General features: G+C 42.9%; 1 protein-coding gene and 1 pseudogene across 1 annotated transcript; both read left to right on the top strand.

Moving 5' to 3' along the window:
• The first annotated feature begins 753 nt into the window (after window positions 1-753).
• On the top strand, window positions 754-21,799 carry LOC123990203 (annotated as a pseudogene).
• A 3,741-nt stretch (window positions 21,800-25,540) lies between these two features.
• On the top strand, window positions 25,541-29,323 carry LOC123992765. Its single transcript, XM_046294262.1, has 4 exons — window positions 25,541-25,825; window positions 26,284-26,490; window positions 27,455-27,646; window positions 27,931-29,323. Exons 2-4 carry the CDS (start codon window positions 26,298-26,300, stop codon window positions 28,257-28,259), a joined length of 714 nt encoding a protein of 237 aa, XP_046150218.1. The 5' UTR covers window positions 25,541-25,825; window positions 26,284-26,297; the 3' UTR covers window positions 28,260-29,323.
• Window positions 29,324-55,301: the final 25,978 nt, after the last annotated feature.

Here is a 55,301-nt window from a genome sequence, read left to right as displayed (position 1 = left end):
TCTGCCGATAAGAATGCGATGATTGACAGAGTCGAAAGCCTTGGCCAGGTCGAAGGAGACGGCTGCACAGTATTGTCTTTTATCAATGGCGGTTATGATATCGTTTAGGACCTTGAGCGTGGCTGAGGTGCACCAATGACCAGCTCGGAAACCAGATTGCATAGCGGAGTAGGTACGGTGAGATTTGAAATGGTCGGTGATCTGTTTGTTAACTTGGCTTTCGAAAACCTTTTAAAGGCAGGGTAGGATAGCTATAGGTCTGTAACAGTTTGGGTCTAGAGTGTCTCCCTCTTTGAAGAGGGGGATGACCGCGGCAGCTTTCCAAATCTTTCGGGATCTACGAAAGAGAGGTTGAACAGGCTAGTAATAGGGGTTGCAACAATTGTGGCGGATAATTTTAGAAAGAGAGGGTCCAGATTGTCTAGCCTAGCTGATTTGTTGGGGTCAAGATGTTGCAGCTCTTTCAGAACATCAGCTATCTGGATTTGGAAGAAGGAGAAATGGGGAGGCTTGGGCAAGTTACTGTGGGGGGTGCATAGCTGTTGACCGTGGTGGGGTAGCCAGGTGGAAAGCATGGCCAGCCATAGAAAAATGCTTATTGAAATTCTCGATTATCGTAGATTTATCGGTGGTGACAGTGTTTCCTAGCCTCAGTGCAGTGGGCAGATGGGAGGAGGTGCTCTTATTCTCCATGGACTTTACAGTGCCCCACCACCATCCCTCCCAGCCCCTGGCCCTTCTAAACTTGAGAGCATGCTGGCCACACTGAGTGTTGCAAAGACCTCTGGCCACAGTGTGTACCTGTTTTGCTGTGGCAACTCCATCAGACAGCATCAGGGCATTCTGCAGGAGGGCTACACCCAGTACCACGCTGACAAATACCACGATACTGACAATCCCAATGTGAGTTTCCAACACTGCTGCTGCTCCCCATGTTGAGTGGAGTTGTTTCAGAGCTGTGTTTGGTCTCATACCACTTGTCATGTCACTTTGTGTAAAATGTATCTGTAAAAAGTGCTAGACAAAACAATTGATAGATTAGTTGAGAGATTGATAGATTTTTGTGTCTCTCGTCTCCAGGGCATAATCAATATGGGCACCAGTGAGAACAAGCTGTGCTATGATCTGCTTCACAAACAGGTGAGAAAGGTGTCATGGTTCCACCTGTCACCATAGGGCAGCAGAGACTGTTCTAGATACATTAACGACAATCGTGTGTCCAATTTACTCATTGTCATTTTCTTGTTAAAAGAGCTGTGTTTTATGTTGTCTTTTGCTGAAGCTTTTATTGTTTAACCTATACGTTAGTTTCCTGAGTGAGTTTGAAACTTAGTGTTTATTGTTTTTTCAAGTATACTGTGATCCTGTGGCTACCGTTTCTCAGTAAAGTATTATGTTTATCCTCAACCACTGATGCCTTGTATGGTCTCTTCTCTGTCCAACCTTACCATGTCACAGCAAGCTTCTGCCACAACATGGAACCAGCATATATCACCCAGATCAAGAATGTTGTGATCCACCAAGGGGCACTGCTGGGGCGGCAGCAAGAACAACTCTCCAAGTTGTTCCCTGTTTCATTGCCCAGTGCTACAGGCGTCGCGTCGCCGTAGTTCCTCCAGGGAACCTGCACCGGGAATCCAAGATCCCAGCCCTGAGCAGTATGACAGCCACCTGGGAGGATGCAATGGGTTCCTCACTCAGTGTTCTCTGGTGTTCGAGCTATAGTCCTCCTTGTTCCACACCGATCGGTCCATGATTGCCTACATCATCTCTCTACTCCCGGGCAAAGCCCTGGCGTAGGAAACGGTGGTGTGGGAACAGCTACACCATATTAGCCTTCATTGTCGAGCTGCAACAAGTCTACGACCACCCAGTCGACAGACGAGAAGCGGCCAGCCGACTGTTCAACATCCACCAAGGGGCCAGACCTGTGGCTGACTCCGCCATTGTGTTCCGCACCCTCGCTGCCGAGAGTTGGTGGGATACGGAGGCCCTAGTCACCACTTTCCACCAGGGTTTGTCTTCCTCCATCAAGGATGAACTGGCCTCTCGGGAACTGGGAGAGGACCTCGAGTCCCTGATAACGCTGGCAATCAGGATCGACAACCGCCTCAGAGAACGTGTGAGACAGCACCTTTTTGACACCACGCAAGTATCCCAGGTTCCTGAGCACCCCAAGCCCCCCGAACCCAGCATTGAGGAGCCCATGCAGCTGGGAAGCACACGTCAGCCCACAGGTGCGTGACAGGCGCATGCGTGAAGGCTGCTGCCTCTACTGCAGAGGTCTCGGCCATCTCCGTGCTACATGCCCAGAGCTGACGCGAGGGCTCGCCAGGACTAGGGGAGACCCTGAAGAGCTGTGCAGTTACCTTCCGGCTACCCAGTCACCGCATGTCACTACCCACAACCCTCCACTGGGACAACCATCATCACCAGATTCAAGCATTTGTAGACTCCTGGGCCACAGATAATTTCATTGATCACGACTTCACCAGAGAATGACAAATCCCCTGCGTGAAGTGTCCCATTCCTCTGCCAATTCAAGCCCTTGATGGACTGCTCCGGTCAGGTGGAATATCAGACCAAGTCCATTCTACTTCAGGTTGGGGTGAACCACTCAGAGACTCTTGGTTTTCTTTTGATCATTGCTCCTGAGAACCCCCTTATCCTAGGGTACACCTGGCTAGCGCTACATAACACACTATTCTCCTGGTCCACGGGACACCTACTAGACTGGGGTAAGGACTGCCAGACTAAATGTCTTAAGACCCCCACCAAGAGCCTTGCCGTGTCCTCCTGCATCCATTGAAGACCAAGACTTCTCCACTCTCCCTCCCGAATACTTCAACCTCCGGGAGGCCTTTAGTAAGAGGCAAGCCCCCATCCTTCCCTCCCATTGTCCACGTGACTCTGCCATATAACTCCTACCCGGCTCCACACCTCCCGGGGCTGTCTGTACTCCCTCTCGACCCCACTTTAAACAATGCTACCTAATATAATGTTTACATACCCTACATTATTCATATCATATGCATACGTAGATACTGTACTCTATATCATCTACTGCATCCTTATGTAATACATGTATCACTAGCCACTTTAACTATGCCACTTTGTTTACATACTCATCTCATATGTATATACTGTACTTGATACCATCTACTGTATCTTGCCTATGCTGCTCTGTACCATCACTCATTCATATATCTTTATGTACATATTCTTTATCCCCTTACACTGTGTATAAGACAGTAGTTTTGGAATTGTTAGTTAGATTACTTGTTGGTTATTACTGCATTATCGGAACTAGAAGCACAAGCATTTCGCTACACTCGCATTAACATCTGCTAACCATGTGTATGTGACAAATAAAATTTGATTTGATTTTGATTTGAAGCAGCACGGACAATTACATCCCGGAGTCGCTGGAGGCAGGTTTCATTCGCCCCTCTACATCCCCAGCTGGTGCAGGTTTCTTCTTTTTGGGTAAGAAGGATGGAGGCCTGTGTCCTTGCATCGATTACAGAAGGCTGAACCGGATTATGATCAATAATCGTTAACCCTACCCCTGATGTCCGCCTCCTTGGAGTTGGCCCAAGGGGCCGAATTCTTCACCAAACGGGACCTCCTCAACGCTGAGTGAGAGTCAGGGAGGGAGATGAGTGGAAAAATGCCTTTAACTTCACTAGGGTTGGGGGCAGTATTCAGAATTTTGGATGAAAACTGTGCCCAAATTAAACTGCCTGCTACTTAGGCCCATAAGCTAGGATATGTATATAATTGGTAGATTTGGATAGAAAACACTCTAGTTTCCAAAACTGTTAAAACAATGTCTGTGCAGGATCGGGAGCGCGCATTTCTTGTTTCTCCTTTTCTATTCAAGAAGCTTTTGTCCAGTTGAAATAATATTTATTATTTATGACAAAAACAACCTGAAGATTGATTTTAAACATCGTTTGACATGTTTCTACTAACTTTTATTGTACTTCTTTGACTTTTCGTCTTGATATTGAGAGCGCGCATTGCGCCTTTTGGATTTCTGAACTAAACGCACCAACAAACAGAGTTAAAAAAAAAAACAGACACTGTGGTTGGATTTACAAGACGTTTATCTTTAAAATGGTGTATAATACTTGTATGTTTGAGGAATTTTAATTATGGGATTTTGCGCCCTGCAATTTCACTGGCTATTTTCGAGGTGGGACGCACTTGTACCACAGAGGTTAACACCCCTAGGGGTCACTATGAGTATTTAGTTATGCTCTTCAGATTATCGAACTCACTGTCAGTCTTTCAAGCATTGACCAATGACGCTCTTAGGGACATGTTGAATCGGTTTGATTTTGTTTACCTCGACAACATCCTGATCTTCTCCAAAACCCTTCCAGAACACATACTGCATGTCCGCCAAGTCCTGAGACGCCTGCTGCAGAGCCAACTATATATCAAGATAGAAATGTTTGAGTTCCATGTATCCCAAGTTTCCTTCCTGGGTCACATTATCTCTACCGCAGACATCCAAATGGACCCCGTAAAGATTGAGGCAGTCGCCGACTGGCCCCGTCTCACCTCACTCAAGCAGGTCCAGTGGTTCCTCGGGTTTGCCAATTTTTACAGGTGTTTTCATGCGCAACTTTGGTGCTGTGGTAGCACCTCTCACGGTCCTAACCCGCAAATTTCAGACCCGTTTTTGCTGGACCCCCGAGGCTAACAGGGCATTCATGGAGCTCAAGGGACGTTTCACCTCTGGACCCATCTTTGTTCATGCTGATCCTACCATTTTCTTGTTTATTGTATTTACTTACGGATACCTAGAGGCATACTCCAACACTCAGACATCATTTACAAATGAAGCATTTGTGTTTAGTGAGTCTGTCAGATCAGAGGCAGTAGAGATGCCAAGGGGGATCTCTTGAGAAGTGCGTGAATTGGACCATCTTCCTGTACTGCTAAGCATTCAAAATGGAACTAGTACTTTTGTGTGTCAGGGAAAATGTATGGAGTAAAAGGTACATTATGTTCTTTTTAGTAACGTAGTAAAGTAAAAATTTATCCAAAATATGAACATTAAAGTACAGATACCCCAAAAAATACTGAAGTAGTACTTAGGTATTTTTACTTAAGTACTTTACACCACTGCTTATCACTGACTGTGTCAATTAGAATGAACCATTTATTCTATGGTGTTGACCAGCAAGTGGGATGTCCATTAGAGAGGTGGTTCTGTACTTACCATAGCTATATTTAATCTGTGGCCCTGTGCATGACACTCCTATTGAATGTAACCGTTCTCTCTCTGTCCAGAAAATGAATCCCTTTTGTGTCCCTCACTGCCACAGATGACCCAGCTTGACATGCAACATATCGACCCATCCTTGCTGTAGTATCATGACTGGAAAGGCCACCACTTGTAAGAAATCTCCTTGTATATGACTCCATATGTCATGTGTTATTTGAAAAGGATGGTTATGGTACATGTATTCATTAGAGACATTTAAACTACAATTCGATAACAGGTTTATTACACAGAAGGAAGATGTTTATTAGAGCAGCGATTAGGATGATGGTGATGGTAATAGTGGTGGGGGAGATGATGATGACGACGACGATATCCGATCTGTAGTCTGAGAGAAGAGGTGTCCAGGTTCTTGTCTCACTACTGTGGTTTCCTGACCCAGGTGAGTAAACTGCCTCTCCTTAGCCCTTGTACTGTATAATGGCTCTAGTCTAGTGTATAATCCTGGCCTTTAAGGAGTGCTGTGATTTCTAGACTACTTCATTATATTATTACTGTATTATAAGTATAGTGACTCATTTAGGCTTTTGATACCAGTGGACTCGACTCAATTATTGACTTTCATTTACCACATTAATGACAGTAAAAGTGCTTAGGCCCACAGAAAATGGAATGTATTCATCAAGGATTGGAGGCTATTAATCCATGGGTATGAATAGTTACAATGACCAAGGCGGCTGCTGATTGGCAGAATACCCGGGTGCAAGGTGGTTGGGAGTTGTCAACAAAGCAGCATGAAAGAAATATGATGCCAAGTTTTTGAACTACCAGTAGTTTCTTTGAGACAATATATAAAGTGATCTGTGCATTTGAACAACAGCATAAATACACCTATTTCGCTTTTGCATGTCAAAAACTGAATGACAACTGCTGCACGTTGCCACTGTTTTGAACAGATTAGCTGATACTATTTAGAACGAGCAGCCAGCTCACGAACGAACGAGTGCACCAGGGAGAAAGGTTGTCACTAGTTACCACAGCTACAAAGTCGTATAGCCTGCCTATTTCTAAAATGTCTCTTATGTCATTTTAAACCTAACCCTAACATTAAGCACACTGCTAACCTTATGTCTAACCCTAACCTTAACTTAAGACACAAAAAGTCAATTTTGAAGGCCGAGGAACAGTGGGTTAACTGCCTTGTTCAGGGGCAGAATGACAGATGTTAGCTCAGGGATTCAATCTTGCAACCTTTCGGTTACTAGTTCAACGCTCTAACCACTAGGCTAGAGGTAGCCTAGTACCAGTTAAAAAAAAATTATTTCTTATATCTCACTTCAAAAAATGATTTGTGAATCTGTTGAGACCGAACTGCTAGAGCGACAGCTAAAATGGCTTTGAAAAAAATATGATTTCAGCTAATAGGGGGAAGTATCTAACAAAATAACTACATGATGGCATTCGCTGATCGTCAACTATTTACATATAGTAGATGTTTCGGTACATTTGTGGAGAACATTTGTACTTACTCAACCTTTTAAATCATGAAGAATGTTTTTACTCATAAAGCTAGTGTCTTATTTGTGTGTGTGTGGGTTCAGGTTGTGGTGATGAATGGCTGTGGCTCCCTCTTCTCATCCATAGCCGCAGTGCTTTGTGACCTGCAAGGTTAGTTCAACTCACTTAAAGTACACTCAAATAGTATGTCCAGTTGTTTCACCTATGGATTGCATAATATACTGTAACTGAACCTTTAAATGTCACCCATGCCTTATCATACAGCAGGGTAGCCTAGTGGTTAGGGTGTTGGACTAGTAACCGAAAGGTTGCAAGTTCAAATCCCCGAGCTGACAAGGTACAAATCTGGCATTCTGCCCCTGAACAGGCAGTTAACCCATTGTTCCTAGGCTGTCATTGAAAATAAGAATTTGTTCTTAACTGACTTGCCTAGTTAAATAAAGGTAAAATATATATATTTTTAAATACTGTGAAATACATGGTACTGTATTTAATTAATGGGCTTTGAGTTTGTTAGAGAGGTGTACTCAGACTCAGTGTGTGTGTTTTAGATGCAATCCTTATTTCAACGCCATTCTATAGTGGGCACTGAGGATGTGCATCCCTACAGTGGTGTTCGGCTCTTCTATGTTCATCTCGACTGTGAGGTAGGCCTTAATTCTTAACAATATATGGTATACAATATACAGTGCATCCGGGAAGGCTTTCTCCACATATTGTTACGTTACAGCCTTATTCTAAAATGTATTAAATAAATGTTTTTCCTCATCAATCTACACACAATGCCCTGTAATGACAAAGCAAAAACAGATTTTTAGACATTTTTGCAAATGTATAAAAAAATAAAACAGAAATTCCTGATTTACAAAAGTATTCGGACCCTCTGCTATGAGACTCAAAATTGAGCTTACGTGAGTCTTGTTTCCATTGATCATCCTTGAGATATTTCTACAACTTGATTTGAGTCCACCTGTGGTAAATTAAATTGATTGGACATGATTTTGAAAGGCACACCTGTCAATATAAGGTCCCACAGTTGACAGTGCATGTCAGAGCAAAACCCGATCCATGAGTTCGAAAGAATTGTCCGTAGAGCTCCGAGACAGGATTGTGTTGAGGCACAGATCTGGGGAAGGGCACCAAAACAGTTCTGCAGCATTGAAGGTCCCCAAGAACACAGTGGCCTCCATCGTTCTTAAATGGAAGAAGTTTGGAACCTCCAAGACTTTTCCTAGAGCTGGCCACCCGGCCAAACTGAGCAATCGGGGGAGAAGGGCCTTGGTCAGGGAGCTGGTCACTCTAACAGAGCTCCAGAGTTCCTCTGTGGAGATGGGAGACCCATCCAGAAGGACAACCATCTCTGCAGCACTCCACCAATCAGGCCTTTATTTTAGAGTGGCCAGATGAAAGCCATTCCTCAGTAAAAGGCACATGACAGCCTGCTTGGAGTTTGCCAAAAGGCACCTAAAGACTCTCAGACCATGATAAACAAGATTCTCTGGTCTGATTAAACCAAGATGGAACTCTTTGGCCTAAATGTCAAGTGTCACAATTGGAGGAAACCTGGCACCATCCCCACTGCGAAGCATGGTGGTGGCAGCATCATGCTGTGGAGGTTTTTTTCAGAGGCAGTGACTAGGAGATTTGTCAGAATCGAGGTAAAGATGAGAGGAGCAAAGTACAGAGAGATCCTTGATCCAGACCGCTCAGGACCTCAGACATTGGGCAAAGGGTCAACTTCCAATAGGGGAACAACCTTAAGCACACAGCCAAGACAATGCAGGAGTGGCTTTGGGACAAGTCTCTCAATGTCCTTGAGTTGCCCAGCCAAATTCTGGACTAAGACACGATTTGAACATCTCTGGAGAGACCTGAAAATAGCTGTGCAGCGATGCTCCCCATCCAACCTGACAGAGCTTGAGAGGATCTGCAGAGAAGAATGGTGAAAAACTCCCCAAATACAGGCCTGCCAAGCTTGTAGCCTCATACCCAAGATGACTCGAGACTGTAATCACTGCCAAAGGTGCTTCAGCAAAGTACTGAGAATGAATACTTATGTAAATGTTATATTTCAGTTTAATTTGTATACATTTTCAAAAATATCTAAAAACCTGTTTTTGCTTTTTCATTGTGGGGTACTGTTTGTGGATTGATCGGGGAGGGCGACAATTTAATTAATTTTAGAATAAGGTAACAAAATGTGGAAACGGTCAAGGGGTCTGAATGCACTGTACCACCCTCGGTTGTATTTGTTGTGTGCTTATTGTGTGTGTTTAACCTTTTGGCAGTCGGCCTTTCCACCTCGCTGTGGAAACACTGGAGAAAGCTATGGGGAAGGCCACTAGCGAGGTAACCCCCCCTACCCCCCAACCCAACCTAAATAGTTATCAATTCATAAATTAAGATAGAGGCACTAGAATCATCATCGGTACAACTGTCCCTTGTTGTGTTCCTGCCAGGGAGTGAATGTCAGAGTCATGATCCTGGTGAACTCCCATAACCCCCTGGCTGAGGTCCACTCCCCTCAGGACTGGCTTCCTGAAGTTTGTCACGAGGTAATTTATTTTCCTCACACCAGATTTCCATATTGTACAATATGTTTTCCCTCAGCGCATAAAATGCCCAAGTATCATGACTGTAGTTTTACTGTAAAGTATAACTAAGGGCTGAGGACTCTCCCAAAACCATCTGTTCTAGTTTTAGTGGCACTCTCAGCATTAACACCCCCTACAGACCTACTACCCATGCACTGAGTTGCAGTAGCCATAAACCAGCCCTGTTCTGTTACACACTGCTCCCTCAGGCTGTCTACCGATAGTGTTTAAAATGCCTGCTTGCATTGCCTTTGTAATAAAGAACAATAAACATCGTAAAACAGTGCAATACAAATTAATAATACATTATTTCGCTTTTCCTCCCTGTTCCCTCCTTTCCTTCCCCCTGTCTCAGGCATGAGTTGCACACCATTGTAGATGAGGTGTACATGCTGACGGTGTATAAAGAGACAGCCACCTTCCACAGTGTCCTTAGCATGGAGAGGTATGACACACACACACGCAAACCCTTCTTATTGAATGTACATTAACAATGTTGTGCTTGCAACTTGCTGGACTGACAGAGAACACATGTGATGTGGGGTATCAGCAAGGTTTGAGTCTAAAGTGAGTGTGTGTGCGTTTGCCTGCACATGCGTACAGTGCATCCGGAAAGTATTCAGAACCCTTGACTTTTTCCACATTCTATTACATTACAGCCTTATTCTAAAATGTATTAAATTGTTTTTTCCCTCATCAATCTACACACCATACCCGATAATGAAAAAGCAAAAACTGTTTAAAAAAAAAAATGTTTGCAAATTAAAAATGAATAAAAAACGGAAATATGACGTTTACATAAGTATTCAGACCCTTTACACAGTACCTTGTTGAAGCACCTTTGGTAGCGATTACAGCCTCGATTATTCTTGGGTATCACGCTATAAGTTTGGCACAGCTGTATTTGGGGAGTTTCTTCCATTCTTCTCTGCAGACCCTTTAAGCTTTGTCTGGTTGGATGGGGACTGTCTTCTTTCCCTCGATCCTGACCAGTCTCCCAGTCCCTGCCGCTGAAAAACATCCACACAGCATGATGCTGCCACCACCATGCTTCACTGTAGGGATGGTGCCAGGTTTCCTCCTGGCATTCAAGCCAAATAGTTCAATTTTGGATTCATTAGACCAGAGAATCTTCTTTCTCATGGTCTGAGTCCTTAGGTGCCTTTGGCAAACTCTAAGCGGGCTGTCATGTGACTCTTACTGAGGAGTGGCTTCTGTCTGGCCACTCTACCATAAAGGCCTGGTTGGTGGAGTGCTGCAGAGATGGTTGGTTCTCCCATCTCCACAGAGGAACTCAGGAGCTCTGTCAGAGTGACCATCGGGTTCTTGGTCGCCTCCCTGACCAAGGCCCTTTTCCCCCGATTGCTCAGTTTATTTTTGGTGGTTCCAAACTTCTTCAAGTTAAGAATGATGGAGGCCACTGTGTTCTTAGGGAACTTCAATGCTGCAGAAGTTTTTTGGTACCCTTCCCTAGATCTGTGCCACGACATAATTCTGTCTCTGAGCTCTACGGACAATTCCTTCGACCTCATGGCTTGGTCTTTGCTCTGCACTTTCAACTGTGGGACCTTAGACAGGTGCGGACCTTTCCAAATCATGTCCAATCAATTGAATTTACTATAGGTAGAGTCAAAGCAAGTTGTAGAAACATCTCATGGATGATCAATGGAAACAGGATGCACCTGAGCTTAATTTCGAGTCTCATAGCAAAGTGTCTGAATATTTACAGTGGGGCAAAAAAGTATTTAGTCAGCCACCAATTGTGCAAGTTCTCCCACTTAAAAATATAAGAGAGGCCTGTAATTGTCATCATAGGTACACTTCAACTATGACAGACAAAATGAGAAAAATAAATCCAGAAAATCACATTGTAGGATTTTTAATGAATTTATTTGCAAATTATGGTGGAAAATAAATATTTGGTCAATAACAAAAGTTTATCTCAATACTTTGTTATATACCCTTTGTTGGCAATGACAGAGGTCAAACGTTTTCTGTAAGTCTTCACAAGGTTTTCACACATTGTTGCTGGTATTTTGGCCCATTCCTCCATGCAGATCTCCTCTAGAGCAGTGATGTTTTGGGGCTGTTGCTGGGCAACAGGGACTTTTAACTCCCTCCAAAGATGTTCTATGGGGTTGAGATCTGGAGACTGGCTAGGCCACTCCAGGACCTTGAAATGCTTCTTACGAAGCCACTCCTTTGTTGCCCGGGCGGTGTGTTTGGGATCATTGTTATGCTGAAAGACCCAGCCACGTTTCATCTTCAATGCCCTTGCTGATGGAAGGAGGTTTTCACTCAAAATCTCACGATACATGGCCCCATTCAATCTTTCCTTTTCACGGATCAGTCGTCCTGGTCCCTTTGCAGAAAAACAGCCCCAAAGCATGATGTTTCCACCCCCATGCTTCACAGTAGGTATGGTGTTCTTTGGATGCAACTCAGCATTCTTTGTCCTCCAAACACGACGAGTTGAGTTTTTACCAAAAAGTTATTTTTTGATTTCATCATATGACATTCTCCCAATCTTCTTCTGGATCATCCAAATGCTCTTTAGCAAACTTCAGACGGGCCTGGACATGTACTGGCTTAAGCAGGGGGACACTTCTGGCACTGCAGGATTGGAGTCCCTGGTGGCGTAGTGTGTTACTGATGGTAGGCTTTGTTACTTTGGTCCCAGCTCTCTGCAGGTCATTCACTAGGTCCCCCCGTGTGGTTCTGGGATTTTTGCTCACCGTTCTTGTGATCATTTTGACCCCACGGGGTGAGATCTTGCGTGGAGCCCCAGATCGAGGGAGATTATCAGTGGTCTGGTATGTCTTCCATTTCCTAATAATTGCTCCCACAGTTGATTTCTTCAAACCAAGCTGCTTACCTATTGCAGATTCAGGCTTCCCAGCCTGGTGCAGGTCTACAATTTTGTTTCTGGTGTCCTTTGACAGCTCTTTGGTCTTGGCCATAGTGGAGTTTGGAGTGTGACTGTTTGAGGTTGTGGACAGGTGTCTTTTATACTGATAACAAGTTCAAACAGGTGCCATTAATACAGGTAACGAGTGGAGGACAGAGGAGCCTCTTAAAGAAGAAGTTACAGGTCTGTGAGAGCCAGAAATCTTGCTTGTTTGTAGTTGACCAAATACTTATTTTCCACCAGAATTTGTAAATCAATTCATTAAAAATCCTACAATGTGATTTTCTGGATTTTTTCTCTCATTTTGTCTGTCATAGTTGAAGTGTACCTGTGATGAAAATTACAGGCCTCTCTCATCTTTTTAAGTGGAAGAACTTGCACAATTGGTGGCTGACTAAATACTTTTTTGCCCCACTGTAAATATTTTATGCATTTTAGAATGAGACTATAACTTAATACAATTTGGAAAAAGTCAAGGGGTCTGAATAATTTCCAAATGCACTGTGTGTGAGTGCATGAGCATACGTGTCTGAATGTGTTTGTACATACATGTTGTTGTGGGGACTATCTGGCCCCCCGCTTAGATTCATGCCTGTCTCATTTGTGTTGTCCTTGTGCAGGACTTTGCGATGGCAGGGTATGTGTGGGAATTGTGTACTCTGACAACAGGGACTTGGTCGAAGCTCTGGATAAGCTGTGGATGTTCCACGGTGTCCCTGATACAATACAGCATCAGATGGCAAGGCTGCTCCAGGACAGGTGAACGGACACACACTCACACTAGATGAGAGGACATACTATATCACCCTGATTAGAGAGTTTAACATACCTGTTTGCTATTGTAGATTGGATCGATGGGATATTTCTTCCATATAACAGGCTGAGAATGCAGGCCGCTCACATGAATGAGGAGCTACAGAGCCTGGGAGTCCACTACCTCCACCAGCCTGCTGGCTTCTACATCTGGGCTGACCTCAGGAAGGTAAGGACACTGACACAGGGTTGGGGTTAGAAGACTGGATAGTGAGGAGATGCTGTCTTGGTTCTTCCTGACATGGTTGCTCCTCTCTCTCTTTCTTTCTCGCTCTCTCTCAATTTAATAGACTTGATTGACATGGCAAGTTAAATTTACTTACATTGTCAAAGTACACATGTAACAACAATGGTCGGACTAACAGTAATAAAGCAATAATAATAGTAGGCCTAGTAGTAGTGGTAATGATAATAACATTAACAGCAACTACAACAACAACATCTCTCTCTCCTTCCTCCCCCTGTCTGTCAGTACCTGCGTGAACCATCGTTTGTGGAGGAGCTGTCTCTGTGGAGGTGTTTACTGAAATACAAGGTGGTGCTGAGCTGTGGCCAAGCCTTCCACTGCTACACTCCTGGCTGGTTCTGCATCGTCTTCACCGACCGACATCAATACCTGACGCTCGGTACCTTCATCAATGACTTCATCTGTTTTTCTCCTCTCATGACGATAGAAACAGGAAACATATTTAGCCTTTTTTTCCTCCTCTCTTTCTACTCCCTTTCTCTGTCCTGTTTTCCTTTACTTGCCATATCTTCATTGTGTTATGTGTGGTTGTTATAGGCATGCAGAGGATCAGGAAGGCCCTGGAGGAGACAGATAAGACCACATCCACCCCTGACATAGGCACAACCAAAGAGGCCACCGAGAAGGAAGGGACAAAGATGACATCAAAGCGGGACACAACAGGCTCACACAAAGCTGTGGCTGTCAAGTCAACACCCTTGCCCAAGAACAGCTCATCATCAGAAGAGCCAGGGGAGAAGGATAACCCCGACCCTGATGCCATCCCATTAGCCAATGAAGACTTTGTCTTGCTGGACTGCTAGACGTCCCATCCCACAGGCAGTCTGGACTCCCTGATTGGTGCCCTGAGGCAACAGATCCGCTCCTCTGATTGGCTGGAGAAGAACACTCCTGAACTCTCAGCCGGGCAGGAACCAGAGCTGCTAGATGTGTTCAAAGGGTTTTTATTTATTTTGACTATTTCCTATATTGTAGAATAATAGTGAAGACATCAGAACTATGAAATAACAGATATGGAATCATGTAGTAACGCAAAGTTTTAAACAAAATATTTCATATTTGAGATTCTTCAAAGTAGCCACCCTTTGCCTTGATGACAGCTATGCACACTCTTGACATTCTCTCAACCACCTTCATGAGGAATGCTTTTCTAACAGTCTTGGAGTTCCCACATATGCTGAGTACTTGTTGGCTGCTTTTCCTTCCCTCTGCGGTCCAACTCATCCCAAACCATCTCAATTGGGTTGAGATCAGGTTATTGTGGATGCCAGGTCATCTGATGCAGCACTCATCACTCTCCTTGGTCAAATAGCCCTTACACAGCCTGGAGGTGTGTTTTGAGCCATTGTTCTGATAAAAAACAAATGATAGTCCCACTAAGTGCAAACTAGATGGGATGGCGTATCTCTGCAAGAATGCTGTGGTAGCCATGTTGGTTAGGTGTGTCTTGAATTCTAAATAAATCACAGACAGTGTCACCAGCTCCTCCATGCTTCACGGTGGGAGTCACACATGCAGAGATCATCCGTTCACCTACTCTGCGTCTCACAAAGACACGGTGGACTCATCAGACCAAAGGACAGATTTCCACCGGTCTAATGTCCATTGCTTGTGTTTCTTGGCCCAAGCAAGTCTCTTCTTATTGGTGTTGTTTAGTAGTGGTTTCTTTGCAGCAATTCGACCATGAAGGCCTGATTCACACTGTCTCCTCTGAACAGATGATGTTGAGATGTGTCTGTTACTTGAACTATGTGAAGCATTTATTTGGGCTTCAATTTCTGAGACTGGTAACTCTAATGAACCTATCTTCTGCAGCAGAGCTAACTCTGGGTCTTCCTTTCCTGTGATGGTCCTCATGAAAGCCAGATTCATCATAGCGCTTGATGATTTATGCGACTACACTTGAAGAAACTTTCAAAGTTACTCAAAATGTGGAGAAAGTCAAGTGGTATGAATACTTTCTGAAGGCACTGTAGATTTGTTTGAGAATTTAAAACACAATACAACGACATGTGTGGACAATGCATTTAAAATCAGAGGATTACTCAAAAACGTTTGAGAAAATATTTATATCGCTCTGCAATTTCCTGCTTGCTAAAATTCAAATAGTTCCCCTACTTTCAGTTTGTGACAAAACAGAGATTAATTGTACCATGGAAACAGCTGTGAAATATCTTTTCAATAACTTAAAATATTGTATTTTCAGTTTATTGAAGATTGTGTACAAAACCGAAAGTAAATGATGCAGAAAATAAACCTCTGAACGGGAAGCATATGGAGTTGAAGTCGGAAGTTTACATACACCTTAGCCAACTACATTTAAACTCAGTTTTTCACAATTCCTGACATTTAATCCTAGTACAAATTCCCTGTTTTAGGTCAGTTAGGATCACCACTACACCTTTCACCAAGAATGTGAAATGTCAAAATAATAGTAGAGAGAATGATTTCAGCTTTTTTTTCCTTCATCACATTCCCAGTGGGTCAGACGTTTACATACACTCAATTAGTATTTGGTAGCATTGCCTTTAAATTGTTTAACTTGGGTCAAACATTTCGGCTAGCCTTCCACAAGCTTCCCACAATAAGTTGGGTAAATTTTGGCCCATTCCTCCTGACAGAGCTGATGTAACTGAGTCAGATGTGTAGTCCTCCTTGCTCGCACACACTTTTTCAGTTCTGTCAACAAATGTTCTATAGGATTGAGGTCAGGGCGTTGCAATGGCCACTCCAATACCTTGATTTTGTTGTCTTTAAGCCATTTGCCACAACTTTGGAAGTATGCTTGGAGTCATTGTCCATTTGGAAGACCCATTTGCGAGCAAGCTTTAACTTCCTGACTGATGTCCCGAAATGTTGCTTCAATATATCCACATAATTGTCCTGCCTCATGATGCCTTCTATTTTGTGAAGTGCACCAGTCCCTCCTGCAGGAAAGCACCCCCACAACATGATGCTGCCACCACTGTGTTTCACGGTTGGGATGGTGGTGTTCGGCTTGCAAGCCTCCCCCTTTTTCCTCTAAACATAACAATGGTCATTATGGCCAAACGGTTCTATTTCTGTTTCATCAGACCAGAGGACATTTCTTCAAAAAGTACAATCTTTGTCGCCATGTACAGTTGAAAACTGTAGTCTGGCTTTTTTATGGAGGTTTTGCAGCAGTGGCTTCTTCCTTGCTGAGCGGCCTTTCAGGTTATGTCGATATAGGACTAATTTTACTGTGGATATATATACTTTTGTGCTTGTTTCCTCATGAATCTTCACAAGGTCCTTTGCTGTTATTCTGGGATTGATTTGCACTTCTCACAAGTATTTTCATCTCTTGGAGACAGAACGTGTCTCCTTCCTGAGCGGTATGACGGCTGCGTGGTCCCATGGTGTTTATACTTGCATACTATTGTTTGTACAGATGACCGTGGTACCTTCAGGCCTTGAAATACACCCACAGGTACACCTTAAATTGACTCAAATGATGTCAATGAGCCTATCAGAAGCTTCTAAAGCCATGACATCATTTTCTGGAATTTTCTAAGCTGTTTAAAGGCACAGTCAACTTACTGTATGTAAACTTCTGACCCACTGGAATTGTGATACAGTGAAATAATCTGTTTGTAAACAATGGTTGGTAAAAATTACTTGTGTCATGCGCAAAGTAGATGTTTTTACCGAATTGCCAAAACAAGTAATTTTTTTTTAACCCCCCTTTTTTCTCCCCAATTTCGTGGTATCCAATTGTTAGTAGCTACTATCTTGTCTCATCGCTACAACTCCCGTACTGGCTCGGGAGAGAGGAAGGTTGAAAGTCATGCGTCCTCCACGCATCCAACCTGGAAGCCAGTGCACCAATTTGTAGGAGGAAACACCGTGCACCTGACATTCTTGGTTAGCGCGCACTGTGCCCAGCCGGCCACAGTTGTCGCTGGTGAGCAATGAGACAAGGATATCCCTTCCGGCCAATCCGGCCAATCCCTCCCTAACCCGGACCATGCTATGCCAATTGTGCACAGCCCCATGGACTTCCCGGTCGCGGCCGGTTACGACAGAGCCTGGGCGCGAACCCAGAACTAGTTTGTTAACAAGAAATTGGTGGAGTGGTTGGAAATCGAGTTTTAATGACTCCAACCTAAGTATGTATGTGAACTTCCGACTTTGACCGTAAATAGCCACATAGAACAGATAAACCGCTCCTTAGACCTGCTTTCAAGGAGAATGACAGATATATAACTGACATTTCTTTGTGATCTGTTTTCAAGTCACACAAAAAGTTAGATATTGCAGCTTTGAATAAATTGTTCATAAAAATGAATAAACATTTTGTGTGCTATTTGTTCTATACAAGACCAAGGTAATGTTGATTAGAAAATCTTTACTTAATCATCACTTGGTAGCAACCATACAGCTCCATTCAGTGCATAATAAGTCATCTCTAACTTGGCTCGCTAGCACTAGTATCACACTCAGATACACATAATAGCCATCTATTGGTTTGGCGACATCTCGTAACATCTTCCTTTACACAACAAATTAAGATTACTGCTCCCCGACTCATAAACAGGGTTAGACACTTGCCAGTGAAAACAGTACACTGTTAACAAAAAACACAACTGTGCTCTTATTCAAGTACCTTCAATAAGCATCAACTTTAAAGTCAATAAGCAGACTACCCTCTTCCCAAAAAAATATTCCCTCTTACTGCAAAAGATTAAACAACATAGTCTATGGAGTATCTCACGGGCTGCCTGATATTTTTCCTGGTTCTGGTTCTGGAGGCAGTGGGGCTGCTTCCATATCAGCAGTCTGTTGTTCACCACCTGCTTGGATGGCAGGTTCGTTCCATGGACCCCAGTCACCCTCATCCGTGTTTATTTGTTGGTCTTTCGGGGGGATCCTGAGTTGTTCAGTCACTGCACGGATGTCTTTTCTGTTTCTGCTGTATTTTTTACCATTCGCCAGTACTTCATTTGACCGGTCACTGAGATGATCAGTGCATATGTCCAGTGTCCAATTGCTGGCTGAGTTGTTGGGGTGGAGAAGAACCCTTACTGTTTGTCCTTGGATGATGTTTGGAATGTCGGTGGCACGTGTGCCATTGTCTTGCTGTCAGCCCTTTTTGCTTGTTTTCTTTGAATGACATTTTGTACCGCTTGGAGTTCGAGCAGATTTTTCATGATGGGTAAGATTGTGCGTCTGGACATGAGTCGCTGTACCGGAGAACTGTTAAGTCCCCCTATTGGAGTATTCCGCCATGTCAACACTGCATTCCATGGGTCTCGACCATCCATCGCAGACTTTTTTTAGAAGCGCTTTGGCAATTTTCCGCTCTGCCATTGCTTTGTCTGTGATACGGTGTTGATGTCGCATGTTTAAAGTCTCACTAATTAGCATATTTTTGAAAGTCCATTCTGGAGAACGGGGGAGGCATTATCAGAAACAACAGTGTGGGCAACGCCATGTCTGCTGAACTGCTTTTTGCAGCATTCAATGATGGTGTCTGATGTGGAGTCATTCACCTCGTCAAGCTCGCAGTAGTCCAAGAAATAATCGACCATGATGAGGTTGTTGTTTTTGTTGGCTGTGAGTAAGTCCATCGCGATCTTGGACCATGGGAGGGATTTGGTGGGTGATGAGTGTCTCCTTTTGTTCTCTCTTCTGGATGGAGTTGCAGGTGGCACATTTGCTGATAAAGATCTTTACGCCCTTTGTAATCCTTGGCCAGAAAACAGCATCACGTGCCTTTCTGAGACTGGCCTCTACACAGTGTATTTTATGTAGAAAATCAGCACGTAACATGTCAGGGATGAAGACCCTGTTTCCTTTAAATATCAGTACATTTTCTGTGGTGAGCTCTTCTTTGTACGTCCATAAATCTTTCAGTGCGTGACTCACAGCCTGTTTGGTTCCAAGCCAGCCTGTTTGGTTCCAAGCCTGATTTGTGTGTACAGAGCCTGAAACAGTGCGTCCTGGGAACAGTGTGCTTTGATTGACTCCATTGTCTTAGTTGAGATGTTGACATCACTGGTGTGATCCACCTGTTCCAGGTCAGTTGTGGATAGACCCATAGCGTAGACCATGGCTGGTGTTTTGCATTTCTCTCTGCTCTGTGGTTGATTGAGCGGTTCTGGACAGGAAGTCAGCTACATGTAGTTATTTTCCTTGTTTGTATTGCACATGGAGTTGGGATATTCAGCTACATGTAGTTATTTTCCTTGTTTGTATTGCACATGGAGTTGGTATATTTGTAGCCTTAGCAACATTCTCTGCAGTCGCTTGGGTGCTGTGAGTAGGGATTTCATGAATATCGTCTCAAGCGGTTTGTGGTTGCTGTGTATTGATTAACTCTCTGCCGTGTAGGTACTGGTCAAACTTGTCACAAGCAAAAACAATGGAGAGACATTCTTTCTCAATCTGTGCATATCTTTGTTCTGTCTGAGTCAATGTTCTGGAGGTAAATGCAACAGGTTGTCCTTTCTGTAGAAGGGCTGCGGCCAAACTGGCATCACACTGCAGTGTGACTTCTTCATTCAGGTTGTAGTATTTGAGCACTGGGTGTTGTGTGACTAACTGTTTGATCGTCTCAACTGCTGCGTCATGCTGTGATGGCCATGTCCAATCAATGTCCTTGTCAGTCAGTCTTCTGAGTGGCTCACACAAATCCAGATAGGCGGGGCATGAATAATGCTAGATATTGCACAAACTCCAACAGCCTCTGTAGTGACTTGACATCAGTCGGTGTATCCATGTTCTGAATGGCTGTTATTTTCTCTGGGTCAGGGTGACGGCCCTCTGTGGTGAGAAGATGACCCAAGTATGTCACACTCGGCAGCTTTAACCAGAGTTTATTTTTGTTCAGCTTCAGGTTGATATCTCTTGCTCTCTGCAGGAGAGAGCCATCTGCCATTGCCTTTTCGTTTCTGTCACCACATCCATAGAGTAGAATTTCTTCTGCGATCACACTCACTCTTTTTAGTCCCTGTAGTGCTTCACACTGTCTTCGCCGGTATTTTTCAGCTGCTGGCTTGATTCCAAATGGCATTCCTAGTCGTCTATATCATATCAAAGTTTATTTGTCACGTGCGCCGAATACAACAGGTGTAGTAGACCTTACAGTGAAATGCTTACTTACAGGCCCTAACCAATAGTGCATAAAATGTATTAGGTGAACAATAGGTAAGTAAAGAAATAAAAACAACAGTAAAAAGACAGTGAAGAACAGTAGCGAGGCTATATACAGTAGCGAGGCTATAAAAGAGGCAAGGCTACATACAGACACCGGTTAGATTGAGGTAGTATGTACATGTGATATGGTTAAAGTGACTATGCATATATGTTTAACAGAGAGTAGCAGTAGCGTAAAGAGAGGTTGGCGGGTGGTGGGTGGTGGGACACAATGCAGATAGCCTGGTTAGCCAATGTGCGGGAGCACTGGTTGGTCGGCCCAATTGAGGTAGTATGTACATATGTACATGAATGTATAGTAAAAGTGACTGTGCATACATGGTAAACAGAGAGTAGCAGCAGCGTAAAAGAGGGGTTGGGGGGGCACACAATCCAAATAGTCCGGGTAGCCATTTGATTACCTGTTCAGGAGTCTTATGGCTTGGGGGTAAAAATTGTTGAGAAGCCTTTTTGTCCTAGACTTGGCACTCTAGTACTGCTTGCCATGCGGTACTAGAGAGAACAGTCTATGGCTGGGGTCTTTGACAATTTTTAGGGCCTTCCTCTGACACCGCCTGGTGTAGAGGTCCTGGATGGCAGGCAGCTTAGCCCCAGTGATGTACTGGGCCGTACTCACTACCCTCTGTAGTGCCTTGCGATCGGAGGCTGAGCAATTTCTGTACCAGGCAGTGATGCAACCAGTCAGGATGCTCTCGATGTTGCAGCTGTTGAATCTTTTGAGGATCTGAGGACCCATGCCAAATCTTTTTAATTTCCGGAGGTGGAATACGCTTTGTTGTGCCCTCTTCACGACTGTCTTAATGTGTTTGGACCATTCCAGTTTGTTGATGATGTGGACACCAAGGAACTTGAATCTCTCAACCTGTTCCACTACAGCCCCATCGCTGAGAATGGGGGCGTACTCGGTCCTCCTTTTCCTGTAGTCCACAATCATCTCCTTAGTCTTGGTTATGTTTACAAACTCTGGTAAAGTGATTTACAGGTGACACTGTATGCTGGGCATTTGGCTTTGACATGTACTGAACCACAGTCTTGACAGGGTATGTCGTTTGGCATTCTGTTTCTTATTATCCCCTGTAAACTCTGTCTGTTTATGACCATATGTTTGGCATTTTGATTCTGAACGTCGCTCACGGGAGGTATAATGTACAATCTCTGGTTCACCTCCATCAATTTTCCTGTTTTGCCTTTGTGCTTGTTCACTTGAACGACACAAGGCAATAGCTTTGTTCAGTGTGAGTTTCGGTTCTCTGAGCATGTGCAGCTATATCTTTAGTGCCTATGACAAGCCTGTCACGGACTAGTTCCTCTCGTAATATGCCAAATTCACATCTGCTATCTTTCTCAGATTTGCAGTGTACTGCTCTGTTGTTTCACATTGACTTTGTTGACAAGCATTAAACATGTACCTCTCATAGATCACGTTCCTGGATGGCTCAAAGTGTTTCTGTGGCACCTTTACCGGGTCAGTTCTCTCTGCTATGCCTCTGTAAGAGATTACATTCCTTTCTCATTACGGTTAGCAGAGTTGCTTTGCGGACTTTTGCTTGCTTTTTTGTCCAGACTGGTAGCTAATCTCATAGTTTTATCATTGTGCTCGAAAAAATGTCAAGTTGTTGTATGTATCACCCTTCATGTCCATAGGCTCTGGTACTGGAATGACTTATTTATTGTGTACAAGACCAAGGTAAGGTTGATTAGAAAGCCTTTACTTAAGCATCACTCGGTAGCATGCATCCAGCTCCATTCAGTGCATAGTAAGTCATCTCTAACTTGGCTCGCTAGTACTATATAGTATCACACTCAGGTACACATAAGAGCAACGCCATCTATTGGCTTGGCGACATCTCGTAACACCTACTAGGCATACTCACTCGGGTTACACAAACAGTGCCTTCAGAAAGTATTCACACCCCTTCACTTTTTCCATATTTTGTTGTTACAGCCTGAAATTAAAATGGATAACATTTTGATTTTGTGTCACTGATTGACACACACGTCAAAGTGTGTCAAAGTGGAATTATGTTTTTAGACATGTTTACAAATAACATAAGTTGCATGCACTAACTCTGTGCGCAATAAGTGTTTAACATGATTTTTAGAGTGACTACCCCCATCTCTGTACCTCACATACACAATTATCTGTAAGTTCCCTCACTCGAGCAGTGAATTTCAAGCACAGATTCAATGACAAAGGCGAGGGAGGTTTTCCAATGCCTCGCAAAGAAGTGCATCTATTGGTTAAAAAAAAGCAGACATTGAATATTCCTTTGAGCATGGTGAAGTTATTCATTACACTTTGGATGGTGTATCAATGTACCCAGTGACTACAAAAATACAGGCGAGCTTCCTAACTCGTTTGACGGAGAGGAAGGTAACCACTCAGGGATTTTACCATTGGACTAATGGTGATTTTTAAACCAGTTGGAGAGTTAAATGACTGTGATAGTAGAAAACTGAGGATGGATGAACAACATTGTAGTTAATTCCACAATACAAACCTAAATGACAGAGTGAAATGAAGGAAGCCTGTACAGAATAAAAATATCAAACTAAACACAGCAAAAAATGTGGCAAAGAAATTAATTTTTTGTCCTGAATACAAAGCATTATGATTGGGGCAAATCCAACGTACACACATCACTGAGTAACACTCTTTGTATTTTCAAGCATGGTGGTGTCTGCATCATGCTATTGGTATGGTTGTCATCGGCAAGGACAAGTGAGATTTTGTAGGATGAAAAGGAATAGAACTAAGCACAGGACAAATCCTAGAGGGAAACCGTCTTTACTCGCTTTCCAACAGACACTGCGAGACAATCCACCTTTCAGCAGGACAATAACCTGAAATGCAAGGCCAAATATACACTTACTTACAAAGATGAAATTGAATGTTCCTGAGTGGCCTAGTTTCTGTTTTGACTTAAATCAGCTTTAAAAAATATATGGCAAGACTTGAAAATGGCTGTCTAACAATGATCAACAACCAACTTGACAGAGCTTGACATTTCTTTTCAAGAATAATGGGCAAATATTGTAAAATCCAGGTTTGCAAAGCTCTTAGAGACTTACCCTGAAATACTCACAGGTGATTCTAACATGTATTGACTCAGGGGGTTGAATACTTATCTAATCACAATATATTGGTGTTTTATTATTTTCCATAGATTTTAATTAAAATTCTCTAATTTGATATTAGAGTATTTTGTGTAGATCGTTGACCAAAAAATCACAATTAAATCAATTTGAATCCCACTTTGTAACACAACAAAATGTGGAGAAAGTCAAGGGGTGAACACATAACAAAAGAAAGGGCAGGACAACATTGTTGTAGTCATACAGCAGGACTCCCTCAATAGATCAGCGATCTTGGGCTCCTAAACTGAGGTAGATGATGATTTGATGATGGTGATGCCAGATGATGGTGATGCAGTTGGCTTGATGCTATCCTCGGCCTCTCTGTAGCCTGTGATGCCAGGTGATTGGAGTTGTTTTACTGGCCCTGATGTCATTCTTAGCTCAGGCTCTCTTTAGCCTGGACTTTGTAGTCCTCCACAACTAACATGCAGCACCCACTTGGGTAATGCCTCTGCTGCTGCTACAGTGGAAAAAAAGCCCATACCACACATCAGTCCAGAGCAGTGGTCATCCCCACTGCCATGGTTATGTGATTATGACATTTGGCTATCTACAGAACATTTCCTGAGCTTCTAAGATGCAGTCAGGTCTAATTGATCATGAAGCAGTTGGTGTTGAGATGCATCTTTTAAGTTATGAGAGCTGTTCTTGACTATTTCAGCCAGAAGTCAGTATATCAGGCTGTGCTGTAATCTATGCAGTTCTGTTCATTCAATGCCAAAGGTGACTCAAATTCATTTTACGTTAAGTTTCAGTCTCTGTCAAATACATTTTGTTATACAGTTCTATCTCATTTTCTGGTTGTGCTCTTGTTCCAAATGTACTATAATGATTCACTTTTGAATATGGTTATATTATAATGGAATGTGGCTATCTACAGAACATTTCCTGAGCTTTTAAGAAATATGTTGTTAGTACTGTATACATATGTACAGTAAATGTTTCTTAATATTTTATATAAATTGGTCAACTTTCCAGAAATGCCTTATTTTTTACCACTTATGGAGAAGTACAATGTGTGTTTTTCCAGATCAATTCTAGTGAAAGCCTAAATACTATAGACTCAAATGTTTAATTGGTAAATGAAGGAAGTGAAACTCACATTAAATAGGTTTGAAACCCTAATGATTTAAGTATAATGTTTCCTATTTTTGTTATTGTAGGTAATCCAAGGACACAGCCTGCCTCTTGATACATAGTAAGTGAGCGGTAAAAGTTTCATACAGTATGTATCCCAGGCTGTTAATTACAGTTTGGCTATGGGTTGTTGGGGTTTTTCCATAATGACCGTGCACTGACTGGGGACAAGAGGAGGAAGGTGGAGGTCTTGATTTGTGTGGCGCTACACAGTGTGTGTGAGAGAGTGGGGTTTTCTTTCCTGAGCTGAGTCACGCACGCACGCACGCACGCACGCACGCACGCACGCACGCACGCACGCACGCACGCACGCACGCACGCACGCACGCACACACACACACACACACACACACACACACACACACACACACACACACACACACACACACACACACACACACACACACACACACACACACAGGACCTTCTGTTCACCTACACATAGCAGCCATAACATCATGACTGAGTTGGAGAATGTGGTGTGTGGCTGATTGTGACTTAGTGAAAGCATCATGCCACTTACACTGGTGGGCGATTGTGAAACACTAAGTGTCTGTGTGTTATTGGGGGTGGGTTATTTTTTCTCCCATGATGACAACCTGTCCTCTGTTATACCCATGCAGAGGGAGGGAACAGGAGCAAGTATTATGTGACAAATAACATTTGATTTGATTTGAAAAAATAAGTTATTTCCCTGTCATCCATTCACTGCCTTGGTGAAGATAGTAGAGCGAGACAGATGTGCTTTCACTTTTCTAATGGCACAGCCGTTGTCACAGCCAGGGGATTCTGGGGGAACTCAACCACTGAGTAGGGGGGTTTCCACTGTAGTGGGGAAGTGGAGCGCAACACGGAGGGAAATATTTACAGTGTCATATTCCATCTCTCTGTGTGTGTGTGTGTTCCTGTGGTACACTGGCAGTGCGTGTCACTGTATCGGTGTGTTTGGTAGCACTGAGCTCATTGTACACTAGTCCCTCTCACACGTCTGACTAGCTCCTGTTCTACTTATGCCAGGAGGAATTTACACAAAGCTTCATAGCACAATATAAAAGGTAAGAGGAACATTTCCTATACAATCTGACTGTTGCTAATGTTATCATGAAGCTGATTTACTCTACATGTTTGTTTTGCTTTATGGCACCATTTGAATTTCAGTTATTTATATACGCCTTTATTTAACTAGGCAAGTCAGTTAAGAACAAATTCTTATTTTCAATGACGGCCTAGGTACAGTGGGTTAACTGCCTTGTTCAGGGGCCGAACGACAGATGTTTACCTTGTCAGCTTGGGTATTCGATTTGAAACCTTTTGGTTACTAGTCCAATGCTCTAACCACTAGGCTACCTGCCACCCCATATACCTATATATCTTACCTTTGAACTATTCCTGAACAGAATTATACTGTAGTAGATGTACCTGTGAATGCTCCACTCTCTGTCTCACAACACCACCCCCTTCTCTCTTCCTTTCCCTCCTCTCTTATTTTATCCCTGTCTCCTTGTTCTCTCAGCCCTCTGTGTCAGTATGAAGGTGTTTGAGGTGGGAGACTCGGTGAGTCGGTTCAGGCTGGCTGAGTCGTGTGTGGGGCTGGCAGGGTGTCTCTGTGTGGCCTACTCTGTGTGGACCCCTCGCTGGCTCAATGACAAGGGATTGTGGACTAATGGCGACAACAGCACCAACACAGACATTGACCAGACCAGGGGCATTATCTTTAACGGTGAGTCAAGAAGCTGCATTGACCATCAGTGTCCATCTATTTAATACACCCCTGTGTATTCAGGGTGTATTATTGACAGTGACATGATTACAGAATTTAGTTCATTTAAATCAAGTACGGTAATACCAGCTGTTCCTAATTCAAAGTGTGTGTTACATTGCACCTAATGGAATGCTCAGGTAGCAGATGTACAAGGAAAAGCTTAACCATGAGTGTTGATAAAATGTTTAGTTACACTTGAGGTTGGCTTTGTGCATTTGGCCCTTCTGGAGTTTTTCCTCAGAACACAGTGAACATGACTTGAGGGGAAACAGCTGAGCAGTAAGATATGCACAATAGGATTGCAGTGATGTGAACAGGTGTGGACTTGCGCCTGTAGCAATCATCCACATTCTCAGAGAACAGGATGAGGCGGAGATGGGGGATGTTCAATGTTTAGGGCTGAAGGAGTGTGTAAAGTAGGTTATATACACACACACACACACACACACATTTCTCCAGTGCTGGGCCAAATAAATATCTGATGGTAAAGAAAGAAAAAGTTGAATACAGTACATGCTGCTTCCCTGCTTTATTCCTTCAATACAACTGTATACACACAGCAGCAGCTGTGTGCAGGCCCCCGCCCCCCCCCTAATTAGCATTTAGGGCTCCAAACCAATTTCCTGACAGGTTTATTAGGTTAGCTGATAACTGTGTTTTGTGGCCTCTAGGGTGTCTGATTACATCATCTGGCTCTTACTGTTTTTTTCTGTTTAGTATGTCATCAAAGAATGACAGTGTGAGTGATAGATTAGCAGTCAAATTGACAATACATGCCATTGTGTATTGACAGCCTGTTATTGCTCTCTCCTCTGTGTTGAACTCAGAAATAGCATGCAGATGTAGACAGCTTGAAAATCTTGTCACTGTTTACATATTTTAACCCCTGCCTGTCTTCGTGTGTGTATGTGTGTGTCTTCAGCCCTGGAGGCAGAGCAAGTGTTTGGTGTGTTGTCTTTCTTCATGGCTGTGAGTTCTGGGGCTCTGTGTCTGGTGTTCGCCCTCTGCTGGACATCCCAGACGGTGCGCTCCTACTCCAACACCCGCTCTCTACTTATGGCAGGCCAGGCCCTCTACCCCACTGTCCTGCTGCTCCTCGTTTTGGGACCCACAGGTCAGTATGGGTCCGGACCACAGACTTGAAAAGAAGAAAGGGTGCACTTCATGTGTAAAGTATTGGAGCTGGAGCTCTAAGTCCACCTCCAGCTGATGGGGTGGCAGGTAGCCTAGCAGTTAGACAAGCAAGGGTTGCCAGTTTGGAGGGTTGACAGTTCAAATCCAGGGTCCGAATGGAAACATTTGTCAGGAAGTGAGCTGGCAACCACTCCTATCAACTCCTAGATGCCATTGCCTGCTGTTGTGCCCTTGATCAATGACCTGACTGACCTCTCTCTCTAGGATTTTTCTTCCTGCTCAGCTGGTCCCTCTTCACCTACCAGCACTGGGTGGAGATCAACGATGACTTCACCTGCCTGGGCTCCTCCTATTGGATGGGCGCCCTGGGCTGGGCCCTGCTATTGATTGCTCTGCCCGTGGTCTTCCTGGTGGAGCAATGTGTGGTCCCGGACATCCTGAATGACCTCATGAAGGCCAGCGAAGGGTGGCGGCGTGCCTCTGAGGTACCGCATGCCAAACACTCGTTCAGCGAAAGCCATCAACATTGTCAAGAAGACGAGAGTCATGAAGACGTAGAGAGAAGGCTGAAGATGTACATGTCAGTGCCCTGAGAGGAGGAATGGAAGACAGAGAATTAGTGAAGCCTTTTCAGGCTCAGAGACTGAGCTGACTGCAGAACTGGACTGGACTGGACATACAGCTGATAGATGTCCTGTTCACACTAGCAGCACCAGGGAGAGAAGCTTCTCGTGCCTGTCTGGATCAGAGACTGACTGCTCCCCTGTAGGAGAACGCTCCCAAACACACTCTGAGAATGTGATATTAGACAAAAATGCCAATGCTGTGATAGTGTTCTTGTCAGTCTTTGTTGTTGTTTGTTGCCAAGCAAGGTTTTCCTTCCTTATAAAGGAAATATTTGTTACAGTAGCACCCTCATGTGGTGAGCATTACTAAGGTTTGTATGTTGAAAAAAAAGTATTAAACTATAAAATAAATAAATGGGGGGTTGTTCAGATGCAAAGGACCACTTCTTATAGAATTTAGAGGAATTAGGCCTAATGATGTAATATATTCACAAAGCGGTACATTACAGTTAAACTAATGAACATTCAAAATAGGCCTATTTTTTCAATCTAAGTGTGACTTTGAATATCTTCATAAGTTAAATAAGTGTGTAATACATTCTTGAAGTTGTACATTTTTAAAAACGGATTAATAAATTGCCACTGTTAATGTATTACTGAATTATTTATTAATCCCTTTTAACTCTTATCTCTGCCAGACGCCTCTTTTATCAAAGGAGTGTGCACACAAAAAAATACTCAATCTTGCCTAAGCCAGTTTTTCTGCAGAGGTTGGTATTTATACATTTTGATCTTGACGGAAAAGTGTGCATATCTCCATGCACAGCTCAGCCCATGCATAACTTCTAGTGGTTGATCAATTGTATTGCAAGCAAATATTATTATTTAATCCAGGCCCTGCAGTGCCTAGCTCCACTCCCTTTACCCAGGCGCTCTCATTTGTTGAATTCTGTAACTGTAAAAGCCTTGGCTTCATGCATGTTAACATTAGAAGCCTCCTCCCTAAGATTGTTTTCTTCACTGCGTTAGCACACTCTGTCAACCTGGATGTCCTAGCTGTGTCTGAATCCTGGCTTAGTAAGGCCACCAAAAACCCTAACTATAAAATTTTCCGACAAGACAGAACTGCCAAAGGGGGCGGAGTTGCAATCTACTGCAGAGATAAAACTCTGCAGGCTGTCTTACTATCCAGGTCGGTGCCCAAACCATTTGAGCTTCTACTTTTAAAAATCCACCTTTCCAGAAACAAGTCTCTCACCGTTTCTGCTTGCTATAGACCACCTTCTGCCCCCAGCTGTGCCCTGGACACCATATGTGAATTGATTGCCCCCCGTCTATCTTCAGAGCTTATGCTGTTTGGTGACCTAAACTGGGACATGCTTAACACCCAGGCCATCCTACAATCTAAGTGTAACGGATGTGAAACGGCTAGCTTAGTTAGTGGTGCGCGCTAAATAGCGTTTCAATCGGTGACGTCACCTGCTCTGAGACCTTGAAGTAGTAGTTCCCCTTGCTCTGCAAGGGCCGCGGCTTTTGTGGGGCGATAGGTAACGATGCACAACAACCACCCAAAGCTGGGACCGAGAGAATGAAAAACAGCTTCTATCTCAAGGCAATCAGACTGTTAAACAGCCACCACTTATATTGAGTGGCTGCTGCCAACACACTGACACTGACACTGACTCAACTCCAGCCACTTTAATAATGGGAATTGATGGGAAATGATGTAAAATATATCACTAGCCACTTTAAACAATGCTACCTAATATAATGTTACATACCCTACATTATTCATCTCATATGCTTACGTATATACTGTACTCTATATCATCTACTGCATCCTTATGTAATACATGTATCACTAGCCACTTTAACTATGCCACTTTGTTTACATACTCATCTCATATGTATATACTGTACTCGATACCATCTACTGTATCTTGCCTATGCTGCTCTGTACCATCACTCATTCATATATCTTTATGTACATATTCTTTATCCCCTTACACTGTGTATAAGACAGTAGTTTTGGAATTGTTAGTTAGATTACTTGTTGGTTATTACTGCATTGTCGGAACTAGAAGCACAAGCATTTCGCTACACTCGTATTAACATCTGCTAACCATGTGTATGTGACAAATAAAAATGGATTTGATTTGATGCTTCGAGGGGTGACTGTTGTTGATGTGTGCAGAGGGTCCCTGGTTCGCGCCTGGGTATGGATGAGGGGACGGTCTAAAGTTATACTGTTACATAAACTTGATGCCCTCAATCTCACACAAATTATCAATGAACCTACCAGGTACATCCCCAAATCCGTAAACACGGGCACCCTCATAGATATCATCCTAACATGCTGACCAGACCGGACACGTGTGTGAACATCGCAAAATAAATTTAGAAATCCATGTTATTCATTTATTGCACCCACACTGCTCGCGCCTGCCAACGAGCATCTGCGTTACCAAGGACTAACATATAAGTCAATCCTATTTCTGACACAGATTGCGCTGGAAGTCCTGCCTCTCCCATCTCCTCATTGGTTTATAGAAGCAGGTACCCACGTGCCATCTCCTCATTGGTTATACCAACGTAGGTGATTGAAAGACAAACTGTTTTGTCGGTTGTCGTGGTGTAGATGCCAATCACCATATAAGTTTAAAGATGAAAAAGCCTGGAAGGAGGAGAGAAGACTAGAAACGAATCGGTTGTCCGTTTTATGTGTGGATTAATTGTGCATTTCAGGTAAATTAACAACTCAATGTTTATATCCCAGGACAAATTACCTAGCAACAGCAAGCTGGCTAAATAGGACAAATTGGCAAGCAAGTGCAAGCTAACTAGCTAAATTGCCATACATGTTTAATGCTTTTCGACCTGTCCCCAAATGAATGTCATTGGTTCAGAGTTTGTTTTGATATTTTAACCTGTGTGTCGTGATCTCATTTGGTGTAGGGGGACAAAATAAAGTTATGCACGATAACGCACGATGGTGCACATGTGCAGCCGGTTTGGGTTCCGTGTAACCAACCTACCCTCCAAATACACCTCTGCTGTCTTCAACCAGGATCTCAGCGATCACTGCCTCATTGCCTACGTCTGTAATGGGTCTGCGGTCAAGTGACCACCCCTCATCACTGTCAAACGCTCCTTAAAACACTTCAGCGAGCAGGCCTTTCTAATAGACCTGGCCCAGGTATTCTGGAAGGACATTGACCTCATTCCGTCAGTAGAGGATGCCGGGTTATTCCTTCAAAACTTTCCTCACCATCTTAAATAAGCGTGCCCCATTCAAAAAATGTAGAACCAGGAACAGATATGGTTCACTCCAGACCTGACTGCCCTTGACCAGCACAAAAACATCCTGTGGCATACTGCATTAGCATCGAACAGCCCCTGCGATATGTAACTTTTCGGGGAAATTAGGAACAAATATACACAGGCAGTTAGCAAAGCAAAGGATAGCTTTTTCAAACATAAATTTGCATCCTGTAGCACAAACTCCAAAAAGTTTTGGGACATTGTAAAGTCCATGGAGAATAAAAGCCCACTGCACTGTGGCTAGGAATTACTGTCACCATCGATAAATCCGCGATAATCAGTAATTTCAATAAGCATTTTCTATGGCTGGCAATGATTTCCACCTGGCTACCCCTACCCCGGTCAACAGACCTGCACCCCCCACAGCAACTTGCCCAAGCCTCCCCATTTCTCCTTCACCCAAATCCAGATAGCTGATGTTCTGAAAGAGCTGCAAAATCTGGACCCCTACAAATCAGCCGGGCTAGACAATCTGGACCCTCTCTTTCTAAAATGATCCGTCAAAATGGTTGAAACCCCTATTACTAGCCTGTTCAAACTCTCTTTTGTATCGTCTGAGGTCCCCAAAGATTGGAAATGGGGAGACTTCAAAGGGGGAGACACTCTAGAACCAAACTGCTGCAGACCTATATCCATCCTACCCTGCCTTTCTAAGGTCTTCGAAAGCCAAGTTAACAAACAGATCACCGACCATTTTGAATCCCACCGTACCTTCTCCGCTATGCAATCTGGTTTTCGAGCTGGTCATGGGTGCACCTCAGCCACGCTCAAGGTCCTAAACGATATCATAACCGCCATGGATAAGAGACAATACTGTGCAGCTGTATTCATCGACCTGGCCAAGGCTTTCGACTCTGTCAATCAAGACATTCTTATCAGCAGACTCAACAGCCTTGGTTTCTCAAATGACTGACTCGCCTGGTTCACCAACTACTCCTCAGACAGAGTTCAGTGTGTCAAATCGGAGGGCCTGTTGTCCGGACCTCTCGCAGTCTCTATGGGGGTGCCACAGGGTTCAATTCTCGGGCCATCTCTTTTCTCTATATACATCAATGATGTCGCTCTTGCTGCTGGTGATTCTCTGATCCACCTCTACGCAGACGACACCATTCTGTATACTTTTAGCCCTTCTTTGGACACTGTATTAACTAACCTCCAGACGAGCTTCAATGCCATGCAACTCTCCTTCCGTGGCCTCCAACTGCTCTTAAATGCAAGTAAAACTAAATGCATGCTCTTCAACCGCATGCACCTGCCCACCCGTCCAGTATCACTACTCTGGACGGTTTTGACTTAGAATATGTGGACAGCTACAAATTCCTAGGTGTCTGGCTAGACTGTAAACCCTCTCCTTCCAGACTCACATTAAGCATCTCCAATCCAAAGTTAAATGTAGAATTGGCTTCCTAATTTTGCAACAAAGCAATCTTCACTCATGCTGCCAAACATACCCTCGTAAAACTGACTATCCTGCTGATCCTTGACTTCGGTGATGTCACTTACGAAATAGCCTCCGACACTCTACTCAGCAAATTGGATGCAGTCTATCTGTTTTGTCACCAAAGCCCCATATACTACCCACCACTGTGACCAGTATGCTCTCGTTGGCTGGCCCTCGCTTCATATTCGTCTCCAAACCCACTGGCTCAAGGTCATCTATAAGTCTTTGCTAGGTAAAGCCCCACATTATCTCAGCTCACTGGTCACCATAGCAGCACCCACCTGTAGCACGTGCTCCAGCAGGTATACTTCACTGGTCACCCCCAAAGCCAATTCCTCCTTTGACTGCCTTTCCTTCCAGTTCTCTGCTGCTAATGACTGGAATGAATTGCAAAAAAAAATCACTGAAGCTGGAGACTCAGTTGTTTGAGTTGTTTGATACACGGGAATTATTATAATGGTGGGCTAATAAAAACCTTAAAATATAGGCCTAATTATAAAACAGATATTTTGCTGTTGGTAAGGACATCGCATACCAACATGTAGCCTAATATGTTTATTTACTTCAATGAAATGCCTAAATCATAATTATATTACAGGATATACTATCTCAAATCAAATTGTATTAGTCACATGCACGAATACAACAGGTGTAGACCTTAGTGAAATGCTTACTTACAAGCCTCTAACCGACAACGCAGTAAAAAAATTATGGGTACGAATAAATGTTTTAAAAAGTAACAAGTAATTAAAGAGGAGCAGTAAAAAAATAACTATATATACAGGGGGGTGCCGGTACAGTGTCAATGTGCGGGGGCACCGGTTATTTGAGGATGTATGTAGATAGAGTTAATTAAAGTGATTATGCATAGATGACAACAGAGAGCGGCAGTGGTGTGGAGAGGGGAAGGGCAATGTGAATAGTCTGGGTAGTCATTTGACTAGATGTTCAGGAGTCTTATGGCTTGGGGGTAGAAGCTTTTTAGAAGCCTCTTGGACCAAGACATGGCGCTCCGGTACCTCTTGCCGTGTGGTAGCAGCGAGAACAGTCTATGACTAGGGTGGCTGGAGTCTTTGATCATTTTTAGGACCTTCCTCTGACACCGACTGGTAAAGAGGTCCTGGATGGCAGGAAGCTTGGGCAGTGATGTACTGGGCCATTCGCACTAGCCTCTGTAGTGCCTTGCGGTCGGATGCCGAGCAGTTGCCATACCAGGCAGTGATGCAACCAATCAGGATGCTCTCGATGGTGCAGCTGTAGAGCCTTTTGAGGATCTGGGGACCCATGCCAAATCTTTTCAGTCTCCTGAGGGGGAATAGGTTTTGTCGTGCTCGCTTCACAACTGGCATGGTGTGCTTGGACCATGTTAGTTTGTTGGTGATGTGGACACCAAGGAACTTGAAGCTTTCAACCTGCTCCACTGCAGCCCCGTCAATGAGAATGCTCGGTCCTCTTTTTCCTGCAGTCGACAATCATCTCCTTTGTCTTGATCACGTTGAGGGAGAGGTTGTTGCCCTGGCACCACACGGCCAGGTCTCTGACCTCTTCCCTATAGGCTGTCTCATTGTTGTCGGTGATCAGGCCTACCACTGTTGTGTCTTCAGCAAATGTAATGATGGTGTTGGAGTCGTGCCAGGCAGTGCAGTCTATCTTTTTACGACATGACTGATTTATTCTTTCCACATCATAAATTAGACTACCATTTATCCAATGGGCATTCAATAGCCAAGCATGCTCAAAAATAAATAGATGGTAGCCTATTTAAAATATTTGACAGTATGGGTAAGCTACAGTGGGCTAGGCATATTGCTGTGCGATAGGAGTGAGACATCATAACCTATTTATACTCAGAGCCATACCAAGGCAGGCGATAGAATCTAGCAGAATGCACAGCCGGTGTTTGGAACACAATAGGTGGCATGCAAAATATTGAAACATTCTGCCTATACCTCTACAGATGTTTGATCAAATTTGCCAGTGCACTTTCTTTTAGAAACTGTCATGGCCCAGTGTCAACATCTCCAAATTCTACAGCAAATTAGGTGTTTTTGTTACCATAAAAGGGCGTTTTCCATGCTTGGTTGAAACGCTAGTTCACAAGCGCACAAATAAAGTATGATCTCAATTGGTTGCTTACCTCCTCTCCTCTCTCCTTTTCTCACCTCTTTTTGAAAAAGGACAAAGGTAATCAAGGAGCGGAGGCAAGGAGAGGACACATGGAAATGCGCTTGTATGGGAGAATCTCAATTTGTTTTCCTCGCCTCTTTTTGAAAAAGGTCCAAGGTAATTGGAGGCGTGTAGAGGAAACGGTGAAACAAATGAGCTTGGGTGAAATTAGACTCTCCTTCTCTACTTGAACGTCAACAGGCAAATTATGTTTTCAGGGGTGGAATACCAAAATAAATGTGTGTAAACTGTTAGTTGTGCAATAAATTGTAAAGATAAAAGGATAATTAGTGTGTCGTTGTATATGCCTGTCTCCGTAACACTTCATTTAAGGGGTCCTTATTACAGTGTAATTAGGCCTACATTTGTAATTAAATGTGTAATTACACTTTCCTTCCATTGAAAGGAAACATGGCGCCACACATACAGTAGTTGGCAATTAGCTGATCGAAACTGAAGCCAACTTTACCACGGTTGCACCTGAGCTCAATTTTGAGTCTAGTAGCAAATGGTCTGAATAGTTACTTAATAAGGTATTGTAACGTCGTTCTTCGTTTGTAGAAAGAGAGTCGGACCGAAATGCAGCGTGGTGGTTACTCATGACTTTAATGAAAAAAGTGACACATGAAATAACTATACAAATACAAAAACAACAAACGGAACGTGAAACCTAATTACAGCCTATCTGGTGAAACTACACAGAGACAGGAACAATCACCCACGAAATACACAGTGAAACCCAGGCTACCTAAATACGGTTCCCCATCAGAGACAACAAGAATCACCTGACTCTGATTGAGAACCGCCTCAGGCAGCCAAGCCTATACTAGACACACCCCTAATCAACCACAATCCCAATGCCTACAAAAACCCCAATACGACAATACAATAAACCCATGTCACACCCTGGCCTGAACAAATTATTAAAGAAAACACAAAATACTAAGACCAAGGCGTGACAGGTATCTTTTTTTTATACATTTGCAAACATTTCTAAAAAGCTGTTTTCGCTTTGTCTTTATGGGGCATTGTGTGTAGATTGCTGAAAAAAAATATTTCATAAATTTTAGGTTAAGGCTTGTGTGTATGTGTGTGTGTGTGTGTGTGTCTTTTCACAGTCCCCGCAGTTCCATAAGATGTATTTTTATCAGTTTTCTTTCAATCTGATTCTACTCCTTGCATCAGCTTCCTGATGTGGAATAGAGTTACATGTAGTTATGGCTTTATCTAGTACTGTGTGCCTCCCATAGTCTTTTGTGGACTACGGGATTGTGAAGAGACCTTTGGTGGCATGTCTTGTGGGGTATGCATGGGTGTCTGAGCTGTGGGCTAGTAATAGACAGCTCAGTGTATTCAGCTTGTCAACACTTCGTACAAAACAAGTAGTGATACAGTCAATCTCTCCTCCACTTTGAGCCATGAGAGATTGACATGCATATCATTCATGTTAGCTCCACATGTACATTTAAGGTACATGTTCTGGGCCAATTGTAATTTTCCTTCTTTGTGGCACATGACTACACGACTGAACAGTAGTCCAGGTGTGACAACTAGTGCCTGTAGGACCTGCCTTATTGATAAAAAATAAGAAGGCAGATCAACGCTTTATTATAGACTGACTTCTCCCCATCTTAGCTACTGTAGTATGAATATGTTATGACCATGACAGTTTACAATTTAGGGTTACTTCAAGCAGTTTAATCACCTCAAGCTCAATTTTCACAGTTTTCATTACAAGATTTAGTTGAGGTTTAGAGTTTAGTGAATGATTTGTCTCTAACACAATGCTTTTAGTTTTGAAATATTTATGACTAACACATTTCTTGCCACCCATTATGAAACTAACTGCAGCTCTTTGTTAAGTCCTGTAGTCATTTCAGTCACTGTCTGCTGGCTGTTGTATAGTGTTGAGTCATCCACATACATAGACACACTGGCTTTACTCAAAGCATGTTCTTAGTAAAGATTGAAAAAGGTAAGGGGCCTAGACAGTTGCCCCGGGGAATTCCTGATTCTACCTGGATTATGTCAGAGAGGCTTCCATTAAAGAACACCCTCTGTGTTCCGTTAGACAGGTAACTCTTCATCCACAATATAGCAGGGGATGTAAAGCCATAACACATACGTTTTTCCAGCAGCAGACTATGATCGATAATGTCAAAAGCCGCACTAAAGTATAACAAAACAGCCCCCACAATGTTTTTATCATCAATTTCTCTCAGCCATTTGAGCCAGTAAAGGGGGCTTTAGTTTTCTTAGGTCGAGGAATGACTTTTGCTTCCCTCCAGGCCTGAGGTCACCCACTTTCTTGTAGGCTTAAATGGAAGATATGGCAAATAGGAGTGGCAATATTTTCTGCTATTATCCTCAGTAATTTTCCATCCAAGTTGTCAGACCCCGGTGGCTTGTCATTGTTGAGAGACAACAATAATTGTATGCAGGCCATGGAAGAACTGGGACATTTTCAGCTTCTAGGAATTGTGTACAGATCCTTGTGCCATGGGGCTGTGTATTATCATGCTGAAACATGAGGTGATGGCAGCAGATGAATGGTACGACAATGGGCCTCAGGAGCTTGTTACGGTATCACTATGCATTAAAATGACCATCGATAAAATAAAGTTGTGTTCATTGTCCCCAGCTTATGACCATAACCATGGGGCATGCTGTTCACAACATTGACATTAGCCATCCACTGACTCACACAATGCCATACACGCTGTCTGCCATCTGCCCGGTACAGTTGAAACCAGGATTAATCCATGAAAAGCACACTTAACTGCCTTGTTCAGGGGCAGAACGTCAGATTTTTAGCATGTCAGCTCGGGGATTCAATCCAGCAACATTACGGTTAGTGGCCCAACACTCTAACCACTAGGTTACCTACCACCCATGTTTCAGATGATCCCGGATGTGAAGTAGCCGGATGTGGAGGTCCTAGGCTGGCGTGGTTACATGTGGTTGTGAGGCCTGTTGGAAGTACTGCCAAATTCTCTAAAATGACGGAGGTGGCTTATGGTAGAGAAATGAGCATTCAATTATCTGGAAACAGCTCTGGTGGACATTCCTGCAGTCGGCATGCCGATTGCACACTCCCTCAAAACTTGAGACATCTGTGGCATTGTGCTGTGTGACATAACTGCACATTTTAGTGGCCTTTTATTGCCCCCAGCACAAGGTGAACCTGTGTAATGATCATACTGTTTAATCAGCTTCTTGATATGCCACACCTGTCAGGTGGATGGATTTTCTTGGGAAATGAGAATTGCTCAATATCAGGTATGTAAACAAATTTGTGCACAACATTTGTGAGAAATAAGCTTTTGGTGCTTATGGAACATTTCTGGGATCTTTTATTTCAGCTTATGAATCATGGGACCAACTCTTTACATATTGCATTTATATTTTTGTTCAGTGTATTTAACCTACCTTTTTCTTCATTACCCACCCTAACTTATAAAGTCTGTTAACTTACATTTAAATGTCTGAAGGGGTAATTGGGTACTTATTTTATGGCTTACTTTATTTCGTTCTCAATACCTTAAGACCCCCCCAAAATATGCTGCTTAAGAGATTTCTTAGGTAAGGCTGCCACTCACCGTTATGCTGAAATGATAGTGAAGGGATGGGGTGGGATTCCCTGTCAGTCCTGCTAGGGCTGTGGCGGTCATGAAAAGTGTTTATGACTTGCAAATAACTGCTGGTCTCCCAGTAATTGACCATTAATTAATATAAACAAGTAGCCAACAAGCCACTGATGCGGACCTTTGGAACATCTACATTTAAAATAGTCTATTAAATCCATTTAATATAGCCTACTCCATCACAATAAATTATTTATTTTAGACAGGTCTAAAGAGACATTATCATATAAAGAAAATGTAGCTGTCACGCCCTGACCGTAGAGAGCTTTTTATGTCTCTATTTTGGTTTGGTCAGGGTGTGATTTGGGTGGGAGTTCTATGTTCTTTTTCTATGTGTTTGTATTTCTTTGTTTTGGCTTTGTATGGTTCTCAATCAGGGACAGCTGTCTATCGTTGTCTCTGATTGAGAACCATACTTAGGTAGCTTTTTCCAACAGGGGTTTTGTGGGTAGTTGTTTTCCGTATTAGTGTTTGCACCTTACAGGACTGTTTTGGTTTAATTTATTCTCTTGTTATTTTTGTATTTAGTGTTCAGTTCAATAAAGAAATATGAACACTTACCACGCTGCGCTTTGGTCCGACTACTCTTCGTCATCCGACGACGAAAGTCGTGATAGTAGCCTACTTCAGAAGAACAGAAGATAATATTTTGAGTCGTCCATATGTTAGGCCCTGTTCTGGCTATGCCACATGGCTGTGGGATACACTAGTTTATTTAGCTGGCAAGATTTACTTATAATTCCTGTGGCATTATTTATATTCTTATATTTGAAAAACAATACTATTGAACATAGCTGAATAAAATAGGAAGGCTATTTTTCCCCAAACGTTTTCAGAGGGATGTCCGCACATACGTCTATTCTGTGTTGAACATTTATGTGCTTCATTTAGAGTTATTTATGCAACTTTATTTGTGATACAAACGTTCTATGGCTGCATGAATCAACTCCCATGGGACATTTTTCAAATCATCATTATAGGAAAGCGAAGTGTGTGAAGGCTGCACACTTCATCACTTTTGTCATGTTTTGTCTTATATTGTCTTGTCATTTTGCTTTTCCCTCTGTTCGTTTTCCCCCTGCTGGTCTTTTTAGGTTCGTTCCCCTTTTTCTCTCTCCCTTCCTCTCTCTCTTCTCTCTATCGTTCCGTTCCTGCTCCCAGCTGTTCCTATTCCCCTAATCAATCTTTTAGTCTTCCCACACCTGTTCCCTATCTTTTCCCCTGATTAGAGTCCCTATTTCTCCCCTTGTTTTCCGTTTCTGTCCTGTCGGATCCTTGTATATTGTTCACCGTGCTGTGTCTTTGTATCGCCCTGTCGTGTCGTGTTTCCCTCAGATGCTGCGTGGTGAGCAGGTGTCTGAGTCTGCTACAGTCAAGTGCCTTCCCGAGGCAACCTGCAGTTTATTATCGAGTCTCCAGTCAGTTCTCGTGATTACGAGTGAAATTGTTTTTATGCTTTATTTACCGCTCCGATTTGTCTAGGAGTATTGCTATTTCCTTAAACTGGATTAAAGACTCTGTTTTCGCCAAGTCGCTTTTGGGTCCTCATTCACCTGCATAACAACTTTCTCATTCTCAATTGAACAAGCACTTGATAATATTCTCACCCTTCAGAATATTCTTAATTTAAAATGGTATTTAATCTGGTGTTTACATATAGCCTACTAATATGTGTGGAATTATTTTTAACTTGGAATGGCTCACAAAAAAATATTGTATCATCCATAGCCTGCACTTGAAGAGCGAATGGAGGTTACGTGCTGTTACCATTTTCATATGTCAGCTAGGCTAGGCTACACTGTAAACCAGATTAATGTGCTTAATTTTAAGAATTTAGCCATAAAAATGGCAGCACAAGAAAGCTGGTATCCTCTTTTAAATAGTGGCCAGTCAAAACTCTGTTTTCACACGTGATTGCGCAATGACTGGGTTTATAAGAATATACGGTATGTTTCATTAGGCTCTGTAGGCATGGGCTCCCCAACTGTGTTCCAGGGGAGTTATTTGGCCACCTTAGATGCGATAACAAGGCAATATACAGTTGAAGTCGAAAGTTTACATACACCTGAGCCAAATACATTTAAACTCAGTTTTCACAATTCCTAACAAATAATCCTAGTAAAAATTCCCTGTTTTAGGTCAGTTAGGATCACCACTTTATTTTAAGAATGTGAAATGTCAGAATAATAGTAGAGAGATTGATTTATTTCAGCTTTTATTTCTTTCATCACATTCCCAGTGGGTCAGAATTTTCCATACACTCAATTAGTATTTGGTAGCATTGCCTTTAAATTGTTTAACTTGGGTCAAATGTTTCAGGTAGCCTTCCACAAGCTTTCCACAATAAGTTGGATGAATTCTGGCCCATTTCCCCTGACAGAGCTGGTGTAACTGAGTCAAGTTTGTAGGCCTCCTTGCTCACACATGCTTTTTCAGTTCTGCCCACAAATGTTCTATAGGATTGAGGTCAGGGCATTGTGATGACCACGCCAATACCTTGACTTGTCCTGAAGCCATTTTGCCACAACTTTGGAAGTATGCTTGGGTTCATTGTCCATTTGGAAGTCCAATTTGTGACCAAGCTTTAACTGATGTCTTGAAATGTTTCTTCAATAGATCAATCAATCCCTTTCCCAGCCTGCTGTTCTCACATGCTTCAAGAGGGCCACCATTGTTCCTGTTCCCTAAAAGCTAAGGTAACTGAGCTAAATGGCTATTGCCTTGTAGCACTCACTTCCGTCATCATGAAGTGCTAAGAGAGACTAGTCAAGGATCACCTCTACCCTACTTGACACCCTAGACCAGACATGGGCAAACTACGGCCCGCGGGCCACATACGCCGAACTTGTCCAAATTATAGTAAAAACCTCCTTTTTTCCCCTTTCCCTGCAATGCCCACGTTTCCCCAATAGATGGCGCACTCAAAACACATTGACCGTTGTTGGAGTGGCGCGTATTTCTCTTTATTTCACTTTAATTTTCACTTCGTTTCACGTCACCATTAAGCCCTTCTGTGAAAATGAGCGGACCAAAGAGAAGGAAAGTGGACAGCGAATGCCGAGTGTTTAATAAGGAGTGGACAACAAAATACTTCTTCACTGAAGTCCGATCAACGGCTGTATGTCTGATATGCCAAGAAGCTGTTGCGGTTTTCAAAGAGTACAATATCAGCCGTCACTTTGCCACGAAGCATGCAAACTATGCTAGCAAGCAGTCAACACAAGAACGGGCGGCTACTGCTCAGAGGTTGGCAGCTAATTTACAGAGTCAACAGAACTTTCACCGACAAACTGCAGTTCATGAGTCAAGTACCAAGGCAAGTTATTTGCTGGCATTCAAATTAGCAAAGGCTAGCAAGCCTTTCTCTGAAGGCGAGTTTTTGAAAGAGTGCATGGTAGAGACAGCAGGTCTCTTGTGTCCGGAGAGCAAAGCCAAGTTTGAAAAAATCAGTTTAGCACGCAGGACAGTGACTCGCCGCGTGGAACTGATTGACGAAGATATAGTCAGCGAGTTATACAAAAATGCGGAGTCCTATAAGTTATATTCACTAGCACTGGATGAAAGTAACGACATAAAAGACACTGCTCAGCTCCTAATTTTTATCCGAGGGATTAACGACAGTTTTGAGATAACGGAGGAGCTTTTGAGCATGGAATCACTGAAAGGGAAAACGCGAGGAGAGGACTTATATGAACAGGTGTCTGCTGTCATCGAGAGAATGAAGCTACCTTGGAGTAAACTTGCCAATGTCACCACGGATGGATTGCCAAATTTAACTGGAAAAAACATTGGGCTGCTGAAAAGAATCCAGGATAAAGTGAAAGAAGAAAACCCTGACCAGGATATTATTTTACTTCACTGCATCATTCATCAGGAGTCTCTGTGTAAGTCTGTATTGCAGCTTAATCACGTCGTGGATCCAGTTGTAAAACTTGTTAACTTCATACGAGCAAGGGGACTTAATCATCGTCAGTTCATTACGTTCCTGGAAGAAACTAATGCGGATCAGGGCCTAGACCCACCCCAATTTGCTTATCGCCCCAATAGGTCCACAGATGATGCATTGGGGTCTCGACCCCGCCCTGTGCAACTGGGTCCTGGACTTTCTGACGGGCCGCCCACAGGTGGTGAGGGTAGGAAACAATATCCCCACCCCGCTGATCCTCAACACTGGGGCCCCACAAGGGTGCATGCTCAGTCCTCACCTGTACTCCCTTTTCACCCATGACTGCATGGCCATGCACGCCTCCAACTCAATCATCAAGTTTGCAGATGACAGGCTTAATTACCAACAACAACGAGACGGCCTACAGGGAGGATTTGAGGGCCCTCTGAGTGTGGTGTCAGGAAAAAAACCTCACACTCAACGTCAACAAAACAAAGGAGATGATCGTGGACTTCAGTAAACAGCAGATGGAGCACCCCCCTATCCACATTGACGGGACAGTAGTGGAGAAGGTGGAAAGTTTTCTAAGTTACTCGACATACACATCACGGACAAACTGAAATGGTCCACCCACACAGACAGCGTGGTGAAGAAGGCGCAAAAGCGCCTCTTTAATCTCAGGAGGCTGATAAAATTCGGCTTGTCACCGAAAACACTCAAAGTTTTACAGATGCACAATCGAGAGAATCCTGTCAGGCTTTATCACCGCCTGGTATGGCAAATTCTCTGACCACAACCGCAAGGCTCTGCAGAGGGTAGTGAGGTCTGTATATCGCATCACCGGGGCAAACTACCTGCCCCCCAGGACACCAACACCACCCGATGTCACAGGAAGGCCAAAAAAATCATCAAGGACAACAGCCACCCGAGCCACTGGCTGTTCACCCCGCTATCATCCAGAGGGCAAGGTCAGTACAGGTGCATCAATGCTGGGACCGAGAGACTGAAAAACAGCTTTTATCTCAAGGCCATCAGACTGTTAAACAGCCATCACTAACATTGAGTGGCTGCTGCCAACATACAGACTCAAATTTCGAGCCACTTTAATAATAAAAAATTGAATATAATAAATGCATCACTAGTCACTTTAAACAATGCCACTTTATATGTTTACATACCCTACATTACTCATCTCATATGTATATACTGTACTCTATACCACCTACTGCATCTTGCCTATGTCGCATGGCCATCGCTTATCCATGTATTTATATGTACCTATTCTTATTCATTCCTTTACACTTGTGTGTATAAGGTAGTTGTTGTGAAATTGTTAGATTACTTGTTAGATATTACTGCACGGTCGGAACTAGAAGCACAAGCATTTCGCTACACTCGCATTAACATCTTCATTAATTATTGTGTATGTGTATGTGACCAATACAATATGATTTGATTTGGGGTTTCTCTCAAGAATTTCCCTGTATTTAGCGCCATCCATCATTCCTTCAATTCTGACCAGTTTCCCAGTCCCTGTCGATGAAAAACATCCCTGCAGCATGATGCTGCCACCACCATGCTTCACGAGGAGAGTTGTTGGATTTGCGCCAGACGTAGCGTTTTAGTCTCATCTGACCAGAGTACCTTCTTCCATGGAATCTCCCACATGCTTTTTGGTGAAAACCAAACACAAAACGTGTTTGCTTATTTTCTTCTTTAAGCAATGGCTTTTTTTCTGGCGACTTCCATAAAGCCAAGCTCTGTGGAGGGTACAGCTTAAAGTGGTCCTACGGACATATACTCCAATCTCCGCTGTGGAGCTTTGCAGCTCCTCCAGGGTTAACTTTTGTCTCTTTGTTGCCTTTCTGATTAATGCTCTCCTTGCCTGGTCTATGAGCTTTGGTGGGTGGCCCTCTCTTGGCAGCTTTGTTGTGGTGACATATTCTTTCCATTTTTTAATAATGGATTTAATGGTGCTCAGTGGGATGTTCAAAGTTTCTGATATTTTTTTATAACTCAACCCTGATCTGTACATCTCCACAATTTGGAGTGCTCCTTAGTGGTCCTTCTGTAGCTCAGTTGGTAGAGCATGGCGCTTGTAACGCCAGGGTAGTGGGTTCGATCCCCGGGACCACCCATACGTAGAATGTATGCACACATGACTGTAAGTCGCTTTGGATAAAAGCGTCTGCTAAATGGCATATATTATTATTATTATTATTATCTTCATGGTGCTGCTTGCTTGGTGGTGCCCCTTGCTGAGTGGTGTTGCAGACTCTGGGGCCTTTCAGAACAGGTGTATATATGGAGTTGAAGTCGGAAGTTTACATACACTTAGGTTGGAGTCATTAAAACTCATTTTTCAACCACTCCACAAATTGTTAACAAACTATAGTTTTGGCAAGTCGGTTAGGACATCTACTTTCTGCATGAAGCAAGTCATTTTTACAACAACTGTTTATAGAGAGATTATTTCACTTATTATTCAATGTATCACAATTTCAGTGGGTCAGAAGTTCACATACACTAAGTTGATTGTGCCTTTAAACAGCTTGGAAGCTTCTGGTAGGCTAATTTACATAATTTGGGTCAATTGGAGGTGTACCTGTGGATGTATTTCAAGGCTTACCTTCAAACTCAGTGCCTCTTTACTTGACATCATGGGACAATCCAAATAAATCAGCCAAGACCTCGGAAAAAATTGTAGACCTCCCAAAGTCTGGTTCATCCTTGGGAGCAAATGCCTGAAGGTACCACATTAATCTGTACAAACAATAGTACACAAGTATAAACACCATGGAACCACACAGCCATCATACAGCTCAGGAAGGAGACGCGTTCTGTCTGCTAGAGATGAACGTACTTTGTGCGAAAAGTGCAAATCAATACCAGAACAATAGCAAAGGACCTTGTGAAGATGCTGGAGGAAACAGGTACAAAAGTATCTACATCCACAGTAAGACGATTTCCTTATCGACATAACCTGAAAGGCCGCTCAACAAGGAAGAAGCCACTGCTCCAAAACTGCCATGAAAAAGCCAGACTACGTTTTCCAAATGCACAAGAGGGACGAATGAAACAAAAATAGAACTGTTTGGCCATAATGACCATCGTTATGTTTGGAGGAAAAGGGGGAGGCTTGCAAGCTGAAGAACACCATCCCAACCGTGAAGCACGGGGGTGGCAATATCATGTTGTGAGGGTGATTTGCTGCAGGAGGGACTGGTGCACTTCACAAAATAGATGGCATCACGAGGCAGGACAATTAGGCAGGATTGATTGAATATGTCCATAAACACACCAGCCAGCTGGTCTGCGCATGCTCTGAGGACACGGCTAGGGATGCCGTCTGGGCCAACAGCCTTGCGAGGGTTAACACATTTAAATGTTTTACTCACGTTGGCTGTGGTGAAGGAGACTCCGCTGGTCAATGGCTCTGCATTGTCCTCCAAGCGAGCAAAGTTGTTTAGTTTGTCTGGGAGCAAGATGTCGGTGTCTGCGACGGGGCTGATTTTCTTGTTTAAATCCGTGATTGACTGTAGACCCTGCCACATATGTCTCGTGTCTGAGCTGTTGAATTGCGACTCTACTTTGTCTCTCTATACTGACTCTAAGCTTGCATTGCGGAGGGAATAGCTACACTGTTTGTATTCGGTCATGTTTCCAGTTGCCTTGCCATGATTAACAGCAGTGGTTCGTGCTTTCAGTTTTGCGCGAATGCTGCCATCAAGCCACGGTTTCTGGTTGGGGAAGGTTTTAACCTCTTGAACCTATGGGGGCGCTATTTCATTATTGGATAAAAAAAACGTGCCCGTTTTAAGCGCAATATTTTGTCACAAAAAGATGCTCGAATATGCATATAATTGACAGCTTTGGAAAGAAAACACTCTGACGTTTCCAAAACTGCAAATATATTATCTGTGAGTGCCACAGAACTGATGCTACAGGCGAAACCAAGATGAAACTTCAAACAGGAAATGAGCAGGCTCTGTTTTCCATTGTCTCCTTATATGGTTGTGAATGCGCCAGGAATGAGCCTGCCCTTTCTGTCGTTTCCCCAAGGTGTCTGCAGCATTGTGACGTATTTGTAGGCATATCATTGGAAGATTGGCCATAGGAGACTACATTTACCAGGTCCAGTCCTCCCGGTGTCCTTTGTCTAAATTGGTGCGAAATCCTCAGCTGCAGGCATTTTCCCATGGGATTCAGAGGAGAAAGCACACTTCCACGAACAATATATCATCGAAGAGATACGTGAAAAACACCTTGAGGGTTGATTCTAAACAACGTTTGCCATGTTTCAGTCGATATTATGGAGTTAATTTGGAAAAAAGTTCGGCGTTTTGATGACTGAATTTTCGGGTTTTTTGGGTAGCCAAACGTGATGTACCAACCGGAGCGATTTCTCCTATACAAAGAATCTTTTTGGTCAAACTGAACATTTGCTATCTAACTGAGAGTCTCCTCATTGAAAACATCCGAAGTTCTTCAAAGGTAAATTATTTTATTTGAATGCTTTTCTTGTTTTTGTGAAAATGTTACCTGCTGAATGCTAATGCTATATGCTACGCTAGCTATCAATACTGTTACACAAATGCTTGTTTTGCTATGGTTGAGAAGCATATTTTGAAAATCTGAGATGACAGTGTTGTTAACAAAAGGCTAAGCTTGAGAGCTAGCAGATTTATTTCATTTCATTTGCGATTTTCATGAATAGTTAACGTTGCGTTATGGTAATGGGCTTGAGGCTGAAGTCATTATCCCGGATCCGGGATGGCTCGACGCAAGAAGTTAATAGTCACCGTAGGTATAACATCACCGATGCACTTGCTAATAAACTCGCTCACCGAATCAGTGTATACACAAATGTTGTTGTCTGAGGCTATCCAGAACATATCCCAGTCCACATGATCGAAACAATCTTGAAGCGTGGAATAAGATTGGTCGGACCTGCATTGAACAGACGTGAGCACGGGCGTTTCCTGTTTTAGTTTCTGTCTATAGGTTGGGAGAAACAAAATGGAGTCATGGTCATATTTGCCGAAAGGAGGGCGAGGGAGGGCTTTGAATTCATCACGGAAGTTAGAGTAGCAATGATCCAGAATTCTGCCAGCGCGGATCACGCATTCGATATGCTGATCAAATTTAGGGAGCCTTGTTTTCAGATTAGCTTTGTGAAAATCCCCAGCTACAATAAATACAGCCTCAGGATATGTGGTTTCCAGTTTACATAGAGTCCAATGAAGTTCATTTAGGGCCGTCGAGGTGTCTGCTTGGGGGGGGGGGGGGGATATACACGGCTGTGATTATAATCGAAGAGAATTCTCTTGGTGGTAATGAAGTCGGCATTTGATTGTAAGGAATTCTAGGTCAGGTGAACAAAAGGACTTGAGTTCCTGTATGTTGTTATGATCAGACCATGACTTGTTAATCATAAGGCATACAGCCCTGCCCTTCTTTTTAGCAGAGAGATGTTTATTTCTGTCGGCGCAATGCGTGAAGAAACCGGGTGGCTGGGAAAAGAGAATGTTACAATCTCGGATGTCTCTCTGGAAGGCAACCCGTGCTTGAATTTCGTCTACCTTGGTGTCAAGAGACTTGACATCGGCGAGTAGTATACTCGGGAACGGTGAGCTATGTGCCCGTCTATGGAGCCTGACCAGAAGACGGCTCCGTCTGCCCCTTCTGTGGTGGCGTTGTTTTGGGTCGCCTACTGGGATCTGATCTATTGTCCTGGGTGGTGGTCCAAACAGAGGATCTGCTTCGGGAAAATCGTATTCCTGGTCGTAGTGTTGGTAAGTTGACGTTGCTCTTATATCAATAGTTCTTCCCGGCTGTATGTAATAAGACTTAATATTTCCTTGGGTAACAGTGTAAGAAATAATATATAAAAAAACAAAATACTGAATAGTTTCCTAAGAACGCAAAGTGAAGAGACCATCTCTGTTGGCGCCATGTCATTGTCACCTGTTTCAGTCTTCCAGAGATTTGAGACTGGGACGGAGGTTCACCTTCCAGCAGGACAATGACCTTCAGCATACTGCTAAAGCAACACTTGAGTGGTTTAAGGGGAAACATTTTAACGTCTTGGAATGGCCTTGTCAAAGCCAAGACCTCAATCCAATTGAGAATCTGTGGTATGACTTAAAGATTGCTGTACACCTGCGGAACCCATCCTACTTGAAGGAGCTGGAGCAGTTTTGCCTTGAAGAATGGGCAAAAATCCCAGTGGCTAGATGTGCCAAACTTATAGAGACATACCCCAAGTGACTTGCAGCTATAATTGCTGTAAAAGGTAGCTCTACAAAGTATTTACCTTGGGGAGGTAAATAGTTATGCACACTCAAGTTCTGTTTTTCTTGTTTAATTTCTTGTTTGTTTCACAATAAAACATATTTGGCATATTCACAGTGGTAGACATGTTGTGTAAATCGAATGATACAAACCCCCCCAAAAATCTATTTTAATTCCAGGTTGTAAGGCAACAAAATATAAAAAATGCCAAGGGGGTGAATACTTTCGCAAGCCCCTGTATGCTGGCCTATGGAGTTCCTTGGGAAACCCAACTACCGAACCATCTAATGATGGGATTTATAAATAAATTATCTGAGCTCCCGAAAGGACTGATCTCTATAATATATAAACAACTTTTGGAAAGCTTATATTCTGAGCTAACCATTTAAAAAGTATGGTCCACAGATATAATTGAATCTGAACAACCCTTTAAATTGAACAGAATATGTAAAAATATGACCTTGACAGTCTATAATCTGAATCATAAATGTATACATTTTAAGGTTGTTCACATCATTTATTTAACACCAAGGAAACATTTTATAATACAATTGGCCCCAACTCTCAAATGTTCACTGTGTCCCCTAAAGCAGGTAGGCACCTTCCTTCACATGACATGGGAGTGCCATGCAGTTAAATGCTTCTGGGACAAAGTAACAACATTCAGTTTTGTTACTTAATTATGGCAAGGCGATCCCAGAGGGGAACTCCACCCCCCATTCAGCTGAAAAGGTGGCGCAGGGAATTAAAAAATATTATTTACAAATATTTAACTTTCACACATTAACAAGTCCAATACCCCAAATGAAAGATAAACATCTTGTTCATCTACCAATCATGTCTGATTTTTAAAAATGTTTTACAGTGAAAACACAATATATATTTATGTTAGACCACCACCAAATCAAAGGAAAAACGCAGCAATTTTTTCAGCCAAAGATAGAGTCACAAAAACAGTATTAGAGATAAAATGAATCACTAACCTTTTGGAAATCTTCATCAGATGACACTCATATGACATGTTACACAATACATTTATGTTTTGTTCGATAATATGCATATTTATATCCACAAATCTCGGTTTACATTGATGCCATTTTCAGAAATGCCTCCAAAATATCAGGAGGAATTATAGAAAGCTACGCCAGGTAACATAAATACTCATCATAAACTTTGACGAAAGATACATGTTCTACATATAATTAAAGATACACTGGTTCTTAATGCAACCGCTGTGTCAGATTTTTAAAAAACATTTAGGAAAAAGCCTACCATGCAATAATCTGAGACAGCGCTCAGACGTAAAAGTATTTTTCTGCCATGTTGGAGTCAACAGAAATACGAAATTACATCATAAATATTCCCTTACCTTTGATGTTCTTTCATCAGAATGCAGTGCAAGGAGTCCTAGTTCCACAATAAATCGTTGTTTTGTTCCATAATGTCCAATACTAGTGTCCATTTAGCTGCATTTGCTACCACTTTCAGCTCACGTGCCCATATGCTGACGCTGGTCCAGGACAACTCGCAAATAAACTGGTCAAACAAAGTAGAGAATCAATCTTCAGGATGTTATTTTCATATATATCCAATAACGTTCCAACCGGATCATACGTTTTCAGCTGCAGCCAAATGGAACGACAGTGGCACCCACAGAGAAATGCGCCACAGGGGAATTGCATTCTGTCGGGACAGTGACTATTTCCTTTCCCATTCGGTCAAAGTTTACACCCGAAGCTCCATTCCACGTTCTACTGAATGAGGACATCTATTGGAAGCCGCAGGAAGTGCTACCAGATCCATATCTTATTTGGAAGTGGATAGGCGATGACTTGAAATTAGACATGTATTCAGAATTTCACTTCCTGTTTGGAAGATTGCCTGCCCTATGAGTTCTGTTATACTCAGACATAATTCAAACAGTTTTAGAAACTTTGGAGTGTTTTCTATCCAATTTCTATCCAATAGTAATGGTGGTCCTTCTGTAGCTCAGTTGGTAGAGCATGGCGCTTGTAACGCCAGGGTAGTGGGTTCGATCCCCGGGACCACCCATACGTAGAATGTATGCACACATGACTGTAAGTCGCTTTGGATAAAAGCGTCTGCTAAATGGCATATATTATTATTATTATATAATAATATGCATATATTAGCAACCTAGGACAGAGTAGAATGCAGTTCACTATGGGCACGCAATTCATCCAAAGTGAAAATACTGCCCCCTATCCTCAACAAGTTAATGATGATAGCCCCTTGAATCTCTCAATCAATCAGATAAGATTACTGCTAACAGGCAACATTTTTGTATAAGATGGCCACCACCTCACTCTCTCCCATTTAACCAGTGGTGTCAGAGGAAGGCCCTAAACATGGTCAAAGACTCCAGCCACGCGAGTCATAGACTGTTCTCTCTGCTACCACATGGCAAGCGGTGCCAGAGCGCCAAGTCTAGGTCCCAGAGGCTTCTAAAAAAGCTTCTACCCCCAAGCCATAAGATTCCTGAACACATAATCAAATGGCTACCCAGACTATTTGCATTGCCCCCCCCCCCCTTTACACTGCTGCTTCTCTCTGTTGTTATCATCTATGCATAATCACTTTAATAACTCTACCTACATGTACATGTTACCTCAACTAACCGGTGCCCCCGCACATTGACTATTTACCAGTACATCTCCATATATAGTCTCTCTATTGTTATTTTACTGCTGTTCTTTAATTACTTGTTACTTTTATTTCTTGGTCACGTCCATATTTTTTAAAACTGCGTTGTTGGTTAGGGGCTCTTAAGTAAGCATTTCACTGTAAGGTCGACACCTGTTTGTATTCGGTGCATGTGACTAATACGATTTGATACAGTTACTATTAGAAGTTATTACATTTGAATTATCGACAGCGAGAATGAATGGTGCTGGTCAAGGAACAATTTAGGCCTGGACAAACACACTGAGTGTACAAAACATGCTCTTTCCATGACAGACTGAACAGGTGAATCCAGGTGAAAGATATGATTCCTTATTGATGTCAATTGTTAAATCCACTTCAATCAGTGTAGATGAAGGGAGGAGACCGGTTAAAGGAGGATTTTTAAGCCTTGAGACAATTGAGACATGGATTGTGTATGTGTGCCATTCAGAATGTGAATGGGCAAGACAAAAGATTGAAGTGCCTTTGAACGTGGTATAGTAGTAGGGGCCAGGCACACCCGTTTGAGTGTCAAGAACTGCAACATTGCTGGGGTTTTCATGCTTGGCAGCTTCCCAAGTGTATCAAGAATTGTCCACCACCCAAAGGACATCCAGCCAACTTGATACAACTGTGGGAAGTATTAGAGTCAACATCGGCCAGCATTCCTGTGGAACACTTTCCACACCTTGTAGAGTCCTGAGGGCAAAAAAGGGGTACAACTCAATATTAGGAAGTATTCCAAATGTTTTGTACACTCCGTGTATTCTTGACTCACACATAAAAAACAAATATAATTATTTTACTTGTTACTTTCTTTGCTTTCAGGCCCACAGGGAAGGGGTGGTACGGGGGAGGGATGAGTCTCTGGTTATTGTGGGGGGATTGGGGGGAATGTAAGGGGAGACTCAAGGGATGGATGGATGAATTGGGTGGGGGAGTCATGGTTTCCAGGTGCGGAGGGAGGATGCGGGCGGGTGGCTGGGGATTGAGGGTGGCAATGGTTCAGAGGTTATCTTAATATGCTTAAAAAAATGTGTACCTGTTACCCCCCCCCTCTGAAAAAAAACTAAATTATTTTGTCGACCATCTGGACACCTGTTGCCAAGGCAAAACAGAATTCATTTGATTTTCAGTGTTCATGGTACGACCATGGTTAAGAAAAAAGAAGGGAGAGGGACAGAGGGAGAGGAATGTTGTTTGGCCTTTTGGTGGTGCTAGTGTAACGTGATATGTGGGCTCCTTGAAATTGGGGGATATATCTTATTTTTTTGCTTTCATTTGATGAGTAATGAAATTACAGAAATTGATTCATGCCACGTGTCTGTGTATGTTTGTGTGTGTGTGTGGATGTATGTGTGTGCACATGTTTCTGTGTGTTTTGATTTGTTACAGACATACCCTGACGAAGTATACCCCAACATTTTTCTGAATTGTAGGAGTCAGAAGGCGGTTTTATTTGGCTGTCTTGGAGGATGATTATTTATGAAATAAAGCAGGAAATCGGAGCTCACTGCAGTTGTATTTTTCTGTGGTTTCTATAATTCCCTCTGAATATCTGTAATTTCTCTGACAGTTTAATACTGTTACATTTAGAGCAGAGACACTGAGGGGACATGCAGAAAGACAAGACAGCAGGAGAGAGAGAGAGAAAGAGACCGAAGATGGTTTAACTTTTCTACATTGCAGTCTGCAAAAGGTTTGAATTGTGCTGTGTCACAGACCTGTCTTGATAAAAAGCGTCCCTCCCGTCTCTCTCTTTCACTCTCTCCTCCCTCCTCTCTCTGCTCTAATGTAAAATTATGATCTCTCTATCAGCTCTCTACCTTCAATTCCATTGCAATTTACATTTTAGTCATTCATTGTAAATAGTGATTGTATGCTAATGGGAACGTCAGAAGATTTTTGGTGTCCCAGAGAATAGGAGGTAGAGAGTAATAGAGAGAGAAAAAAGACAGAGGAAAAGGTGGACAGGGACGTGGGGAGAGTAAATTTGGTGTCCTGGTGTCCTTCAGTCTCTCCCTTCTTATTCCTCTCCCAGAAAGGACCCCAGCTGTCCGTCACTCCCGGTGAATGTTAAGTGCGCCTTTGCTCTTTGTGACTAGCGTTCTGTCCTGTCCAGACCACCCCTGCTGATTATATTCCCTTAAGCCGGATAGAGAAAGGAAGAGAGCACTTGAAAAAAAGAAAAAAATCTGAGATTGTTAGTCAAAGGTCACAGTCATTTGTCTATATGTGTGAAGGTATGTATGTGTGTTGTGAGTGTATGTGGGTAGAACATATACTGAAGGCCTTTATACTGTCTTTGTCTCATTGGGTTTGTGTGTCTATTTAAGTGGGCCTGATTGTGTGTGTGTGTGTGTGTGTGTGTGTCTTTTTGTGTAGGCCTAGCCTGTGTGTTTGTGTCTGTATCATTTTTTGCATGCCTGTGTGTTTGTGTGTATCCTTGTCTCTCCTCTTGGACATCTTTGTCCAGACGATGAGGCTGTGGCTCCATTGTCATCTCTCTATTCATCCCTGGACAACTGCACCCGCTTCCGTCCCTTATCTCCTGGCGACCAAGGAAATTAAATTACAAATATAATCACTCAGTGCCAGTTTCTTTAACTGCGTACCTCTGCTTTGCATATAGAGTGTGCTTGCTTTGGAGACGCGTGGAGTGAAGTTACTCATACAGATGTAGGACCTTAATTTGAGCCAGTTTGCTACAGCAGGTAATAATCCTGCAGCAACAAGAAATTTAAATGATTGTAAATTATTATGTGGATTATAATAAATGTACAGTTTTTTGTAGAGGTTGATAAAAAAATTGTTACTGCAAATCAAGTCTGAAATGTTAAAAACCTCTTTGGGATCGGTGTCCCGCTAGCGTGCCACTATGACAACTTCTAATGAAATTGCAGAGCGCGAAATTCAAAATAAAAAAAAACGTAATATTAAACATTCATGAAAATACAAGTGTTTTACATCGTTTAAAGCTTAACGTCTTGTTAATCCAACCGCGTTGTCAGATTTCAAAAAGGCTTTACGGAGAAAGCATACCATGCGATTTTCTGAGGACAGCGCCCCCACATCAAAATACTTTTTCAAACCAGCACAGGCGTCACAAAATCACAAATAGTGATAAAATAAATCACTTACCTTTGAAAATCTTCCTCTGTTTGCAATCCCAAGGGTCCCAGCTACACAAAAAATTCAGTTTAGTTGGCGCCATTGATTTCAGTAATCCACTCGTTCAACATGCATACAAACAAATCCAAAAAGTTACCGGTAAAGTTTGTCCAAACAAGTCAAATTATGTTTCTAATTAATCCTCAGGTACTCTAATATTTAAATAAACTATAATATTTAAGATGGAGAAGAGCACGCACCTCATTCACGCTCGCAACAAGACTAATTTTCTAATGAGGGACACCTTGGATAAACTACAACTACTTGTTCATTTTTCAAGAAACAAGCCTGAAACCCTGTCTAAAGACTGTTGACATTGAGTGGAAGCCATAGGAACTGCAACCTGGGTCCTATCTATTTGTTTTTCTCATAGGCTAGCATTGAAATGGTCTGTGACCTCAAAATAAAATGTCCGGATGGATTTTTCTTCGGGTTTTTGCCTGTCATATCAGTGACATTAT

This window comes from Oncorhynchus gorbuscha, linkage group LG02 (assembly GCF_021184085.1).
Source record: "Oncorhynchus gorbuscha isolate QuinsamMale2020 ecotype Even-year linkage group LG02, OgorEven_v1.0, whole genome shotgun sequence".
NCBI classification, from domain to species: domain Eukaryota; kingdom Metazoa; phylum Chordata; class Actinopteri; order Salmoniformes; family Salmonidae; genus Oncorhynchus; species Oncorhynchus gorbuscha.
The sequence above is the reverse complement of the archived record's forward strand: the minus strand, read 5'-3'. Positions and strand labels throughout refer to the sequence as shown.

Coding starts and splice junctions, on each gene's coding strand:
- LOC123992765 (XM_046294262.1), top strand. CDS start 26,298: ATGAAGGTGTTTGAGGTGGGAGACTCGGTGAGTCGGTTCAGGCTGGCT. Junction 26,491..27,454: donor CAGGGGCATTATCTTTAACG/GTGAGTCAAGAA, acceptor GTGTGTCTTCAG/CCCTGGAGGCAGAGCAAGTG. Junction 27,647..27,930: donor CCTCGTTTTGGGACCCACAG/GTCAGTATGGGT, acceptor CTCTCTCTCTAG/GATTTTTCTTCCTGCTCAGC.